This window comes from Anomaloglossus baeobatrachus, chromosome 5 (genome assembly GCF_048569485.1).
Source record: "Anomaloglossus baeobatrachus isolate aAnoBae1 chromosome 5, aAnoBae1.hap1, whole genome shotgun sequence".
Lineage (NCBI taxonomy): Eukaryota > Metazoa > Chordata > Amphibia > Anura > Aromobatidae > Anomaloglossus > Anomaloglossus baeobatrachus.
The window spans coordinates 407443401-407515489 of NC_134357.1; the positions used below are offsets into that span (position 1 = coordinate 407443401).

The 72089-nt window shown below is 45.1% G+C and overlaps 1 protein-coding gene across 1 annotated transcript; it reads right to left on the reverse strand.

Moving 5' to 3' along the window:
- Positions 1-19663: 19663 nt before the first annotated feature.
- COL1A1 (collagen type I alpha 1 chain) lies at positions 19664-41773 on the reverse strand. The gene is made up of 51 exons (XM_075350209.1): positions 41526-41773; positions 39650-39841; positions 39435-39454; positions 39292-39327; positions 38830-38922; positions 38670-38738; positions 38440-38484; positions 38270-38323; positions 36330-36383; positions 35832-35885; positions 35519-35572; positions 35377-35430; positions 35241-35285; positions 34806-34859; positions 34664-34708; positions 34389-34442; positions 34021-34119; positions 33892-33936; positions 33623-33721; positions 33385-33438; positions 33188-33295; positions 32059-32112; positions 31668-31766; positions 31495-31548; positions 31296-31394; positions 31155-31208; positions 30599-30652; positions 30450-30503; positions 29439-29492; positions 28613-28657; positions 28204-28302; positions 27793-27900; positions 27476-27583; positions 27099-27152; positions 26955-27008; positions 26060-26167; positions 25908-25961; positions 25736-25789; positions 25407-25568; positions 24659-24766; positions 24250-24357; positions 23750-23803; positions 23560-23667; positions 22780-22833; positions 22582-22689; positions 22396-22449; positions 22174-22281; positions 21814-22081; positions 21524-21714; positions 21146-21388; positions 19664-20957 (listed from the first exon to the last, which is right to left on the reverse strand). The coding sequence occupies exons 1-51, from the start codon at positions 41605-41607 to the stop codon at positions 20811-20813; spliced, it is 4329 nt and encodes a 1442-aa protein (XP_075206324.1). The 5' UTR covers positions 41608-41773; the 3' UTR covers positions 19664-20810.
- Between the last annotated feature and the right edge of the window lie 30316 nt (positions 41774-72089).

Sequence of the window (72089 nt, forward strand, 5' to 3'; positions counted from 1 at the left end):
CAGAATAAGTATAAAAAAATTTTTGTCAAGACAAACCTTGCATTACCATAAAAGACTAGTTGATGAGGTCCTACAGCAATGGAGATGCTAAGACATTATTCCTACTGAGATCCGTACCGATTAAAGTTTTAGGGCAGACACTATGAAACATTAGGTTATTTTAAGAACCAACATGACTGTAAACTAAACTCAGGTTTCTTATGCAGATACTTTCCTCCATATGCTTTCTGCTCAATGCTCATGTGATGTCCATAAAGGTCCTCACAGGTATCATCTCTAATCAGGAGGAGACCAGAGACTGAAACCTCCAGTGATCCTGAGAGCCTGGCTCTTATCAATAAAAAGTGACCATGTCCTGAAATATTGGGAGATGTGAAAACCTACAAATGTTGCCCTTTATAATGCAAATGATGACATCAGCGCTAGATTCATCATACAACAGATAATTATGGTGCGGCATATGTATCTGTTGTATGACTTACAAAAGAGTTTATTGGGTCTTGTTGAGGTTTCTGTGGTTTTGACAGAAAACATAAAGCAACACCCAGAGCTATTTTTTCTGTAAAATGTGATAGAAAATATGATGATGGGTTCTGACAAATTTTCCAGTGCAAGTGTGAACAGAGTTTTAGTCATACACACCTGTAATTCCCATACATATCAATGGAGAGTGACTGCATATTGTCTCCTCCTTTTCATTCACCAGTGAACCTGCTTGTTCTTGAGAATAGCATGGGCTCCCCCAATCTGTCAAATAGGACAAATCTGGATACCTTTTCATGATTTTTTTTGTGTTGAACTCATTCATGTGTTTAACAAATTTAAGTTTTGAGATATTTTGTACAACTCATACATGTGAGGCTAGATGCATTTAGACACATTTTTGAGTCTATGTTACAACATTGTGACTACCCATCTTACTTGTGATTAATAGTTACATCATTATAGAATGCTAAGGTGATCCAAGGACTTAGCTGTGGTGGCTGCAATGCGGAAATGTTTGCATTTTAACTATATCATATATTTGACTATAATATATATACATACAAAATACATACTGCATCTATATATACACATACTCATACATCATTTATTCCAGTTCAACCCATTTTCCTTAGCTAGCTCACAGTTTTAGTCTCTCTACCTTATAAAGGTTTCCCTCCTGCTCCTTCTTATGCCAAAAGGACTTGAATTGTCTTCTGAGATGCTCAACTTTCTGGGTTAATGTTCTGAAGTTATTTGTTCCCATATATTCCATCCTTCTTTATGGTCACCATATGCTCCAACTTTACTCCTCACTGTGTAATTCCAATTCCTTTAGAGTTGGCTTTACTTCTTCAGGTTTTTAGTCATTCTATGCCATTTGTAGTCTTGTCTGAATTTTGGCTCTGTGAACTCATCATCCTTTTCTCTATCCTCCAATTGTCCTCTTTCTTTCTGACTTCACTACACCCATTGACACTATTTTTTCCAGCTTTCCCTCTGGTACTAAATGTAGACTATTACATCTGTGTAGAACACCTTGTCTTGACCTTCTCGCTTTTGAACCTCTCTAGACCTCTTAGGACACTTCTAGACATACCATGATAGAATCCTAGACCCTATAGAATCCTCGATCTCTAGTTTTCATCTGGTATTTTCATAGCAGTTATCAAAATACAATTCACACCTTATGCTGGGAGTTGTAGTTTAGCAACTGGAAAAATAGATGTTGGAGATCACTCCTTTAGATACACCATAGTTATGTCTTCTCATAGATCCTTCTCCTGTCTCCATAAATCCTACGAATTCTCATGTACACCTCTTTTTTTGCAGACTATTAAAGCTTGCTGGGAATTGTAGTTTTTAAACAGCAGGAGTGCCATATGTCATAGATCACTGCTGTACACCCACCACATCTACAGTATGACCCCTGGTAGCACCTTCTCCTACCTCTGAAGACCTCACATCCTTTTTGCACTTGTTAGGGAATACAGAGAGGAAAACCACACGTTGGAGATCACTGCCCTACATTCACCACAACTTTGTTTCCCCTGTAGACCCTCTTGCCATGTCTACGGTCAACATTCCCTTTCTGCATGTAGAACTTTTTTTTTCCAAGTTAAGGACCCTTGGAGTGGTGAATTTAGCCAAGATGGGAACCACCACTAACCGGCTTCTACTACTATCGATTTACCACATCTATGCCTCCTGGATTCTACTCTTGTTTCCGAAGACTCTACTTTCTTACTGCATACAGTCCTTTTCATCTTCTTTGTATTTCTCATATTCCCTATAGAAAGTCTGTTGTAGTCTCAAAATCTCAAAAGTCAGATGTTACATCTTACCAGATATCCCTATGTCTGTGCACAGATCCTCTCTTATTCTCCAAGTCTTCAGATGCTCTGCTCCTTCTTCTCCTGTGTCTCTGGCCTTTGCACCTCTCTCCGTGCCTCCCACACTGCTTCCTGCTTGTACAGAACACCCCACTCCCTCTCAGACATACACAATGTGTTCTCAGTGCAGTACAACAAAAAGCCTTTCTATTTAGAAAGCTTCAGTCTAAAGTTCACATATGGAGAATGTCTACACTACGCTTTGCATCCAAACCACCAATGTCCTAAGAGGCAGAATTTTTTAACTAATGAAGATCCAGGTTTTAATTATAATGCATTGCTACTTTACTTAAAGGGATTGTATGAGATATGAAATAAAGCAGCAGCTGTGAATAGGCTAGGTTACGATACCAGAAAATACCATATATCCATGGACAAGAGTTACATGTTTAAAAAAAAATATGCAGATGTGGTTTTCTAATCCTAGACATACCCCAATATTGTTACCTGGTTTAATATCTTGTTTGGCTATGAGAAGCTTTATAACTGTTGAAGTACTACATCACCCAGCATTTCCTTTCCTTAAAAAATTTTGGTTTTAAAGTACCTCTCGTCACTTCACCCACAAATCTATCCTGTGATTTCCATTGCTCAACCTTAGTGATCCCCATTGTGCAACGTCACATGATTTGCAGTTTTGGGTCTCACCTCGGGGATACATACCTATTGCCATAATGATAGTCTTCTAATCATAGCCGCTCGTCCAAGCCAAGAAAGGCTCAAGAGGGTGGCTTTCTATGTTCACCTGTAAAAGAGTTATCCAAGGGCGAATGCTTGGCTGTGTCTGTAAGTATCATGGAGGACAATGGAGAGCGCTGAGTTCATGCACAGACATCTCGCGATCCATTTTGTGTTTTATTGCCACTTCTGCCTTATCAAGGGAAGGTAAGGGGAATTAGAGGGAATCTGTCAGTAGGATCGACCTTTATAAACAGTATGACGTAGGTCATAGAAATTGAAATAAAATAATACCTTGACATCTGCGATCCGATATTTTATTCCTAAGATATCCATTTTCTTCTTAATATGTAAATGAGCTGTTAAGATCTTATCTCTGAAAATCTGCCTCTAGAGCATATTTTAAATGAAAGGGGGAAATACCATTGGGAGACATGTAATGAGTGACAGTCTGCTCTTCTGATCTACATGTCTCGCATTGGTAACACTTTCATTCAAAGGGACTCTGTCAGCAGATCTTTGCTACCTCATCTGAGAGCAGCATTATGTAGGCAAAGAGATCCTGAATCCAACGATGCATCACGTAGGTTACTGGGTGCAGCCGTTCTGACATAATTAGAAATTTTAGTTTTAGTCATGCAGCAGAGCTGAGTGAGCTTCCCCGCTCACACCAGGCTCTCAATAGAGATTGTACATTGACAGTGAAGTGTCAATCAAAGGAGGGGGCGTGCCGGACTGTCATGCACATGACTTTGTAGTCCTGCAATGATAAGAGTCCTGCTTCTTAAACAAACATAGCAAATAAACAATAGATCGGACTATGACAAGACAGGCATGCCTGAATTTTCTGTGTTAACCCTTGCAGAATGCTGGCTTCAGCTTACCAGCTGACAGATGCCTTTTAAAATAAGCCCTGGAGGCAGATTCTCAAGGAGATCAATGTCCATTTCATAAATCTTTACAGCTCATTTACATTCTAAGAAAAACTTGTGTTTCTCAGCAATAAAATATTGGATCGCAGATATCAAGGTAAGTGGGGGTTGATCATACTGACAGATTCCCTGTAATAGTCTGGCGATAAATGGAGGATCTCGCATTCTGAGGATGTGCAATCTATCTCTATTATGGGAATACTCTTTTAACGGAAACCTGGCATGTTGAAAATGGTTGCGATCTGCAGTCAGGATGTTATAGAGCAGGAAGAATCGATCCGATTGATATATTTTTTGAGAGAAACATTTCAGTAATTCTTTCATTATATTAACTGAAATCCCAAGTGTTTGTATGTATAAGAGTCCATTGGGCGGTCCTATTCAGTGAGTGACAGGTTTTCCTTGTCTAACTGTGCATGCAGACATAGCTGTCAATCACTAGTAGGACCACCCAGTGGACTCATATGCATACAAACACTAGAGTTTACAATGAATAAAATACATCTTATACTAAATCTTTTCCCAGAAACTTATATATCATACTGCCCAGCTTCTCCATCACTATACCATGCTGTCCACAAATCGGACTGTGTGCACAATGTGACAGATTCCCTTTAACTCATCCATAGAATTTAATGCAGATGTATAAACCATGTTTTGCTACATTTAATACTGCAACTTATTCAATCCAAATGAACAAGGCCAAACACGGCAAAGCGTTTGTTACACTGAGTCGGTATTGCAGGAAAGGGGCTGTATACAAGGCGTCTCCTACAATATGACAGGTGCTGCTTAGACCAAAATGTGGTGTTACCAAATCATTGAAGCAGATCAACAATGTTCATTTCATTGAGAAATATTATTGAACGAACAACGCATTTCAGCACAGCTCCTCCACCTTCCTCAGGTCCACTTCATTTAGATCTAAGGAGCACCTGTCTTAGTGATGGAAGACCAATTTCTTTGTATATTTCATTGTTGCTCCCTATTCTTGGAGTGAGGGTTGGAATGACCTTCCCTGGACGCGTTGCTTTAAATGCCCAGATGAATGCCTTGAGAGCTGTCTCTAAATTGGCACATCTCCGACAGCTGAGTGCGGTTCTATCACACTCACCTGAGAATTATTAGAAAATCTCAATTTTTTTCAGCTGTTCGCCGTGTTTGTTACTCTTTTTAGCTCCTTTTGCGTTTTCAAAGGAATTGTGGCCCTCCACTAGGCTCCACTGCCCCTTCGTTCTGCTCTTCAGAGGGGGACAGTGTTTAGGATTCCTACCAATTATACATTATCAATAAAAATCCTGGAAACCCCCTTTAATATAAAAAAAGGGGAACTGCTGGGTTGTCAAATGATAGTACAAACTTACCTATGACCCTCAAGGTGGCATGCATTAATCTTCTAGAATTTACAAATGAAATGAAAAATCTGTCTTCAAAATTGTTGTCCTGCTCTTGAGATAGCAAATTACACTTATTTATAGAATGTGAATCCTGGCATAGAAATAAGAATGGTCGGCTAGGCACTACAGAGGTGGATTGCTGGCTTCCGTTGTTACTGATGGGAGGACCATTCTTCTACCACAATGCATTGTGGGAAGTTGGTTGACAACAGAGGCCTCAAATGAGAGTATGTGATTCAAATTGACATTGGCTGTAAAATGTATAATCCTCACGATGAGCGCTCAGTAAAAAGATACTGTCATCTGTGGAGTCCATGTCCCAATCCAGTCGGTGTTCTTTCATAGAAGATCATGTAGATCACTTGGTCTAGATCATTCATATCAGGTTCTGGGTGCAAGAGATTCTGTATAATCCATACTAAGGTCCTGTAAACCACTGGTCCTGTTTAATCTATGCAATCCATTCAGTGGAAGGTCTTTTGGATCCCTAGTTGTGTTGACTGTATATTCAATCGTGTGGATCCTGCAGACACATAGGTGAAAGTTCTGTACCATCCATGGATTCAGTGGGTCTTATCTTTGCCTTTTTTAGGGTACATTGCTCTGTAGGACCCTTCCTTTGTGGCTTGTGCTTCCTTTCCTGGCCTTGGCTAATCTCAAATGTTCTGAATGTGAGAGTTTTTCATCCTTCTCATCAGGTGTCATCACAGGGGTGGAGCTCAGGGTACAATGCCCCCATTATACCATGCTCTTCATACCAGAGAGCCTTGCAGGGAGACAAGGAATGCTGTGCATATGCTCTGCCTCCCCCTCCCTTCTACTACTGCAAACACACGGCCCTTGTATTTAGGTGGGGGGATTGCACTTTTATACCGTGTACTGCAGTTTACACAACCCATATACTCTCCGTGTGCAGTACAGGAATCCTAGTTTTATATAGTATATAGATGGTCATGTAGGTGTACTTGTACCTTTATTTAATATCCTGGGTCAATATCTTACAGTTCATCACCAATTATTATCCCTTAACATCCTGGAGTAAAATTTAATGACAACCCAACAAAGCTTTGTACCGACTGCATCCAATGCCCTAATTTCTAACCTTAACCAATGAAGCCCTTTCCTTAAATATTACCGGAGAGTTAAAAAAAAATGCACGAGATTAAAGACACTCCATAGGCAGAGGTGTAACTGAAAGTTCTTGGCCCCCGGTACAGAATATGGCAAAGGGCAGTTACATTATTGGTGTCTTTCTACGTGGCCGGAGATCTGTGGGAGTCTTATGAGCTCAAGGTTCTTGGATTGACTGCATCGTCATGCAACATTTAAAGTTGGCCACATCTCTTCTTATATAGGGATGATACCTCAGATTAAGACTATAATAATATATTTTTATTTGTATAGTGACAACATATTCCGCAGTTTACAATTCAGAGAGGACATATACAAACAATATGGGACATTACAGAGTAATACAATTCAACAGATATGAAGAGTAGGGGGGCCCTGGACACAGTTTACAATCAGGGATGATCGAATATCACAAATATTCGGCAATATTCGACTTCGCGTATATCTGACGAATAGGTCGCCGCTATGCGAATATTCGATGCACAATGTAAGTCTATGGGAAGCCCGAATAGTTGCTATTCGGCAACTATTCGGGTTTCCCATAGACTTACATTGCGCATCGAATATTCGCAAATCGTCGAATAGTAGCGACCTATTCGACGAATATGGGCGTTGCCGAATATTTGCGGTATTCGATCATCCCTATTTACAGTCTATGAGGAAAAAAGGCCACAAAGGGGAAATGGTAAAAAGTGCTTGTGTTGTCTGGTCATCAATATAATAAATACTGGATTCATATAAATTCACATAACGCTGCATGAAACGGTGACCAGCCAGGACTAGTCCATCACAGCCCTCTGTTGTCACATCCCTATAAAAGCCACGTCACTCCAGTGACCCGTGATCAGGCGCCCTGCCCATGTGTTGTATCATCACGTTAAAAGATAAAGACTCCTTTAACCAAAGAGGTTTTCTCAAAATTGACAGTTATCCCCTTTCCATGGATAGAAGATAACTTGTGAGGTTTGACCGCTGGACCCCCCAGCAATCCTGAGAACAAGGCTTTGGAAACTCAAGAATGAGGCCCTGTATAATCCCGTCTTAAAGGGGGTTTCCAATGAACAAAGTTATTTCAAAGTTGATTTTAATCAACAGCTTTTAGAATAATAATAATAATTCCCACAATTGGTTGTGTTTAAAAAAATGTCCCTGTGCTGAGATAATCTTATATAGGTGTCCCTGCTATGTACTGTGTATATTCGCAATGTCTGACTGTATAGGGACATGATCTGATCATACCACAGCTCCTGGGCAGGGGAGGAAGCCAAAAAGTATACAGATTGCACAGCATGGGATCCTATCTGATTCTTTTTTTGAGGTAAAGCATTTCACCGCCTGCTTTTAAAAAAATATTTTACCTCATAGAAAAAATAATTTCCAATCTGGTTCTGGCCTGTGAAGTGGGGAGCTCCATCCCAGCCAAGGGTCATCTACTCCCCTGCTCCTGAATTGTGTGTGTCCGTGTTGTGCACCCGATGGGATGTGCGACACTTACAACATTATCCATGGTGATCTTCCTCTTGGATTTTGATCCTCGCCGCTGAGGTGGAGGGTGACGCAATTACACACAAGTCTTTTTTATGAATAACTCGGGAACCGACTTTATTGTGGTACACCAGGTCTTTCTTACTTCGGAAAGACAGGCCTTCTCGTGCTGCGCCACTCTTTCGGGGCTCTCTGACTTTCTACCCTTGTTCTGGGTTTCTAGCTTCTGGTGCTTGTTTCTAATACTGGTTTCCTCACTGTATTCTTTCTTGGCGGCTACCATGTTTGACTCGGACTCTCGGGTCTCGGCACTAGGGAGGGTACCTCCCATCCTCTCAGTATTACATCCGCAGCTAACTGCCTAACGTTTCCCTGTCTCCTCTTGCTAACCTCCTTACTCTACCTACTTTAGCTTCGTCTCCCTGGCAACCACTGAACTGTCTGCACCTGTCCTACACTAATCTAAGCAACTTGCTAACTACTCCTATCATCCCACTCCTGCTGCATGTTTACCTAGTTGCCTACAATAAACATCCTATCTACAATCCTTACCTATTAGTCCTTATTAATAATTCTGTCTGACAGGCGCAAGGGGCCAATCCCTATTTACATTACACATATTGTTTTCATTATAATATACACATAACATACATACGCAGAGTAAATACACCTACATATTGGAAGTGTGTGTTCTCTGCAATAATACCCTGTAATAAAACACATAAATTCATGGACACTAGAGGGCGCCGGCTAATGCTCCCATCCAGTTCTGCTACATCGCTGGCACCGCAATGTACTTGCCGAACAATTTACATTCAATATACTGTACTATTTTGTACACTTCTATGGGAGTGGCTCTACGCCGTAGGGGTGACCAATACACTTTATTACTTCTTCCCTAGCCCAGGAGCTGTGGTATGATCCGACCATGTCCCTGTACGGTCAGATACGGCCATTACACAGCACATAGCAGGGGCACATATATAAGATTATCTCAGCACAAGAACATTTTTTTTAAATACATCCATTTGTATAAATTATTATTTTTTTAAGATCTATTGATTAAAATAAACTTCAAAATGAACATTGTTCATTGGAAAAACACTTTAAATGGAGTGTGGATGCTCATGGTCGGCCTCCACTCTATTCATTGTCAATGGGACTGCCAAAAATAACGGAGCACTGTACTCTCCTTTCTTCAGCAGTCCTATAGACATGGATTGAGACCGCCTTTCTGAAGAGCTTCATTATCGATGTTGCACAAGCCCATTAGCTACATTTCCATGGGTCCCAGAAGTCATACCCAGTGGTTAGGGAGTATCATAGAGTGCACATCAATAGCATTTGCAACTAGGGCCGAATGTCCCTCAGTCACGTATGAAGACACCACTACTATGGAGGACACATGATGATGGTCAGGGGCTTTTACAGATCCTCCACTCGGGCCCAGCAGATATAACTTACACTAAAGTGGGCTTTACACGCTGCGACATCTCTAGCCGATGCTAGCGATGGCGAGCATGATAGCACCCGCCCCTATCGTTATGCCGATATGTGAAGATCGCTGCTGTAGCAAACATTATCGCTACGGCAGCGTCACACGTACTTACCTGCTCGGCGACGTCGCTGTGACCGGTGAACTGCCTCCTTTCTAAGGGGGCGGTTCGCTCGGCGTCACAGCGACGTCACTAAGCGGCCGCCCAATCAAAGCAGAGGGGCGGAGATGAGCGGGACGAACATCCCGCCCACCTTCTTCCTTCCTCATTGCTGGCGTGTGGCAGGTAAGGAGAGGTTCCTCGTTCCTGCGGCGTCACACGTAGCGATGTGTGCTGCCGCAGGGACGAGGATCAACTTCGCCCAAGCGACAGCAGCGATAATTGGGAGAGGACCCCCATGTCAACGAGGAGCGATTTTGGACGTTTTTGCAACGATCCAAAATCGCTCCTAGGAGTCACACACAACGAGATCGCTACAGCGGCCGGATGTGCGTCACAAAATCCGTGACCCCCAACGAGATCACTGTAGCAAAATCGTAGCGTGTAAAGCCACCCTTAGTATAGTGCCGGGATAGCTCTTTGTTCCACTGAAGTTAATTGTATCCACAGGCAGTTGGCTGTCCTTAAAAGATCTTTGCCCCAAGCCTCACAAAACGACAGGGATCCGATTTGACTTTCATACATGGCACCCTTCGCAATAATCCGGCAGAGATTAATTTCCAGCTCGGTATCTTTAATCAGCACTATGACTGCAGCGTGGGATCTCTGTACTCACTCGCTGTCTGGCAGATTGTTGTGGGATTGAAAGGAGAGAAGGGATCAGATGGAGAAAATCTGCGGCTGAGAGAGGCTGATTGAGCTGCAGATGTGATACTCTGAAAAATTATTCTAGCTTTTTTTGATGATATTTTCATTGCCATTTGCCACCCCAAGAAAGTAATAGCCCAAATCATCAGTTGCATTTTTTGCACTTTTCTTTTTTTATTTGTACGCTTTTAACGACAAATTCATCAAAATGGTGGGTACGATTCATAAATTTTACACAAAACCCCAAATTGTCTTCTTTCCTGTCTTTAAATGGAATCTAACACATGGTTTAGCCAAATAAAGCTAAGACCAGCATGATAAAGGAAAAGAGACCCTGATTTCAACTATGTGTCACTTACTGGGCTGCGTAGTGTAGCTTTTATAAAGTCACTGTTTAATTAGCAGGACATTATCATAATATAATGGGTGGCACAGTGGCTCAGTGGTTAGCACTGCAGTCTTGCAGCGCTGGGGTCCTGGGTTCAAATCCCACCAAGGACACCATCTGCAAGGAGTTTGTATGTTCTCCCCGTGTTTGCGTGGGTTTCCTCCGGGTACTCCGGTTTTCTCCCACACTCCAAAGACATACAGATAGGGACTCTAGATTGTGAACCCCAATGGGGACAGTGTTGCCAATGTATGTAAAGCGCTGTGGAATTAATAGTGCTATATAAATGAATAAAATTATTATTAATTATATAATGAGCTCTTGCATCTGCTGCCAGGTAGTCCAGCAGATGCATGATCTCGTTATAACCCTGCTCTACATTCAAATAACTGCTAGATCTGCAGCAGAGAAAACATTGATTTTATGAAAATGACAGCTCAGTAAGTGACACATCGCTGGAATCAGGATCTCTGCCCCTACATTATGCCACTCTCAGATGAAGTAGCAAAAATCTGGTGACAGATTCCCTTTAACTTCTTTTGCGTCTCCTTAGCAGGAAAAGTCACATATTTTGTAAGCAATGCACCAAAGTAAGGGTACCTTCACACTTAGCGATGCAGCAGCGATCCGACCAGCGATCTGACCTGGTCAGGATCGCTGCTGCATCGCTACATGGTCGCTGGTGAGCTGTCAAACAGGCAGATCTCACCAGCGACCAGTGAACAGCCCCCAGCCAGCAGCGACGTGCAAGCGACGCTGCGCTTGCACGGAGCTGCCGTCTGGAAGCTGCGGAGACTGGTAACTAAGGTAAACATCGGGTATGGTTACCCGATGTTTACATTAGTTACCAGCGCACAGCTGTGTGTGCAGGGAGCAGGGAGCCGCGCACACTGAGCGCTGGCTCCTTGCTCTCCTACCATAGCTACAGTACACATCGGGTTAATTAACCCGATGTGTAATGCAGCTACATGTGCAGAGAGCAGGGAGCCGCGCACACTGCTTAGCGCTGGCTCCTTGCTCTCCTAGCTGCTGTACACATCGGGTTAATTAACCCGATGTGTACAGCAGCTACATGTGCAGAGAGCCGGAGCCGGCAGCACAGGCAGCGTGAGAGCTGCAGATGCTGGTAACTAAGGTAAATATCGGGTAACCACCTTGGTTACCCGATGTTTATCTTGGATACAGCTTACCTCAGCTGTCAGATGCCGGCTCCTGCTCCCTGCTCGCTTCATTTGTCGCTCTCTTGCTGTCACACACAGCGATCTGTGTGTCACAGCAGGAGAGCGGCTTTGAAGAAAACGAACCAGGGCTGTGTGTAACGAGCAGCGATCTCGCAGCAGGGGCCAGATCGCTGCTCAGTGTCACACACAGCGAGATCGCTAATGAGGTCACTGCTGCGTCACAAAAACCGTGACTCAGCAGCGATCTCGGCAGCGAGCTCGCTGTGTGTGAAGCACCCCTAACTGTCTTATGTGCCTCCAGAGGGGAACTGGAGCACTGTTGGTGCAAAATTTGTTAATTTTGAACAATTTGCATTTCATGAATCTGTCTAAAACCTTTGGAAAACCATATTAACTTAATAATCAGTAGATTAACTAATCTACAAAGACAAGTCGAAAAAAAGTACAAATTGATGAAATTGTCGCAAATCAAAAAGTTACTAATTGAGATGTTATTTGTACCAAAAACCTGTGAAATGCATATACAGTATATCATAAAAGTTAGTACACCCCTCAGTTTTTGTAAATATTTTATTATATCTTTTCATGGGACATCACTGAAGATATGACACTTTGATACAATGTAAAGTAGTCAGTGTGCAGCTTGTATAACAGTGTAAATTTGGTGCCCTCTAAATAACTCAACTCACAGCCATTAATGTATAAACTGCTAGCAAAAAATAGAGTACACCCCTAAGTGACAATGGCCAATTGTCCCCAATTAACCATTTTCCCTCCCTGCTGTTAGGTGACTCTGTTAGTGTTACAAGGTCTCAGGTGTGAATGGGAAGCAGGTGTGGTAAATTTGGTGTTAACCCTCACACACCCTCTCATACTGGTCACTGGAAGTTCAACATGGCTCCTCATGGCAAAGAATTCTCTGAGGATCTAAAAAAAAGAATTGTTGCTCTACATAAAGATGGACTAGACTATAAGAATATTGCTAACACCCTGAAAATGAGCTGCAGCATGGTGGCCAAGACCATACAGTGGTTAAACAACACAGGTTCCACTCAGAGCAGGCCTCACCATGGGTGACAAAAGAGGTTCAGTGCACGTTCTCAGCGTCATATCCAGAGGTTGTCTTTTCAAAATAGACATATGAGTGCTGAAAAAATTGCTGAAGAGGTTAAAGGGGTGGGGAGGTGGAAGTCAGCCTGTTAGTGCTCAGACAATATGCTTCATACTTTATCAAATTGATCTGCATGTATGTCATCCCAGAAGGAAGCCTCTTCTAATGATGATGCACAAGAAAGCTTGAAAACAGTTTGCTGAAGATAAGCAGACTAAAGACATTGGATTACTTGAACCATGTCCTGTTGTCTGATGAGACAAGAACTTGTTTAGTCCAGATGGTGTGGCGGCAACCAGGTGAGGAGTACAAAGACTAGCCTACAATCAAGCATGGTGTTGGGAGTGTCATGGTTTGGGTCTGCATGAGGGCTGCCGGCTGTGGGGAGCTACAGTTCATTGGGGGAACCATAAATGCCAACATGTACTGTGACATACTGAAACAGAGCATGATCCCTTCCCTTTGGAAACCGGGTGGAAAGGCAGTGTTCAAACATGATAACAACGCCAAACACACCTCCAAGACGACCACTAACTTGCTAAAGAAACTGATGGTAATGGAGGAATGGAAGAGGATTCCAGTGGCTTCTGTGAAGCTAGTGAACTCCAATGCCAAAGGGAACCAATCAACAGGATTTTCGTATATAACCTAAAGCCAGTGCTATACTGGCACTATCAGGCTGATTCTATATATACCTTTAGTGGTCAGCTTGGATGTATAGGTTTTGAAATCAAAGAAAGTAATGTTTATAAAATCAGCAGCTTCTTGAGTGACAGCAGCTGAGGATCAGCTGCTGTCTTATGAAAGACGATTATTAGCTGTAATTGCAAACAAGGGTTATTCCACAAAATATTAAACCTAGGGGTTGAATAATAATTGACCCACACTTTTATGTTGAAAATTTATTAAAATTTAACTGAGCAACATAACTTGTTGGTTTGTAAGATTTATGCATCTGTTAATAAATCCTGCTCTTGTTTGAAGTTTGCAGGCTCTAACTTATTTACATCTTATCAAACCTGCTAAATCTGCAGGGGGTTGAATACTACTTGTAGGCACTGTATATATATATAAATACACACACGCATATATATAGAGAGTCATGGCCGAAAGTGTTCGTACGCTTGAAATTGTTTCAGAAAATTAAATGTTTCTCCCAGAGATTACACATATTTTGTTATACACATGTTTATTTCCTTTGTGTGTGTTGGGAGAACCCAAAAAAATATAGAAAAAATGGCAAATTGGACATAATTTCAAACAAAACTCCAATAAATAACTGCAATCAGTTGCTTCCTATAACCATTAACAAGCTTCTTGCACTGCTCAACTGAAATTTTGGACTAGCTATCTTTTGCAAACTGCTCCAAGTTTCTCATATTTGAAGACCCATGACCTAGAACGCAAACCCATTTTTCTGACACTGGGGGTCTACATTGCCATCCAAAATCCTTTGGTAATCTTCAGATTCCATGAGGCCTTGCACTAGGTCAAGGCACCCAGTGCTAGAGGCAGCAAAAGAACCCCAAAACATATTTGAACCTCCACCATATCTAACTGTAAGCTACAGTGTTTTTTTTCTTTGTAGGCTTTCTTCCTTTTTTGGTAAACAGTAGAATGATGCTCTTTATCAAAAAGCTCCTATCTTGGTCTCATCTGTCCACAAGATGTTTTTCCCAGGAAGATTTTGGCTTACTCATGTACAGTTTGGCAAACTGCAGTTTAGCTTTTTTATTTCTGTGTCACCATTGGGGTCCTCCTGGGTCTCCTGCCATAGTGTTTCATTCCATTCAAAGGTCAACAGATAGCTCACCCTGACATTGATGCACCCTGATCCTGCAGGACAGCTTGAGTTTCCTTGGAACTTGATTGGAGCTGTTTATCCACCATTCAGACCAACCTGCATTGCAACGTTTCATCAATTGTTCTCTGCCGTCCACGTCCAGAGAGATTAGGTACAGTGCCATGGGCTGTAACCCTCTTGATTATGTTGCGCACAATGGACAAAAGAACATCAAGATCTCTGGATATGAACTTGTAATCTTGAGATTGTTAATATCTTTCAACAATTTTGGTTCTGAAGTCCTCAGACAGCTCTCTTCACCTCTTTCTGTTCTCCATGCTTAAGTGTGGTGCACATGGACACACAATGCAAATATTGAGTCAACTTATTCCCTTTTTATCTGGTTTCAAGTGTGATTTTCATATTGCTCTTACCTGTTACTTGTCACAGGTGAGTTTGTATGAGCATCACATGCTTGAAACAAAGTTGTTTACCCACAATTTTGGAAATGTGGCAACAATTTTGTCCACCTATTTTGAGGGGTTTTGTGTGAAATTATGTCCAATTTGCCTTTTTTATTTTGTGCTTCTCCATTACAAAGGAAATAAACGTGTGTAGCAAAACAGGTTTAATTCCAATAATTTTCTTGGAGAAATAATATATTTTCTGCAGCAATTTCAAGGGTACCAAGTACACTTTCGGCCTTGACTGTATATTATTATTATTATTTATTTATAGAGCACCATTGATTCCATAGTGCTGTACATGAGAAGGGGGTTACAAGGGGTTATATATACATATAGATACATTAGGTCGATTCATTCTTTGGTCTTTAGAGATAAGCTGGAGTTCGATGCTCCTAATTGACAAATAGGTGCCCATCTCTTCAGGCATCAGGAGTGTTGGACCACTGGCATGCACCTCTGCCTGTTCCTCGCCACCAATCTTACTCCAGTCCCACCTGGAGTAAGAGTTGTGGCATAGAGAATGCTGCCATTTGTCATGTATTTTACCAACAGGGGCTACTACACCCTTGGCTGACCCCAGCTCCACCCATGTTGCCTTGACTGGGCAAAATGACATGAGAATGGTAAAAGTCTCAACAGTTTAGCACAGTTTGAAGTTGCGCCCAAATTTTCCAACTTTTCAAAATTGTGTTTAAGGGATAACTTCATCCCTTTCATTGTATATTTTAATACATTAAAGAGACGTACACCCCAATAGTTATGTTCATCATGTCAGTTAGATACAATAAGGACCACAAAGATGGGGTTCTTCAGTTTCCACCTTCATTTATGGGATAGCCATCACAGGATGGGCGATAACAAAAGGTCTTTCCACCAACATTGGGGCACACTTATTAAAACTATCTACACGAAAAACGTCCATGTTGTCCATAGCAACCAATCATACTACAGCTTTCATTTTACCAGGGCAGTTTAAAAAATGAAAGCTTAAATTTGATTGGTTGCCATGGAAAAAAATATAGTTTTTGTTTTGCACTGGTTTGCAGATGAGTTTGCCTACATTTCCTGTAGAAGGAGATTCTCCTACAATATCTCTTTTCTGCACCGTCATTTATTGTTCATTCAGGTCTGATCACAGGGCAAACATCTATTCTAAGAAAAAAAAAATTGCCTGTTGACAATATAATATATTTTTTAGAAATTGTTTTCTTACATATGCCAAGGAAAGTGACATATTGTCACTGGCAGCTCCATTGTAGACAATCTTTCCAGACCATGATTGTGGCATTCAGTGACAACCTTCAACCAAAGCTCCAATGTAAATATAATATCCCATAAATTAACAATTAGTCCTTGACCTTAATGGAATTCATGATCTAATTTATCAATGGCAGACACTAAAGGCCCCGTCACACTAAGCAACATCGCTAGCAACATCGCTGCTAACGAACAACTTTTGTGACGTTGCTAGCGATGTTGCTGTGTGTGACATCCAGCAACAACCTGGCCCCTGCTGTGAGGTCGTTGGTTGTTGCTGAATGTCCTGGGCCATTTTTTAGTTGTTGCTGTCCCGCTGTGAAGCACAGATCGCTGTGTGTGACAGCGAGACAGCAACAACTAAATGTGCAGGCAGCAGGAGCCGGCTTCTGCGGAGGCTGGTAACCAATGTAAACATCGGGTAACCAAGAAGCCCTGTCCTTGGTTACCCGATATTTACCTTTGTTACCAGTCTCCGCCGCTCTCACTGTCAGTGCCGGCTCCTGCTCTGTGCACATTTAGCTGCAGCACACATCAGGTAGTTAACCCGATGTGTGCTGTAAGTAGGAGAGCAGGGAGCCAGCGCTCAGTGTGCGCTGCTCCCTGCATGTGTAGCTCCGTGCGCTGGTAACCAAGCTAAATATCGGGTTGGTTACCCGATATTTACCTTAGTTACCAAGCGCAGCATCTTCCACGCGGCGCTGGGGGCTGGTCACGGGTTGCTGGTGAGTTCACCAGCAACTCGTGTAGCGACGCTCCAGCGATCCCTGCCAGGTCAGGTTGCTGGTGGGATCGCTGGAGTGTCGCAGTGTGACATCTCACCAGCAACCTCCTAGCAACTTACCAGTGATCCCTATCGTTGTTGGGATCGCTGGTAAGTTGCTTAGTGTGACTGGACCTTAAAGGCCCAGTCACACTAAACAACTTACCAGCGATCCCAACAACGATCAAACCTGATAGGGATCACTGGTAAGTTGCTAGGAGGTTGCTGGTGAGATGTCACACTGCGACGCTCCAGCGATCCCACCAGCAACCTGACCTGGCAGGGATCGCTGGAGCGTGGCTACACCAGTTGCTGGTGAGCTCACCAGCAACCAGTGTCCCAGCCCCCAGCCAGCAGCGCCGCGTGGAAGATGCTGCGCTTGGTAACTAAGGGAAATATCGGGTAACCAACCCGATATTTACCTTTTCTTACCAGCGCACGCAGCTACACGTGCAGAGAGCAGGGAGCAGCGCACACCGCTTAGCGGTGGCTCCCTGCTCTCCTAGCTACAGTACACATGGGGTTAATTACCCGATGTGTGCTGCAGCTACATGTGCAAGAAGCAGGAGCCGGCACTGACAGTGAGAGCGGCGGAGGCTGGTAACGAAGGTAAATATCGGGTAACCAAGGACAGGGCTTCTTGGTTACCCGATGTTTACCGTGGTTACCAGTGTCCGCAGAAGCCGGCTCCTGCTGCCTGCACATTTAGTTGTTGCTCTGTCGCTGTCACACACAGCGATCTGTGCTTCACAGCGGGACAGCAACAACTAAAAAATGGCCCAGGACATTCAGCAACAACCAACGACCTCACAGCAGGGGCCAGGTTGTTGCTGGATGTCACACTAAGCAACATCACTAGCAACATCGCTGTTACGTCACAAAAGTTGTTCGTTAGCAGCGATGTTGCTAGCGATGTTGCTTAGTGTGACGGGGCCTTAACACCAGGACCATTTTTGTAAAAGCCAATAAACCCATTGGTATCTCTTTAGAGTGGCAAAAGAAAGCCATGCAGAGATCATAGAAACTTTGGAGCAGATTTATCAAAATTATCTAAAAGAAAAGTTTTGCTCCCATAGCCACCAATCACAGTGCATATTATAGTTTAACAGAGCCGTTTAAAAAAATGAAAGTGGGATGCTTATTGATTGCTATGGGCAAGAAAGACAGGGTTTTTGTTTAGATAGTTTCATAAATGAGGCTTTCCTGTTTGTATTTTTGGGTATTTTGCTCTTGGATTGTTTTGAAACAAACCTAGGTACCTAGTGCTGCATGGCCACAGTGGGGTGCTGGATGTACGGACTGTATAGAAGACTTCTATTGACCATGGTTTTCATGGAATATTTTGCTGTTAGTAGAGCACACCTGTATTAAACACTTCACATATGGTCTTTGCAAACATTACCTACCTATCATGACATACATTTATGTTAAATGAAGATGCCATCTTGGAAATTGGTAGGTTCTTACATATCCTTGATCCTTGACAGGTTCTGAAGATCTGTCTGAACTAATAAAGTCACCAAGATATCAAATTAGGATGTGATGATGAGTGCAAATGTTTAGGTTTCATTTATTAGTCCCTTTTATGTTTTGGAACAGTCAAGAAAAAGTAAAAGGTCATGGCAAAAAGGTAAAACCAACTACAATGGCATAGTAAAACCAACTACGATGGCATGGTAAAACCAACTACGATGGCATGGTAAAACCAACTAAGATGGCATGGAAAAACCAACTACGGTGGCATGGTAAAACCAACTACGGTGGCATGTTAAAACCAACTACGATGGCATGGTAAAACCAACTAAGATGGCATGGTAAAACCAACTACGATTGCATGGTAAGACCAACAACGATAGTATACCATCTACATGCAGAAAGACCATACGCTTATGAGCCTGGAATCCATAGGAGTCCATTGACTTACTGATCAATTTGTTGGTAAATCATTAGAAACCCTAGTTTAGTGACTTCTTTATTACCATGACAAGTTCAGTGATCAGTTGAGTTTGTTGTCTTAAAAAGTTGAAGACTACATCTACTTGATTTCAAGTCTGTTTAGACAGTGTAATGTTTGGTGACACTTTAGCATGTGGCTAAAAGTAGGGGAATTGAGAACAATGACATTTACTTGGTAGAAAAAAAAATTTGGGGGAAAAATTTAATTCCTCTTTTTGTGGTTTAGCTTGAAAATAATGTCCCAAAATTGGACATGAGAATCATGTGACAATCGTAAAGTTAAGCTCCTTGACTCACTACTTAATATGTAAAGCCAAAAGTAACCTTATAGTAGTTACTTAACATCTCTTTCTACTCCCATACCTTAATACTATACAGAGAACACAACATCGCTACATCTACTTTCATGGGGTAGTTGCCAACGTCGGATAGAGAAGGACCACCGATCACATTGACTGTTTTGGACCATATCACATGCTTTATTTCAGCAATCAAAATAATTAAAAACATCTCAATTTATTATACAATAACAAAACAGGTACAGATCCTTTGTTTTTTTTTTCAGTTCAAACTGGTATCACTGTCTAGTTTTGGTTTGGACAAAAAGGTTGAAAAAGGAAGAAGGAAGGAGGAGAACAAGAAAAGGCAATGGTGAAGACAAAGAGGACGAGGCAAAACATGAAGATCAGAATTACACCAACACAGACAGGACCATATGACCTTGTGTTCACGGGAAAGAGGTTTAAAGAAGGTGATAAGATGAAATGAAAATAGCACCTTTAGTTATGGGAGGGATGGGGGATAAATATGGACAATAGATCCGTTCTATTGCTTAGCACCAACTGAAGCTATTATTGAGAAGACCATCAAAGAAGCAGTGAGACCTTAGCACCAAATGAATGGGACATAACAGTGAGGTAGTCTCAGGAAATAAAAAACACACATTAATACTCTACACTTCTCACCCTTTTAACACTGAAAGAACCATCAATACCAAAATGTTTTGTGGGACCTTCAGTGTGACAAGGATGATGCTTAGCATGTAAGAGGAACTTCAAGAATGATGGAGAAGCAGTGAAAGGAGACACTCACACCCAGAAGACAAAACCCAAGTCTTTCATGATACCAAAACACTCTCCACACACCTTCAATTTTATTTTTTCATATTTATTTTTTTTGCCACCTGAACAAATGAAAAACAAAAAAAAAACATTTTCTTTTTCTTAAAAAAGGTGCATTACATGAAATGATCTGGTTTTCTCCTCTTCTACTTTAGGATCATCGATCCAACAATGTCATCATCTCAAATCCGGGGACAGTCATAATTTCCATTTTTTTTCCAAAGGGAAAAGGACATCTTCAAGGTTCTGGAAAGGCCAATGTAAGCAGGGGCACAGAAAACGGGAGAGGTGATAGATCTCCATCCCGTGAACACAACACACGGGCGTGGGTCTGTCCTTTGAGAGATGTTCTTCAAAGCATGACTATCTGTTTGTTTTTTCGTGTAATGCTTACGGAAACAAGAAAAGTTTTAGAGATGAGAGGAACAACAATTTCAAGTCCGCATGAGATATTCTCCTGTCCTGGTATTTGTGTTTTGTTTTTACACGAAGCAGACTGGTCCAATCTCAATTCCGAATTCCTGGTCTGCAGCTCCGATATCCATGGGTGCAACGTCAGTGATGGGCAGGCGTGATGTCTTTGATGTTTTGTATTCAATGACTGTCTTACCCCATTGTCCTGTGTGTTGCTGTAGAAGAAATGAGGATTATTAGTATATTATTTTTCTAGAATACATTAGAAGAAAGAGCTTGGTGTATTATAAGACACTAATATAGTGTAATGAGTCCTATCTCCACAGCAGCAGGACAGATTAATTGGGAAATATATAGGAATGTTTGGTACTCAAGGTTCTCATCCTATCAAACGTTTACTTACCGTGCAGCCATCTTCTGTGACACTGTATGTGAATCGGCTATTGCCCTCTGCTCTGATCTCAATTTCGTTGGAGCCTTGGAGGAGCAGGGCCTTCTTCAGGTTGCCAGTTTCTTGATCCATGTAAGCTACGCTGTTCTTGCAATGGTAGGTGATGTTCTGAGAAGCTTCAGTGGCCATGAGGCGGAGGAAGGTAAGTTGGATAGCAACATCAGCTGAGTCAGATCCCTCACTGCCGTATTCGAACTATTAAGTAAAAAAATAGGATTATTGTACTTCCTGTTTGTCTGCCATTGTATCTGGACAAAAGTTATGGGCCTGTTATAATCCATAACAAATAGGGCCACGCATTCTACCAAATTGTATCATGCTGTTGCTTACTTGGAATCCTTCACTCATTGTCTCTCCGAACCAGACATGCTTCTTCTCACGTGGGTTCTTGCTAGTGTACCAGTTCTTCTGTTCAACTGCGGATTGAGTTGGATACACACAGGTTTCTCCAGTCTCCATGTTACAGAAGACTTTGATGGCATCAGCAGTACAGCCTTGGTTGGGGTCAATCCAATATTCACCTGTGTAAAATAAGAGGAATTGCAATGTGATATTTTTTTCAAAGAACATACATAGGTATGGGCAAGACACATATCTGTATCTTCAGCAAATAATCTTACCGCTCTTCCAGTCAGAGTGGCACATCTTCAGGTCACGGCAGGTGCGGGCTGGGTTCTTTTTTGTACCCTCGGGACTACGGATGTTTTCAATCTGTTTGCTCAGGCTCTTGAGGGTGGTGTCTACCTCCATATCACGGTCACGCATGACATTGGCATCATCAGCACGGTAGTGAGATTTTTCCTGAGGAGGCTGGGGCATGAAGCTGAAGTCAAATCCACCACTTGGGGGGCCAGGAGGACCTGGGGGACCAGGAGGTCCAGGGGGACCCTAAAAATCACAGTATAGGTCAATGTTTTAGTCAAGGGAGAATTATACCACCATCAGAATTTGACCGGCGTATAATAAATGAGGACACTCACAGCAGGACCAACATCACCATTACGACCACGTGGACCAGGAGGACCGATGGGACCAGGCAGACCATTAGCACCATCTTTACCAGCATTGCCAGAAGATCCAGGTGGGCCCTATAATTTATAAGCCACAAAGTTAATCATATGTATTGTAAGCATCAATCATATATTTAACCAGAACAGATTATATTTTTATTGCTGATAAGAAATTACAAAAAAAATACTTACTCTTGGACCAGCAGGGCCAGAAGCTCCGGATGGACCTTGTTCACCAGAAGAGCCCTGAAATATAAATCGATTATTTCTATATGAAACTCAAGTTTTAAAGGTTCAAGACCAAGAAAGGATCAGCTGTTTTTAGGACTAAACTCCTTATCTGTCCATTAGTATTCTTTATTGACCACTAGTACTCACAGGGGGACCAGGAGGTCCAGGAAGACCATTGAATCCTCTGTGTCCCTTCATGCCTCTTTCTCCTTGTTCACCAGCTTCACCCTTGTCTCCACGTGGGCCTCCAGGTCCCTAAATTAGACAATATATGGTTACCCGACCGAGAAATGTATATAAAAGAGTTTTGAAAATTGAAGCAAGTGGAAAAATAAGTTTACTTACAGCGGGGCCACGGACTCCAGAAGGACCAGCGGGACCAGCAGGACCAGCGGGACCCTAAAAAGAAAAGCAGGAAAAATAGAAAGAGATCAGGGATTTGTTTAGCTAAGACAGACCTATCTAGGCCTGTATAAGATTGGTCTTCCTACAGAGCATTCATTCATCAAGTTGCCATGGCTCGAGATCGAGCTGAAGGCCATTAAAAAAAAAGTCAGCTTCTTCAAAGCTAAAACTTCATCTTCAGTTTGGTTAGTAATCTGTATGACATTGTGTGAGAGTGGCATAGCATGAGTTTATTGGTTGAAATTCCTCAAAGCCCAACTAAAAGACCTAAACTGAACTGATTACAGAACCAACATGACTACTAGACTAAATAGCATTGAACTATGTGCATTAATTAGATGTTCCTTTTGGTAACTATGGTCACATGCCCTTAAATTCAGAGGGAAAGCCTGAAACTCCTTTGCTACAGTACTACATATATAAGAGGGCCCCTTCCAACAATGAGCTATGTGGCAGATTGACTTTTGGGCCTTTTTATGCACCAGTGCCAGGTGCAAATATTTCCTCTGCACTTGCTATAGCTATGCCTATGCTCAGAGTTTACTCTCTCAATTAGACACGTTACACATATCAAACACTGTCTCTGGTTATGTCCAAAAGTCATACGTAGTATCCTACCTCTAAAATATAAGTATTGCAATAAATCAAACTATGATCCAATATCAGTAGTCCTTAATAATTATCTAAATAGTGTAAGTTGAGATAATCGGATGTACTCACAGTCTCACCACGATCGCCACTCTTTCCAGCAGGGCCAGCAGGGCCGGGAGCGCCAGGGGCACCAGGAGCACCAGGAGGACCAGCAGGTCCGCCCTCACCACGATCACCCTATAGAGAAAGAAATTATTAAGTTAAGGAACATTTTTTGTTATTACACTAATTTAATTGAACAGATATTGGTGGTATTTACCTTGGGTCCAGCAGAACCGTCACGACCAGGAGAACCTTCAGATCCAGGAGAGCCCTAAAGAAGAAGAACAGATTATAGGTCAAGCTGCCTTAAATTTTGATTTTGTGCAGAAAAGGGTCATATAAGGCATTTTGGTTCTCTATGGTTCTTGGTAATTATTACACCTGCTAAGATGACAAATGTCTGCATTTTATCTGGGTCTTAACAATGGTTACAGATGTTATGTGGCAAATTGCGCATTTTTTTTAATCTAATCAAACCTATGTCTTTCTTATGTATATTAACAACATCAGGTTTGGCTTTGATAAAACAGGTTGATAATATGGCAGTAACCATTCCTCAGCCTTAGGTAGACCTTCACAAAGTTCCCCTGCACAGTGTTGAATACATAATTATAGGACAAATGGACAGGTAAGAGTGCTAGTAGTAGTATGTTGGTCAGAAACTAAGAGTATTCACAATAAGAGTGTGTAAATGTATTGATATTATAGAAGACTTACCTCACGACCAGCTTCACCAGGGGGTCCAGCTAAGCCTGGGGGTCCAGAAGGACCTGGGGGACCACGTTCACCACTTGGACCACCTGGGCCTTGTTTGCCAGGTTCGCCCTTAAAGATAAGGCAAGAAAAAAAAATAAATTAAATGAGTATGACTACATGGGCACTGGGAATGTGTATGTGGCGTGTAATAATGAAGTATGGTGTGAGGGTTTTAGATTCCTTCACAGCATGTGGTATTATGGAGAAAGTATACTATGAGGTATTAAGCAATTATCAGATATGTTCTACCATTTTTAGTGCAATAGGTTAACTTTGATATAACCTAATTTATACAGCCCAACTTGGGGCCTACAAGAACAGGGAATCTTCAGACTATTGATGTGTTTTTCTATATCAATATTATACTCACATTGGGTCCAGGAAGACCAGGGAAACCTCTTTCTCCTCTTTGTCCTGGAAGACCAACGGTACCACGGGTTCCAGCAATACCTTGAGGTCCGGGAATACCAGGGGGACCCTACAAAGTTACAATCCGATAAGTTTCAGAAAGGTATCATAAACAATGAAAGAAATCGGATAGGAGTATTGTCATCTCAGAGATTTATGGCAGATTCATAGGAAGTGTCATAACTGTGGAACAGATGTAGGTCTAATTTTTTTATATTAATAACTTTCTGAAGAATAATGCCTCACCTTGCGCTATTGTAGACAGATATATTACTGCACATGTGCAGCTTACCTCATTCACTACTATAGTAGTTATGAAAATATCCAAGCAAGCATGGTTGGGTATTTCCAGAACTCCTATAGAAGAGAAGAAAGAAAACTATGCATGTGCGGCCACCTATCCACTCACAGCGGCTGCAAGATGTGGTCAGGAGACCCAGGTTATTGAGATAGGTCTTAGTCCCAACAGAGTGACCTCCATTTATAGGACATTTATGGCATATCCCATAAACCTATAGATGGGAATAACCCTATCATTTTATACATACACCCCTATGCATAATAATTTTGCTCATGTGCCCACTTCATAGTGAGTATACCATAGACAAAAAAAAACCCCTACAGTTCTTTCTATGTTTCTATCAATAAAGGCTTCATTTTTGTTACATGAACAAAATACTGGCTATAAGTACAATTAGGGTGACACTTACAGCAGGGCCATCGCCACCAGGAGAACCTTTCTCGCCAGAGGGTCCGGGAGGTCCAGCAGCTCCAGGTTCACCAGGACGTCCAGCAGGGCCAGTCTCACCACGATTTCCTTTTTGTCCTTCCTTTCCAGCTGGGCCAGGTGGTCCTGGAGGTCCAGCATTTCCCTAAACATGGTAAAGGTATTATGAAGTATGACCGCTATCTTAATTTTTTTCATCCCTAATACCATGATGTGTGTGAAGTCTATATTAGACATTAGCAATATTGATCTATCTATTTCTATGTTTAGTTATTACATGGGAGTAAAGTCATGGTCAAAGGTGGTACTTACAGATGGGCCAGGGGGTCCAACACGTCCAGCAGCACCAGGGAAACCAGTAGCACCCTACAAAAGTGAAGGACACATAATGAAACTTGTGTTGAACAAGATAATGATTCAAGAAGTCATTTAGTCAAAAGAATATACAGTATATCAATAGATTTTCTAGTCCACTCATACTTACAGGAGGACCAGCAGCACCACGAGCACCTTTGGGACCAGGAGCACCAATTGAACCCTATAAAAAGAAACAATAAACATATAATCAGGAATTTATAAATATTAAAGATAGTAATCATTAATTGATAGGTTTAAGAGATCTACAAATTAACTTACAGCAGGGCCGGCAGCACCAGTAGGACCGCCAGGGCCTGGAGGACCAGCATCACCTTTGGGACCATTGTCTCCCTGTTCTCCCTTGGCACCAGGTTGACCATCAGCACCCTAAAGAGAGAGAAGTACAGGTAAGGAAGAGTGGTAACTTTGTAATGGCCAAAATAATATTATGCCTGACAAACACTACAGCATGGGTCTAAAAAGTACATTTAATGTGAGATGAGATAGTAAAGCACACATTGGTTTAACTGTATGGATGCTATCACATAATTTATTGAATTGATTTTGTGGTCCTGAATTGAAATCTTTAGGAATTTTGGGATTTTGTGAATTAGCACCATGTAATTATTCCAATGAAAGATCAAACTCTTAGGCCATAACCAGGCTCACACTGGCAATAGGGGAACAGGTGAATCTCCTGATGTGCTCCAGTTCAGGAGTGGGCCCCCCACATGAGAAGTGCTATGCACAGTTCACTGGATGTACATTATGCAGACAAATGCAGCATACAGCATCTACTTTAGTTAAAAAACTACCCATTTTGATATTTTATGGATGCATAGGCTGGAATTATATAAAAAACAGCAGCAAACAATTTAGTATCATCCATCCCTGGCCACTAATATTTCCATATAGCTAAAAATTTGGCCTTCAGATTCAATTTTACTTATGGTCCCTTTGTATCCCAGTCTGACACTGGCCAAGACCCACGTGTGACTAAAGGAAAGATAAAGGCAGATTACCAAAATGGAGTAGATCAGTGTGCTTGGTATATGTAAAAGATTCAATCGAGTACAATTGAAAATAACCAATATCTTCCTGTATAAATGTTGATGACAATAAAAATATCTTGATATGTGCAAGATCAAAAAAAACCCATATCTAGAATACTTACAGGGGGACCAGCAAATCCAGCAGGGCCAGAAGGACCAGGCTCACCACGCTCACCCTATGGGAGAAATTGGTAGACCATTGTCATAAGGAATTGCATGACTGTTAATATGGTGGTGGTCAACTGATATTTACAGAAGATACTTACGGGACCACCACGGGCACCAGTGGGACCAGCAGGACCAGCGGGACCAGCTTCACCCTGTAGTGAAGAATAATTGGTCATTATCAGTGAGGAAAATTGGAATATTATAACCTTGACCCACTACAAAATAGAGCCCAATAGCATATACAGGAAACAGGTGAATATCACCCTTCTTCATTAGTAAGCATGTATGAAAACATAGGATTTATGACCAGCAAACTATGTCTGGTGTGGGACAATTTTTTGTATCCATTTTATTTTGTTGATAGATAACAAACATTTAAATGTATACAGATTTTGGTAATATTACTTTGTATGGGCTAGGAACCATCTTCTACTGTATAAGTGTAACACCTGATCACTGGGAAGATGCCACTTACTTTGTCACCAGGAGCACCAGATGGGCCAGGTGGACCAATAGGGCCAGCCAGACCTCTAACGCCATCTTTACCAGGGGCACCATCGCTTCCTTTAGGTCCTGCATCACCCTAGAAGGAGGAAGAGTGGAAAGATTTGAACACTAAGAAAAATAGTGTAATGTAAAATAGTGTATTATGAAATAAATTTGAGAATCAGAGAAGAAAAACAATTTAGATTATGAAATAGTTGACAGAAAAGTAGGATCAAGGCATTATTAGATAGTTAAATACAATTTTCAGATACTTCTTTACAAATTAAATCATGGATTGGCACTTACTCTGTCTCCCTTACCACCAGGCAGACCACCGGCACCACGCTCACCGGGCATTCCTTGAAGTCCAGGGGATCCTTGACCACCAGGGGCACCTGGGGCACCAGCTTCACCCTATCATAAGGAAAACATAAGAACACATGATGAACTAAATTTAGAATTTAAAGTTTCTTACAACCTGATAAAATTGACGTAACTACCCATATTTTCCAATATATAATACTTCATTATGGATCCACACTGATAAATATGAATGTTTTAATGTACTATTTCAGTCCATTTTATGTTTCTATGTTTTTACCAAGCAGAAATCAATGTTCTTAATATCTACATATAACCGCCATCCATTACTGAACACCAGGCCCCTGAAGATAAAAATGTGCCCTATCATTTGTGGTCATGTGAAAGTAAACCCACCTTAGCACCATCGTTACCAGGAGCACCATTAGAACCACGGGGTCCCTGAGGGCCAGGAGGACCTTGGCCACCACGTTCACCAGGGAAACCTCTTTCACCCTATATGAGATAAAGATAGTGAGCATTACATTAATACATTTATGGCAGACATACTGAGAGGGGTCTATCACTAATAATTACTTTCAGTCTAAACTAAGTAGAGTGTCTTACTAGGAGTTGTAAGGCCTAATATTATAGATGATCCTAGATATCATCCATCAGAAGAAAAAATTACTTATCTGTTAGTCAAATACTAAAAATAGTTACTTTTGACTAACTTCTTTCTATACTATGGCCCGGTAAATGGTTTGACCATGAGGCATTATACAGTCAATGTCTAACTATCTATTTATAAATGTATCATACTTACTCTTGGGCCACCAGGACCAGGAGGGCCAACATCTCCAGGAGCACCCTATGATGAAAAAGGTGAAAGTTAATATCATTAAAACCAATAGAGGCTGAATATTTAAAATTTATTCCAAAATAATTTTTGCAACCAACCTCTCCCGTCAGTTCTCTTCTACTAATCCCTTTACTTGATACCCATTGCTCTTCGAATTCGGCACAAAAAGTCTAACCATGGCTGTCCTCAACCTGCACCTTCTATGAATCTGGCCTGATCTCTACATACCTCCTCATATGTAGCATCTGATTCTCCTTCTTTGCTTTCGTCTTGTCTGCTCATCATACTTCCATCTCCAAAATCTATCCTATTTATCCTCCATACTTTGAAACTTGTCACCCAAAGAATAAAACTTTCCCCTCTATTTTAAATCTTCAATAGCAACCTGAAAATCTGTGTCTTCAGACCATATTGACACTTCTCTACCATTTAAGCAGCCATTGTCCTCATCTACTGTGTTTTTCTCCCTTCTTTTGTGATTTGTAAGCCCTCATGGGCGGGCAGGGTCATCCTTTTCTGTACCGGTCTCTAACTTACTTAGTTCATGTTTTTTGCACTTGATTTTAGTCTAATGTTATTTGCTCAAACCTTTTCCCCTGTGTACACCTTCTTAGAATAAACGGCACTTTTAAAATGATTGATAATAATGATAATAAAATATAATGTATGATTTGTCAGCCCTAATATATACTGGATATAGTTTTCACTAGAGACACAAATTGGTGGTTAAATAATTCAAATCCATTATTGGTATTCCAACATTTTCATTTATTTATTACTATATTCTCACCTGTTCACCGGGCTTGCCACTCTCACCAGGAGCACCTGGAGATCCGGGAAGGCCCTAAAAAGTAAAAATAATGTTGCTTTTTTTCTGAATGTCTTTAATAGTTAAATGTATAGTTGCCAATAGCTGAAATTTTGTATAAACATAGGTCAAATCATTATTTTCATCAACGCAAAGAAATTAAGTTGAGCTATGTAAGCTCATTTGTAAGGTGGTCATACACATTAGATGAATGTCAACCATCTAATGTGTATGTTGGTATCTTAACTCCAGCACAACTGCAGGGTTGGGCATGTTAATTTTGATATGCTTGATCCTTTTGCTTTCACGGAAGATAAGCTGCCAGTTGGGGTGTATGGCATCAACTTACTCTCTCTTCTCATTGAGAATAGAAGAACTCTTGGCTGATCCAAGTATTAAGGCTTGGGAAATTGAGCCATTGGACAACAGCTTTCTAAGCTGCCAGTTGGGGTGTATGCCATCAACTTACTGTCTCTTGTCATTGAGAATACAAGAACTCTTGGCTGATCCAAGTATTGAGGGTTAGGAAATTGAGCCATTGGACAACAGCTTTCTAAGCTGCCAGTTGGGGTGTATGGCATCAACTTGCTCTCTCTTCTCATTGAAAATACAAGAACACTTGGCTGATCCAAGTATTAAGGGTTGGGAAATCGAGCCATTGGACAACAGCTTTCTAAGCTGCCAGTTGGGGTGTATGGCATCAACTTACTCTCTCTTGTCATTGAGAATACAAGAACACTTGACTGATCCAAGTATTGAGGGTTGGGAAATCGAGCCATTGGACAACAGCTTTCTAAGCTGAAAGATAAGGTGTATGGCATCAACTTACTCCCTCACCTCATTGAGACTACAAGAACACTTGGCTGATCCAAGTATTTTATTGTTTAGAAATCTAGCTTTCTAGAGTCCACCTTATGATTGGAATAAAAATCAATGGACACATGCTTGGAAATTAAGGACAGACAGCTGCTATGACCTATGTCAAAAACTTACTTGGAATCCAGGGGGACCAGCGGGACCTTGTTCTCCTCTCTCACCAGCGGGACCCTACAAAAGAATAGAGGCATTGGTTAGTTATATTTGCTGGAAAACCAATACTCACTAAATATTAGTGATTATTGAGGCAAAATAATAATGCTTACAGCAGGGCCAGGGGGACCTTGAGCACCAACTTCACCATCTTTGCCAGCGGCACCCTAAGAGAGGCAGAGAAAATCCATTATGAATGAAAGCTTAAACATGGCTAACAAACTACCCTTCAGTTAATTACTTTACAATGTTGGGGTGACTACTTGGTTATGCTATTGGTATATGATTGGGGTACCTTATGACTTATGATGTCTATATATTTTAGAATTATTGCAGTTTGCTAAAGAGATAAGTTGATAAAGCTCACATAGAAATGGTGGCAGTACTGAGCTTCTTATAGTTTATATGACAGGTGCAGATATACCATCGGTGAAACCTATATAGCTGCACTTGGGCCCAAAAGAAAAAGGGGGCCCATTTCCACCCCCTAAGTAGAAAACAGCTTCTGTCATAGACACAATATTATACTGCAAAGGGCCCATACACTATTCTTGCACAGGGGCCCTATTCTGTCTATGGCCCTTGATACACTGTATTATCTGAATCTTGGAAGATATGCACTATTTTTGTGTGTCACTATTGACTAAACCTAATATTTGAGATACTTACAACTGCACCAGGGGCACCAACAACTCCCCTCTCACCAGGCTTTCCAGCTTCACCCTATGGAAGTTAGAAAAATGTATTAAACACTTTATACAAACAAGTTAAAATTGTGAAGGAATAAAAAATAAAATAAAAATCACTTACAGCAGCGCCTTTAGGACCAGGGAATCCCATTACACCAGATTGGCCTCTAGCACCAGCTGGGCCAGGAGCTCCAGGGCGGCCATCTTGACCAGGGGCACCCTATTTCATGGTTGAAAAAAAAATCACATGTTAGAATGCATAAATCAGTCTAGTATATCTAAAGTAGATGAAATAATGGAAGGTAAGGAAGACAACTTACAGCGGGACCAGTCTTGCCATCAGGACCAGGGCTACCAGGGCTACCAGTCAGACCCTAAAAAGATGAAGAAAGAAACGGTTATGTTGTATTACTCTGGTAAACAAAGTATTCCTTTTGATTAAGAGCTTTTGGACCTTTTTGGCTTTTTATGTTATATCCTGGTAAGTTCTTACCTTAGCACCGGGAAGACCAGGCTCACCAGGACGACCAGACTCGCCAGGAGATCCTTTGGGACCAGCAGCACCGCCGGGACCACGTTCACCAGGGGGACCCTAAGACAGAACAAGACTCAATGTCTAGATACAGGATAGAGCATAACTTTTAAGTCACAATCCTGGAGGTGGCCATATCAGCTCCAGTAGTAAAATGTCATATCTAAAACAAGTAGTATTACCCCCCAGTCCATTGTGTGGTATACATATATACAATATGTTATAGTAGTAGACTGTCAACTAACTTTGAAGTCTTACATTTTCCCACATTGTGAGACATTCATTGTAATGATATTTCTGTCATATCTTCTGAGAATATAAATATTAAGTGTCCATAGAGTAGAAGTCTCACCTTAGGTCCACCAGCACCATCAGCACCAGGGAAACCACGGCTTCCGGGGCCACCCTATGAAAGAAAAAATATGGTAAAAAAACTTAGCTTAAAAGAGAGACATAAAATAATAAAACCTATGAAATGAGAAAAAAAATATAATAGTAAGCCTGTTCTTACTAACCAGGGCCCAAGATCCGCTAAACATGGCAAGCCCAATATTTATGACTCTGTACCATTGGGGTAGGATTAAGAAAATGGCGGTTATGTATTCTTGTATATACTGAATATGCAAAAGCTCATTACTATTAAATGAGCATAGAGGCTATTAATAAATGGCCAAGAAGATAATATCTCATCTGAAGAACCCCACCATATACAGGCAATAATATTACAGCAGATAAATATTTTTGGGGGGAATATATATATATAATTTCCATACATGAACAGAACAATGAACAGGTGAAAGATCCCTGTTCTTAAATTGATATATGATGGCAGCCATTTTGTGGTATGGATGAAAATATCAGAAGTGAAGACAGCCAATCAATTCAACAGGAAGTAGTGACATCACTAAATTAAATACATGATGTCACTGTCATTTAACAAACTGGCCTAAGAAATTACTTCCTTCAGTGCTTTCTGTTGGACCGAACACAATTTTAGGTCACAGCTCTCAATAAACTACTGTCCTCAGACTTCTGTAAATCATAAGATCAGCTGGGAATTGTCCCCTAAAATATTGAGAATATATATTGTGAAATAATACAACATGGACTAAATTCTCTACAAGTTCAGGTGTTTTTTGCAATATACTTTACTGTAGATTTATACAAACATGGCAATGTACCAACCCTTGTAGAGACATTATTCAGGAAATATGAACATTTATTGTTAAAATGTTCATTTCACATTTATGAACCAATATTCTGGGATCCTTATGAGTTATGAAGAATGCGATTTTGTGGTAGCCAATTTTCAGTTATACACTAATATTTCTGTAGGCCCTACTTACTACAGGGAATCTGTTAAGTATGGAGAAGGGCGAACGAAAGTGAAATGGTGATATTGTGATCTTTGCAAAGCCTTAAACAAAGGTTCTGACAAAGTGGTCAAATTGGTAAAGAAGAAGACTTTTTAGGCCACTTACACGTTCACCAGCAGGTCCGGGAGGTCCAGCAGGTCCAGGTTCTCCACGAGATCCTCTCTTTCCTTCTTCACCAGAGGGACCTGGGGGGCCTTGTACTCCAGCTGGGCCCTGAAGAAGATTATAAAGGTGATCATTTTGGTTTCATCATCATGATATCAGTTCAAATTGAGAAAATGGAAGATCAAAAAGATACTTACAGATTCTCCTTTAGCACCAGGTTCACCTTTGTTTCCTTGGGCACCAGGTTCACCCTATAGAGTAGAGATAAAGTAACATTTTAGACCACGTTTAACACAAAAAATTCTATTTCTTATACTTTACAGAATTAGGGGTCAATTTCAGAATTGATCTGCTAAAAGTACAATTAACTGAGTTTTTCCAGAAAATGCATGCAGAAGGCCAAAAAAGGGGGCACATGTTTAATTTTATACTTACATTGTTACCTTTGGGACCAGGAGAACCACCTGGACCCTGAGGTCCGGGAGCACCACGGGCACCAGGGAAACCAGGAGCACCAGCAATACCAGGAGACCCCTATATAATTGAAAAAAAATGTATAGTTTATTAGTGATATCAAATACCTACTTGGATGATCTAAGTAATGATTAAAACAATGAGGGGACAATACAACAGAATTATTGCTGGGTTGTGCTGAGGTGTACAGCATGATAGTGGTTAAACAGAAAAACATATTGGATACTTACAGTGGCACCCTTGCCGCCAGGTTGACCATCACTACCAGGATTTCCCTAAAATAAAGAAGACACTAGTCATTGGATCTGTTTTGTTGATGATTCCGGAATCTTGAGTATGAAGATGCCAAGGACACTTACAGAACCACCAGGAGAACCAGCTGGGCCAGGAGAGCCAGGTTCACCACGAGCACCTTGAGGACCATCAGGACCGCGAGATCCTTGGGGACCAGCATCACCCTGTATGATAAAGAATATGGGTCACTGTGTAGCATAAGTTGTATTATCTAGTCCTCTAAGATGTGGACTATCTGACCAGAAGTGTGTCCAACTGGCGCATGATCAACATAATTATTGGTGATTATGGAGGATGGACACTACTTTGTTTAATTCATATTGTATATAATTTATTTAGAAATTAATCTATCTGACATATATGTACAACTACTTTATAATACAGTGATTTAAGTATGAAAAATTCTGCTTCCTGTAGGTAAGTGAAGTCTTACCTTGGAACCAACACCACCAGGGAATCCGGGAGGTCCACTTGGGCCAGTGGGGCCCTAAAACAATGGAAAAATATTTGGTAAGTCACAATAGAAGATATCTGCTTCCTTATCAAGTATTGAAAATGATCAATTGTAATAACTTATGAGGCCTGGTCCTTAGATTGATGTATTCCAACAGGACAGGTGCATCCATTTAGTTGTAACTAACATCAGCTTTATAAATATAGAGGCAATTATAGATTTTTTTTCCATCATAGTAATCCAAGATTACTTACAGGGGGACCAGCAGCACCAGGAGCACCATCATTACCACGAGCACCCTAGAGAAAAAAAAAAGAAAATTATTCCCATTAATCCATCTTGACTGATTCTTCAGCACACCATTAGGGGTTTGGAGGTAAGAACCAATATACTTACAGCAGGGCCAGAGGGACCGGGACGACCTCTCTCACCAGGGAGCCCACGAGGACCCTACATAAGAAGAAAAGGTTAAAATCCCATGGTTATTTACAAGCTCAACCCTACATATAATGTTACCTTGATTTCTAATGTTTCCCACTTAACCTAAGTTTTTTTGTCATTGTCACTAAATGTAACATATCTCATGAACATAAGAGCAACCATATGCAATGGTTTTGGGCCTAGTGATCCACTATGACAAATAGCCTACTCTACCACCCATGCTCTATCTATAGACATAAGGGATATTCATTGGAAGTGTATACAAGTAATATATGCTGTTATTTAATTACTAAGATTTTGTTTGTTTTTCTGATTTTCGGGATTGTGGGATTGTGGTGTCCTGACTACCTTAAAACTATCAACATTCCTCTTATAAAAAATACTACTTACCACTTGTCCAGGAGAGCCGTTCTCACCAGGTGCACCAGGTTCTCCCTAAAGCAAGTAGAAAATAACAAATTAAGACCACTAGAATCAAAATATTGGTCACTTAGGCATTACCTAGTGTTGTTGAAGCCAAACCTACCTTGGGACCAGCTGGACCAGTATCACCTTTGGCACCATCAAGACCATTGAAACCCTATTTATGGAGAAGAAAGGTTATGAGATCTTGCACCATTTCTGAAAAATGACTAATCATATGGATGCTGCTTTCATGTTGAACTCACTCTGTGTCCCTTCATTCCTGGAAGTCCAGCAGTTCCGGGGAGACCACGGGCACCCTAAAATTTAATTAAGAGAATGGTTGTCATGGCCACTGACAATAGCATAATGACTACAAAGCACATGACTTAATGGTCATGGTATGCTCACCACCAACAAACAATATCAAATAAAGTAATTAAATTAATTTATAGGAATTATTCTGAGGCTAATAAAAAATATATCTCAGACAGTTGCCAGATACCATCTTATTATCTCCAAGATTAAGCTTTACTACTTAATCCTTAAAAGTAAGTTAAAATTACATGATATTCTTACCTGTGGGCCTGGGGGTCCACGTTCACCAGGGCGGCCAGGTTTGCCAGCTTCACCCTATAAGAAAAATAAAGGCAAGTTACTGTCAGAGGAACCCACAAGATTCTACCACTGGGTACAGTTTTCCCCCCTTGGCTGGGCACATACTGTATCCATATACTACTATACCTAGGGCCTATCTAGTGAGGACATTGGAATATGCCATGCAAATAACACCGTGTCAGCCTGCCGTGCAGCTGGAGAAGCTCAGTTGGCCGAAGCCTACTTTATAGCTGGTTCTTCAAGCATGGGCTTCACTAATTTTATGTCCATAATAAATAGTGTCATTTAATTCTAATGTTCTGAATGAAACAGGACTTTATGAATTTAGGACATGGGATTAGCCAGTTTATGAAAGTTACGCTTACAATAAAATGAAATATGCCCTCTCTTTTTAGACTCCTAATTGCATACAAATCAAAATTAATTGGTCTTTTCTCCTTCTCAGTTTCCAATACTTACATCTTCACCATTCTTTCCTGGAGGTCCAGCGGGTCCACGGGGTCCCATAGCACCCTAAAAAAGAGGACATGTTTATTAAGATGAAATATTTGGGTAAAACTTATCTATTGGTTGGTTGAAACTGGGAAAACGTTATGTGTACTATAACCAGATCCTACACCAAGTCTCACGCCCATTGGCCTCTATTGAGCTAGTAACTCTGCATAATATTATAACCTAGGGTTTTTCCATGTTGTCTATAGCTGAGACTTTGTCTCAGGGAAGCCTTAATTTAAAAAAAAAAGACTATATGAATGTAAATAAAATCTAAAATTATATACAAGGGCATCATGGGGATTGCTCTCAGTGCAATCAATGATTTTTGAAGTAGGTACGATTAGGATCTTACTGACAGCCGATGAGGAGGCCTAAACAGCAAATTATTAACTTGCTAGGCCTATATTTCGTAAAATGGGAGCAAACTATATTTATGGATTAATTAGATCTCCAGCCATATTGTCACTTTCTTCTTCACTATGACACAATGTGGCTGCCTCCATAGATATTACACTATATTGACACCATGTGGCTGCCTCCATATTCATGATGCCATATTGACATCATGCGACTGCCTCCATATACATGATGCCATATTGACATCATGTGACTGCCTCCATATTCATGATGCCATATTGACATCATGTGACTGCATCCATATTCATGATGCCATATTGACATCATGTGACTGCCTCCATATTCATGATGCCATATTGACACCATGTGGCTGCCTCCATATACATGATGCCATATTGACACCATGTGGCTGCCTCCATATACATGATGCCATATTGACACCATATAGCTGTCTCCATATACATGATGCCATATTGACATCATGTGGCTGTCTCCATATACATGATGCCATATTGACATCATGTGGCTGTCTCCATATACATGATGCCATATTGACACCATGTGACTGCCTCCATATTCATGGTGCCATATTGACATCATGTGACTGCCTCCATATTCATGATGCCATATTGGCATCATGTGACTGCCTCCATATTCATGATGCCATATTGACACCATGTGGCTGCCTCCATATACATGATGCCATATTGACACCATGTGGCTGCCTCCATATACATGATGCCATATTGACATCATGTGACTGCCTCCATATTCATGATGCCATATTGACACTATGTGGCTGCCTCAATATTCATGATGCCATATTGACATCATGTGGCTGCCTCCATATTCATGGTGCCATATTGACACCATGTGGCTGCCTCCATATTTATGATGCCTTATTGACACCATGCGGCTGTCTCCATAGATATGACACCATTTTGACACAATGTGGCTGCTTCTATAGATATGGCATTATATTGACCATGTGGCTGCCTCCATATTTTTGATGCCATATTGACACCATGTGGCTGCCTCCATAGATATTATACTATATTGACACCATGAGGCTGCCTCCATATTTATCATGCCATATTGTCACCATGAGGCTGCCTACATATTTATGATGCCATATTGAAACCATGTGGCTGCCTCCATAGATATTACACTACATTGACATAGTGTGGCTGCCTCCATAGATATTACACTATATAGACACCGTGTGGCTGTCTTCATAGATATGACACCATATTGACACCATACAGCTGCTTCCATAGATATTACATTATATTGACACAATGAGGCTGCCTAAATATTTATGATACCACATTGACACCATGTGGCTACCTCCATAGATATTATACTATATTGTATTGACATCATGTGACTGCCTTCATAGTGGCGGGCCATGGAAGGAATTGCCTTTCGGCATTGGCTGAGGCCTAGTGCTTCTAATTAGACATAAGTAGAATTTACTTTCCCAATTTCTTCATATCCATTTCATGAAAGATTTAGCCCCAAGTCTGAAAGGTAAAAAAGATACTTACAGCAGCACCGGGTTCACCGGGTTCACCTGGGGGTCCTTGGAAACCTTGAGGTCCCTGTAAAAAGATGAAGGGAAGAAAGGTTAGATAACTTCTACTATATACGCCACTGAAAGCCCAGTGGTGGCATGACATCTGTTAACAATGTGTAGGCAGATTATGAAGATACTTACAGGGGAGCCAGCAGGTCCAGGAGGACCACGAGGACCCATTGGACCCTAAAATAAAAGAAAAAGATGTCAAGTTGAGTTTAGGCCTCGTCCATTACTATAACCTCAATTAGGGGATTTTCCCATAATTGTAAGCTACACAATGTTGGAGTCACATATACTTTGATATGACTATGTTATTTATGTCCTCCAGAAGTATATCAATTGTAAAATGCAATCTAGTGGCTTCTTACCATTGGGCCAGGAACGGAGCCACCAGATGATTTCTCATCATAACCGTAAGACATTTGAGGAGCAAAGTTCTGTTGAGGAGAAAAAAGGTACCATGGTTAGACATGACAATTGGTCAGCCATAATGAAGGCAAAACATATATGCTCAGTCAGAATGCTTACTCCGCCAAGGCCAGGTGGACCAGGTGGGCCTGGGGGTCCAGGAAGTCCGGGTTGTCCAGGAATGCCATCTCTGCCAGGTGGGCCAGGTGCTCCCTTTGTAGAGAAATAAAATGACCAATTACTACAAAGTATTAGGATATCACACAGTAAGACTCCCTATACAGAAGAACCATGAAGTCATTACTAAGAGTTATTGTTCCATAAAGTGTGGAATGTCTTAGGTACAAGTCCAGACAGAATGAAGTAACTGTAGAGATCCTGAGCTGTGCATTTGGGATTTCTTAACAGAATTAGACTTTCTAAGGGCAAAGATCAGATTCCTGCAGGTAACGACCTGTTTAAAGGGCAAAGCTTCTCAGCCTTGACATGACAGTCATCAGCTTATATATGTCAATTAATGTCTACAGGGATGCTGCAAGATATGGTCGACTGGGATATCTCGGCCTAAATTCTGACACTCACCCTCTCTCCTTGTGGGCCAGTCTCTCCCTTGGGACCCTGAATTAAGAAAAAGAAAAAAGTTGAGGAAAAGGGTGCAAGTATAAATCAAGAAGAGTGAAAACACAATAGATGATACATTAGATGTTCTCTAAAACATGACTCACCTCAACTTGAGATTCTGGGACTGTTGGATAGAAAGAGAAAGGCTTCAGTTACTAATTATTGGATGTTGGTGTCAACATACATGTGAATCTATGGTGTGGTATGCTTATTATATTGCTTTTATTCTGTGGGATGTTTTGCTATTAAAACCAATATGACATTGTAAGTTCTAGGCCTACATTGCCCACCATATCCTTATTTTTATCTCATTGCTTACAGTCAGAGTCAGGGCAAATTGGACAACATTCTCCGAATGGGATTTCGGGGCTTGCGCAGGCGATGTCTTCACAGATCACTTCATCGCAAAGGACGTTTCCGCTGTCGCATACGCAGATCTGGCAGGGTTGAGGTTTCCATACGTCTCTGTCATTATACCTAGTACCTTCATGGGTGCATTGAGAATAGTTGGCTGCAACGACATTGTGATCAATGTTAGTGTGGAAAAAGACGTAGACCATTACAATCTAATGTCAGTGTGGAATCCCACCTGAAAAGAAGCGTATCTCCTCTAGCAACCATGAAAAGTACTTTCACATTAACTTGCAAGGGGTTAAAGTGCAAGGGAGGAGGGGGCACAGCTGTTTTTTTTAACATCTGGATTAAAAGCAAGAAACAAGAGAAAAAAAAAATCATCATCTGGTTCCCATCAGCCAGACTCAGTGACAAGGGTAAAAGCTGCCAAAAATACTGAGAGTGGGAGGAGGAAGCAGAACAAAATATTTGGAAGAGATCTGTGTTTTCCAGGCTAAGGTCTCTTCCAAACCAATGTGCATCATAACAGCTCTTGATCTATGAGGGACAAAAGAGGGGGAATAATGCTTCGCTCAGGGCAGAGGGAGAAGGAGGAGGAGGAATAATGGAATCTGAGAAGGTGAAAATGTTTTGGGTGGGAGTAGAGGTTGGTGGTGAGAGCCTGTGCTGGAGGCGGAAACCGTGGCCTTCAAGCAGATGATGATGTACAGGATGAGGCATGTTCAGGTACAAGTGGAATGTTATTAGGGGGCTGAGGAGATCATCTCACTAAAGCAGAAGTGACATATATACATTTACTGCCTCCAGCTACCATAAACATCCAAAGATTTAAAAAAAAAATTAAAAAAATGAAATAAAATAAAATAAAAAAATAAATGATAAAATTAATTATAATAAACATAAATTAAAAAAATAAACAGTTGTAAAAATATCTAAAAATAACCTAAAAAAACATGCAGGTGTTAATAAAAGTTGCAACACTTTTTTTTTCCACCGCACCCATTAATGTCATTGTTATGCATTGTAGTGCCACTGGGTGGCAGTGATTCAACATGGACAAAAAACACTAATAAAACTTAAAAAGTAAAAAATAGAACATGGTATGTTAATACGTTCTAGGATATTCAGACATAATATAAAATAAGGAAAAGAGGAAACACATAATAATGGTAAAATAAGTAACACTTGTGATAGATAGAACACAATAGATTTTGCATCCTGCTTGAAATTTCTATTGTTGCCACCAGGTGGCGGCAGTGTAGCAGCTTGGACCAGTATGGTAAGTAAGCATCCTGATGCTGGAGTTCTGAAGTTATGTCTAGACTTTTATATACTGGAATCTGTTAACAATCCCAGATGAATCACTCCTTACCATATTTTATTATCCCCCCATCCCCTCCCACCTGATGAGTTTAACAGAGTGTAATGAAAGCCACATGCAACTTTCTGTCCCTCAAGCCCAATTTCCATACAGAGCACTCAGGGCAATCATGAGATAATATGTTTTCAATAAAAACAATGCATTAACTCATACAGGAAAAGAGGATAAAGAGGAATCCCGCCACTCTATTTACATTGGTTCTTCATTCTTCCCTACATACAGTTAACCCCTTAAGTACATGCAAAACTAATATCCAATATTGCAAACGTCAGCTTTCCAGATGCAACTTTTTAGTGTAGAACTACAATTCCCAGCATAGCACTAGGATCTGGAGAGCATCAGTTTGCAGACATTGAATCTATGACATTGAGCAATATCATGAAGACACATCAGGTGCACCCATCCTTGGCGATGTAGGTGACCTTCCAAGACCTGAGAAGATAACAAAAGTTGTACTCACCATCATCTTCTCCTTGACATTTTGCTGCTAGGATCGTTGCTGCTATTACCAGCAGTAATCTTGTATCCACAAAGCTGAACATGTCTAGAAATCAGACATGTAGACTCTCTGTGGTCCTGTCTAGATCTTCTTAGGTCCTAGTCATACAGGGGTAGGTTTAGTGGTATATCTCCAGTGCAGACCCCAGCAGAAACTTCCTACTGTGTCCCAGCTGGACAGGGTCCCCTTTTTATATCTATGCTCCACTTTGAGAGGTGGGGTCCTGGGATCCTGCACTCTCTATCCCCTTTTTTAAGGTTGGAACATTGGTCCAGCCCTTTAACCAATACCAATCTCATGCACAGACTCCTAAGGAAAAAAAAGGACTTCAAACAAAGGCAGCTCCTCCCTGTGCAGAAGGCTGAGGAGTCTTATTCTAGCTTAGTCTTTCTTAACCGAGACAAGATACTTTGTCTTTCATATTGAACTTAATGAGGAACCTAAAATTAGGGTTCCTATACCTGCGACCTTACTATCCGAGCTACCTAGCGGTGGTGTCAACCTGCCTAGGACCTACTTAAGATTCCCCACTTTTTTTAGAGTCAATTCTTATTTTTTTTCATAGGTAATGTGTACCTTTATTTGCAGAGCTGAGTCTGAAATATTACAATATAATGTCTGCAATTTTCCATTTCATTTTGGTAAGAAATAAAGTGAAATGACACAACCACCTCTTCTATATCCGCCAACGTGGAGCTAGTAATAATAAAATGTCCATTGCACAATATAGATAAATACCTCAATATGATCATAAGAAGTATAAATGATGGGTAGATTGGTTATGAAACATTTTTCAATAGTGTAATGAATGGGTTAATTTTGATTTAAACTTTCTATATTTTTTACATGGATGATATTTAAATTAACTATTTACTGTTTAATTTAAATAAAATATAGCGCAGCCGAGTTTGTATAGTTTTGAGCGCAGGTGAACCTTCGTGGCAGAAACACCTGAGCGACCAACGCAAATCTTCAAAATTACCCCATCTCCCCCCACCCCCCCAAAAAAGCGATGCTTAAAGACAATCTGTAGGAAGCCTTGCTTTTTCCTCTCTATTTTTGGTCGTGGCTCACATTTGTTTCTGTTTAAGAAGAGCCACGTTGGACGCTTGAAAATGATATATGAAATATGTCATTTCTTTTCTACAGGCAGCAATTATAGGGAGCAGTGTATGTTTAGCCGGCAGTGACTGCTCAATGAACCGTCCTCCATTCTAGACAATGATATACAATTAATGGGATTTTTTTGTGTGTGAGTGTTGGGTGTTTTATATACCGGTGTATATATATATATTTTTTTATGTCAGGATATTCACTTGCTGATGGTTTTTGGGTTTGTGGCTCTGGTTTATACATAAAGCCATGGAAAATATCTGGCTGACCATGGTTTCCCTCTGGTTTTTTTGTGGGGTGCTAAACATTTGTGAACAGCTCCGGTTCTGTGGGGTCAGTTTGTTCATGGATTTGACAGAAAAAAGTTACCCTATTAGTAGGCCATCCAGACAGACTTCTATAAAGGGGTCTGGATGAATATAACATACTATGTTGTTCTACTGAGTAATCAACATGGCAGCTTCCACTCATAATCCTAGGGTTGTCCTGCTGGAAGATGTAGGTTTGGTGTATTTTACCTGTAGGGGCATAATTGTAGTGGGTGCCTGTGTTGTAGCATCACAAGGCAATGAGGGCTATACAGGCCCAAAAGATCCCTATCAAAGACTTGTTATAATTGAAGCCCCCAAACCTCACGTGAAGCCACTGCATACCTAAGTATGATGTCCATTGTTGGACTGTCTCCATTATGGCTTCTAGGTCGAGGCCCAAATCATGAGACCACCTCTATGATGCCTTAAAAGGGCATACTTATAGGGATTTTCTTCAAGAGAAGGCATAATTTGTAATTCTTAAAGGGTCCCATGAACAAAGTTCATTTTAATCAATAGATCTTGGAATAATAATAAGTTCCATAATTGGATGTGATTAAAAAAATGTTCCTGTGCTAAGATCATCTTATATATGTGTCCTTGCTTTTCGTGAGGAAAACACCTTTAAGTGTGGCAGTTATTAAGCCCAACATCACAATATAAGGAAGCTGAGATATGTGGAGATGTTTGGTGGGTTATCCTACAGTAGACCCACCTGTCACTGAGCCTGTATGTTGTGTGGCGGTAATACTGAGGTCACTGATGAATTTTCAGAAAATAGTGACTCTAAGACAATGTGCACACAGTGAGTATTTGGTGAGTTTTTTTACCTCAGTATTTGTAGCCAAAACCAGGAGTGGAACAATCAAAGGAAAAGTGTAATAGAAACACGTTACCACTTCTGCTTTCTTTACCCATTCTTGGTTTTGGGTACAAATCCTGAGGTAAAAAGCTCACAAAATACTCAACATCTGCACATGGTCTAAAGGTACTTGTAACAAGCAGTTGGATGCTCGGATGGACATGACTCAAGTATCCGAGAATAAGGGAAGTCAATGAGGAACTCAAGAATTTTTCCTGAAAAGTTCCCAGAAAAATGCACTAGTTCCTCATTGACTTCCATTATACTCTGGTACGCAAGTTGTGCCCATAAGAGCATCCAAATGCTCTTTACTAGTATAGAGCACCCGAGCATGGTAGTGCTCTCTCATCACTAGCCAAAATGTCAGTTTGGCTATCATGCTTGGTCCCTATCACAGGTAGGCCCATACACATATAAAGCAGTGGTGTGAAGATCCTATCAAACAGGATGCATATCATGGCTCCCTGAATACTTTTGAGCATAATTCAGCATTGATCTGGGGTATATTGCGCCCACAAGACTAAAGGTTTTTCCATCAGCATATCCATAGCCGTACCGAACATATTTATGTCCCCTGTTTATTCTGTTTATTATGAGGTTGTACTATTACCGTTGCATGCAGCTTTTATAATCAAGAAGGACTGATAAGATATGTTTGAAATAACCTAAAAACGGAACCTGAAAACCCACCTGTTCAGAAATGCCTACAATCTACAATGAACTCGCTGCCGCCCGACCACCGTGCGGAGCTGCCGCCCGACCACCGTGCGGAGCTGCCGCCCAATCTACACCCCACCTACTGTCTCCTCCCCATAATCCTATAGAATGTAAGTCTGCAAGGGTAGGGCCCTCTTCCCTCTGTACTAGTCTGTCTACTGTAACTTTTGTCTATGTATTTTGTATGTAACCCCCTTCTCATGTACAGCACCATGGAATTAATGGTGCTCTATAAATAAATAATAATAATAAAATGTGATAAACTCCAATCAGCTGGAGATTTTTCCTTGGGGCTGTCTATTTGAAACCCTGTTGAGGTTGGGCCTCATTATTGTGTCAGAACATAGGCCCATCATAGAATGTTGTTTTGTCGACCAGTCTGAACCTACATGGAGTAAGAGATATACTATTGATATTTTATGAAATACAGTAATGGTCTATTAAGAATAATCTTCACATCCTATAAAATAATGTAACCCCTTCAATTTACTGGATATCACAGCTGCCAACAATGTGTGGCAGCCCATGATCCATGGATCCAAACCATGACATACACTATAGGGTGGACCGCAAAAGAAAATGTCCAATTTTGCATGAGTCTAGCAAAAATTCAAAAAGTCTCATTCTCTGTCGCATTTTGCCCTTTGTTGGGTTATTCTTGAATATCAGATGGGATTTATTGCACGCATCAGTAGTTCTCACTGTGTAACCTGTGCAATTTACAGGGCTCACTCGATTTTTAGTGTACTTTATTTTTGTCCAACTGAGAATTGGATAAACAGATGGCCATCATGACTTTGTGGCCTTTAAGCTCCTAGAATCTGGTTGCTACCAGTAAATGACAAAACGCAGTTCATTGCTTTGGACAATCACATCTAGAAGGATCTATTGAAGTCACTAAGCTAGTCCTAAAGTACAGCCCTGCTCAGATCCCCATTAATCAGCTTGAGTATGTGGGGAAAGCTGGCAGTAAGTGATCAATTTCCCAGCAGTGCCACCACGTTAGAAATTAAAGGGGTTGTCTGATTATTACATATCAATGATCCATCCGTAGTTGTAAAATAGATCATCAATATGAGCTTGGTGGTGGTCAAACACCTGACAGTTCCACCAATCAGATAAATGCTGATCTACAGTACCCGACATTGGCCGCTACACGTTTTATGTTTTTACACGCTGCACCTTGCAGTTCTAGTCAATGTTTTTACATCTGGTGGCCGCCGGAGCTTGTAGCAAGTGATGGGTGAGGGTACTGGACACCCACCAATCTAATATTGATGATCTGTCATGTGAATAGGTCATCAATATGAGATTGGTGGTGGTCAAACACCCGACACTCCCACCAATCAGGTAAATGCTGATCTGCAGTACTCAACACCGACCGCTACACGTTTTATGGAGCTGCGTCTTGCAATTCTAGTCAACGTCTTTACATCTGGTGGCCGTCGGAGCTTGACATAAGTGATGTGTGGAGGTTCCGGGTGTTGGACACCCATCAATTTGATATGGTTGACCTGTCCTGCGAATAGGTCATCAATATTTAAAAGTAGACAACCTATTTAAGCATTAAACAGTGATAATTATATCAATGAGATGCCTATGTATGGAGGACATGACTGGTCCTCCAAAATGAGGAACTCTTTGTAACTACTTTCTACTCTGAAGAAAGAAAGAAATAAGGATTCTAAATAAGAAACACCTACCCAAATTAAAATAATCCAATTTAGAAGTCTTAATTTCAAAATTTGGAGTTATATACATCCTAAAAATCTGAGTTTTAAGGCTGTAGGTTACCCCACATAGCAGATGGTCACTTTATGGCGATTTATCTAATAATCAGATCATCAGCTTCAATGGTCCAAGTGTCATCAGTGTTTTGGATCAGAGTTTCACTGGTGTTTGGTCACCACGTAAGTTTTCATGATCAGTGATTCATCCATGTTTTTTTTATATATGGATAATGGATAAAATATGTAGGTGACAAACGGATGTCTGAATGAGGCCTTAGAGAGGTGTCATGGACGCTAAGCCACAGAAGAGTATACTGTCAGTATAGTGTCCCCAAAAAGTATGAATTAGTTAGAGCTGGATATAAGAGATAAATGGATAGAAAAAGGAAGGAAGGAAGGAAGAAAGAAAAGAGAGAAAGAAAGACAGCCACATTAACTTGATTGATATAAAATGCTAGATAGACAGATATTCCTCCCCCTCTCTCTGACACGTTGTATTGGGGGGATGGTGTTCTTTGCAATGACTATTGTATGATAGTATAAAGTGTAATTAGAACCACAGTACAGCCCAGAAATCCCATCCAAGTCAGCTTGGTCCAGCCCCACACATCCACGCAGACACGTTGCATGATCATTTCCCTGGCCCTCCCTGTGATTTTCTGTGGCTGGAAGTCGTCCAGGGCAGAGATGTGTCTTTAATTTTTGAAGCATGACAGCGAAGAAAAGAATGCATTTTTTTTTCTATATGTAGAAGCAGAAAACAGACATTGCCACCTCACCACTAGCAGTCTGACTGCTCAGAGACCGGAGGAAGGAATGTGGATTCTACACTACTGCTATCTATCTATCCCTGTATCTATCTATCCCTCTATCTATCTATCTATCTATCTATCTATCTATCTATCTATCCCTCTATCTATCTATCTATCTATCCTCTATCTATCTTTCCTCTATCTATCTATCCATCCATCCATCCATCCAACTATCCATCCATCCACATATACTGTAATGAGTTCTAAAACCGTCACCATAATTGGACTGTGTGAACCTGAACTTTAGTTCCTATCATGTTCAGCTACACATAATTGACTTTTCTAATGACTTGCAGGTCAAATACACAATAGCCTGTTCCCTAATGGGCAATGTCCATGAAACTTCCGCTTGTGTGTAACGAGCAGCGATCTCACAGCAGGGGCCAGATCGCTGCTCAGTGTCACACACAGCGAGATCGCTAATGAGGTCACTGGTACATCACAAAAACCGTGACTCAGCAGCGATCTCGCTGTGTGAGAAGTACCCCTTACACTGGACTAAAAATGCCACCTGCATTAGTAGAAAAAAAGGCAAAAATATGACATCATGTGCATGTTGTGTGCCCTGCCACTTCTCAAAAGTCCAGCCCCCATTTATATACAGTATCCTACATGATAATAATAATAATAATGATGATGATAATACAAAATAATATTTATTTATATAGTGCTATTAATTTCACAGCGCTTTACATACATCAGCAACACTGTCCCCATTGGGGCTCACAATCTAAATCCCTATCAGTATGTTTTTGAAGTGTGGGAGGAAACCATGATGTATCCTTATAATGAATATTTACATATATATATATATATATATATATATATATATATATATATATACATTTTCAACAACTCCTTGTTTCAAGTGACATTATGGTGTATATGCATCTTTCTTGTTCAGGGCAAGCTTGGGCAGTGGTTTTCCAATAGTCTAATAGCCACAGGTTACTCTTAGGCCCAGTGCCCACACTGTGTAGTTTTGACACGTATTTTCAGAAATCTGCTGCAAAATCTGCATGTCCATTGTGAAGCCAGCAAAGTCTATGAGAATTCAGAAGTGCTGTGCCCACGTTGCTTATTTTTCCCTTGCGTATTTGGTACAGAAAAAATTTACAAGTACTAAATTTAATTCTCAAAAGATGCGTGTTCTGAATGGAGTTAAAAATATGTCCAGAAAATGACAGTATAAAAGATGCTTCCAAAACCTTGGGAAAACGCAACTCCCTTCCCCCGCTGACGGCCAAAACCAAGAGTGCTAAGGAAACAACCAAAATCACTAAAAAAGATGCTTCAGGACAAAACCATCTGCGTTTTCTGAACCATCTCTCATTTAAGAAACTTCATGTGTTTGCCTTCTCGAAAAAATGGTTGCACATAACCTAAAGGGCTTTTCTGGGACTATAAATTGAGGGCTATCTTGAGGGCTAGGCCTTCAATATCATACTGATGGGGTCTGATTCCTGACACTCCCTCAAACTAGCTGACTGAGGGGGTTTGGTGTACTGTTCACTTGAGAAGGACAAACTTTTTGTGAGTGTGTTATCATGCTCAGCCACTGCAAAAAGTTGTCTAAGCAAGAGTAGTGTGGGGTCAGGAATCTGATATTGGCCTATTTTCAGTATTTCAACCTTTATTGGAGACAGAAGTAAAAAGAAACAAAAGTCAACGTGGCTCTCCAGCTTTCACAAATCTACAACTCATCCCCAGGGACATAGCTAGAGGGTGTAGAACAGGGGCGTAACTATAGTGACCTTGAAATATAAGGGGGTTCAAAAGGTCCTTTTGGCCTATATGCGAAGACTAATCCTTTTACAGACAGATACAAGTGCATCTCAATTAATTAGAATATCATCAAAAAGAATGGTAAGTTTGTGCCGCCCCAGCAGCGGATCAAACCGCTCGGATCCGTGGGCAATGTCCGTTCATAGCTCGAGGGTCTCCGGACCCGGGGGCTTGGGGCCACACTCTAAAGTAAAAGGGGATATTTACAGGGAGATGATAGGTCATGACGCCACCCGTGGTGTGCGGTAATTAGGAGGAGTAACGCCACTGCCGTTGTTGGGAGTACCCTACCCGGGGTGATGGAATGGGGTAGCAAGGTGTCGTTACCCTCCACGGGTAGGGGTATGCCCCGGGGCTCTGGATGATGATACTGGGTACCGTGACGGGGAGATCACTCATGTACTCACTAAGTAAGATGCTGACAACCGGGTAAACCAAGTCTCTAGGTGCCGTTGCCTCTCAAAGGGAGCTCGTCTGGGTCTTGTCCCCTGCAGTGCTGCTTGGTGATCTGTGGCCCTGTCTCCTGGCACAAAGTGTAGATTCTCTGTAGTGGCTCGGTAGTCTGGAACTTGTCGGGCCCCGCTCCCCACTGTGACTAAGTATGGGAGCCTGCTCTCAGGGCTCACACATGGGATTTCAGTGGGCTGCGTATATGGAAGGCCCTATCCCCGTCGTTGCGCTAGAGCCCCAATTCTAGAGCTAGTGGGAACAGTCCATAAAGGCTCCGCTGTCCGCAGGTTAATTGCTGGGTTGCCTGAAGCTTCTCCCCGACCCAGGGTCCGTGTACCCCGCTGTGCCTTCGGTCCCGGACTGGTGATAGGACCAGGCTGCCGAATGTTCACTCAACAGATTCAGGCACCTTGCCTCAATTCCCTGCGACCGGGAGTCCAACTCCTCTAGATCCAGACCACCGTCTGCAACCTAGACAGGTACTCTGGGGAGCCACCGCTTCCTGCTTCCTCCACTTCCCTCTCCTTCACTCCACGTCACTTCACTGACACTCTCCTGACCCTCCCTTCCTGACCCCTAGGTGGACGACCCTATTCCGCTTAAGCCGCCCACTGGTGTGTGTGGTGCAGGGTGTTCCTAGGATTTGATTTGCTGTTGGAGGCAGCACTGTAAGATGGGGACTCAGAACCATGAGGGATTTGAATACTGCACTAAGGGAAAAGAGCGTGCAGTACCCTGTGATGACCTGTTAGACAAGCGGCGTCACATTCCCCCTTGGTTAAATGTAGTTCGTCCCCGAGCTGCAGGACATCAGAGGTTTATTTTGCAACTAGGAATAACAAAAGAAATAACATTTTTATTAACAGGTTCACATCCCTCACAGGGGAGGTACTTTACTTAAACATTGCATTAACTTTAGAGTTCATCTTTATTAAGTAACGATGGAACGCTACCGGTCATGTTAGTAGCAGAAGCTCAACCTGCTCCGTTGCAGCCTCTTCCTGCGACAGTCCAGTCCCAACGTCCCGGATCCCATTAACCCGCCACCCAAACAACCTTGAACCCCACTGGTTCCTATTTGGTTCCGTGACAGGGTTAAAGTCCCGGATATAAAAAGGACGACTCTGGTAGGCGCAGGAGGTGCAACTTATTTACAGTAGCACAAGTCCATGCTGGCCGCAACCAGTCCCGCAGCCATGGTCCATTTTTACTACTAAAGATATATATAAAAGAAGACAGAGTCCATGCACCAGGTGCAAACATCATATAAACTTTTCTTAATCAGGTGAAATACTCTGTTGATTAAAACCGGTTATCATTTGCAAATAAACATCACTTATTATTACTCAAGGAAAATAACAAACTGAAGAATAACAAAGGAAAGCACAGATAGCTAACATTTTTTTTTTTTTAAACATCTTTTTATTAAATTTTAACCGATTTTCTTTTACAATCTGCTCTTATACAAAGAGCATTTCATTGATGACATTATAATCAAAACAGTCCCGCCCACCCCTCCCCCCGCTCTGCGTGCGACCAGAAGCAACTTAAAATGGTAACTTATGTAATTGGTATGTGTCCATTGAGCAGTTCAAAAAGGTACCAAGAGGTCTGTCCAAACTGAGATTTAAGTCTATCCTTAAGCACTGTAGCCAAGTTAGGTATAAATAAAGACCATGTTTCAAAGGAACGCTTAGTCAACTTCTCCTTATTCGACAGTGCATCCAGCCAGTCCATTTTGAATATAGCTAACATTTTTAACTTTTAGATAGCCGAGTCCCATGACCACGATTCCTTGTGACCACGCACCACAGATGCCGGCAGGATCTTCTCATCTATCATCACATGTTTGATCACATCTGGGGCATACCAGCCCCGCTCTCCACAATGCCGGGTATGGGAAACCATGTCTCCCTTCTCCAGATTCCGCCCAAGATGCCCCCTGGGGAGGTGCTGTGCCACATCCCGCCAGGAAATAAACACCCCAGCCGTAAGGCCCACTTCGTGGATGAACCCACATCCTTGGCCAGGGTCAAAGCACTCCGCAAGACCACGGTACCGCGGCCCTCTGACTCGGAAGGTGCTATTCCTTAAGTGTTCTTTTTCTTTTTGGGTGCGGGCAGTAATCTCCCGTCGTCGCTGATCTCTGGTGGCTACTTTCAATTGCAATTTTTGCAGCTGTTTCTCTCTTTCCCAGTAAGGGGCGTCAGCGTCCGGCCTCGCCTGCCTCACTGGTAGCTCTCTGAGATGGACTCCTGCGGCCCCAACAGCCGCTGGGATGCCGCGCGGTGGCGGAGCTGGCAGCTCCTTAGGTTCCACCTTCTTTCATGGAAGAAAGGACCGACTGCTCCGCAGCCGGGGGTGCAGAGTCCGGGTGCTCCGTATCAAGGTACAGGCCCGGTGATGCGGCCGGGTCTGGTTGGGCTGGTGTTAGGATAGCCGCTGTCGTGGCCTGGTCGGGTGTCTGGGTCAGAAGCTCTGCAGCTTGCTCTTGGCAGATAGGGGCTGAAGGTTCCGCTGCCAGTGTTGGAATAGGCAGCTCGGCGTCCGCCGATGACGAGGGTGACGGTGGCAGAGCACTTGCATCGGAGGGGGGCAGACCGGACCCCGCAGCCATATAGGCCGGATCAACCGGGGCTGGGTAGCCGCTTACCCGCTCCTCGCATGGGACTTCAATCTCACAGACTCGCACTGCCATTGCCAGGCTCCTCATCTCTTCCCTCCAGTGCTCCAGAGTAAAGAGGAACTGCGTCCCCATCGTCCTGTAGAGTTGTTCCGTCTCCTGCTCGATCCAGGTCACGGTCCCAGGAGCAGCACTCTCCTGTGACCAGTCTCACGCAGCCGCCATCTTGCCTCTGCGGTACCCAGGAACGTTATCGCAGAGTCCTGGCGTCCCTGCTCCACTTCCGCTGTTACATGCCATTGTCGCGGGCGGAGGAGGGGACGCCGCGCTCTCCCACTGCTGCTCGGGTCCGGCTGCCGCGGCTGCTGCGGCCTGCTGCTGCTCGGTGGCTCGAGCGATGAGCCGGATCCCGGGGACTCTAGCAGCGCTCCTCGCCCGTGAGTGAAAGGGGGTTGTTGGGTGTGGGGATGGTTTATTGTCCGTGACGCCACCCACGGTTGTGGTGATTTATTGGCACCATCGCTGCTCTGTATGGGGATCCCAGGAAGAGTGGTATGGAGCAGCCAGTTGTTGTGTTGCCCCTCCGTGGGTAGGGGTTGGTGATCCCGGGGCCCAGTGATGAGATGGGAGATGCAGGGCTTGGTGGGCGCAGGGACGCGGGGGCAGCGCGGTGCCTTGCGGCACTGTGGTACTCACTCAGCCTGAGATGTTGACACAGTTTTTCGGTAAACCACACGGCTGGAAAGACGGTTCCCACGGACGGCTGCACTTGCTCTCCCAGTAGGTAACGGTGATGTCCCTTTGACCTGCACCTAGTGTTTCTGTGTTGGTAGCGATGGGTTCCCACCGGTAACCCGCTCCCCGGCTTGGATATGGGCCGGAGGAGCCCTGCTTTGCCCGCAGACGCTGGCCCCGAGGAACTTGTGCCCTGGCGGTGGCGGTGTTCCTCCTTAATGGTTGGACTTTTGCCTTCAGTCGGGACTTGGTTGTTTGGAGACAGACGTCCCCTTCACTGACGGATTTGGCAAATTATGGCGACTCCTAGCCTTGCCGGGGTCCGAGAGGCCCCTGCCCTGGTGCTGACTGTCCTTCGTATACTGCTCCAGACCGCCGGGCCACTACCCGTCCGCGGTCCTTCCAGCAACCTCCGAGCAGTCCCCCTCCAGACAATCACCGCTGTTGCTGACCTTGCTGACACTGTCCTGCACTTAGCCGGACCAACTTCAGGGCTTTCTATGCTCACTTTTACTCCTTTTCTTCTTTGCTCCACTACTACTTCACTTTCACTTAGCTGTTTACTCCTTCACTTCCCTAGCTTATCTGCCTGGTTCTTCCCGCCTCCAGAGCTGAGAACTCCTCGGTGGGCGGAGCCAACCGCCTGGCCCACCCCCTGGTGTGAACATCAGCCTCTGGAGGAAGGCAACAAGGATTTTAGTAGCTTTGGTGTTCCTAACTGGGATGTAGGGTGTGGTGGTGTGATGACCTGTGACCCCTGGCTTGCCCACGGCGTCACACCATCACGCCCCCTCGGTTTTCGCCAGCAACTCACTGTTGCGCTAAGGTCCTCTGGGAACTTCCGGTTTTGTGCAAACTTTCAGGACGAGGGGTGGGGCTTCAGCTTCGAGCACTTTTGGTCGAGGAGACGGCGTTTTGGAGCCAAAGATAGCGGACAATGGCGGGAAACGGCGGGGACGGGACTCGACACGCAGTTTTCAGATTTTTAAGGTGCACGTCACACAGGTTAGTGGGTCCTGTCCGAATCCTGTTCGTGACACCAAGTTTTTACAGGGTATGCCGCCCTAGCAGCGGATCGAACCGCTTGGATCTGTGGGCAATGTTCGTTCGTGGCTCGAGGGTCTCTGGACCCGGGGGCTTGGGGCCACACTCTAAAGTAAAAGGGGATATTTACAGGGAAATGATAGTTTGTGACGCCACCCGTGGTGTGTGGTAATTAGGGGTACCGTCGCTGCCATTGTTGGGAGTACCCAGGGTGTTGGAATGGGGCAGCAAGGTGTCGTTACCCTCCACGGGTAGGGGTATGCCCCGGGGCTTTGGAAGATGATACTGGTTGCCGTGACAGGGAGATCACTCATGTACTCCCTAAGCCAATAAGCAGACGCTGACAACCGGGTAAACCAAGGCTGTAGGTGCCGCTGCCTCTCAAGGGGAGCTCGTCCGGGTCCTGTCCCCTGCAGTGCTGCCTGGGGATCCATGACCTGCCTCCTGGCACAAAGTTTAGATTCACTGTAGAGGCTCGGTAGTCTGGAACTTGTCGGGCCCCGCTCCCCACTGTGACTAAGTGTGGGAGCCTGCTCTCAGGGCTCACGCTTGGGATTTCAGTGGGCTGCGTATATGGAATACCCTATCCCCCTTGTTGCACTAGTGCCCCGATTCTGGAGCTAGTGGGAACAGTCCATAAAGGCTCCTCTCTCCGCAGGTTAATTGCCGGGTTGTCAGAAGCTTCTCCCTGACCTAGGGTTCGTGTACCCCGCTGTGCCTTCGGTCCCGAACCGGTGATAGGACCAGGCTGCTGACTGTTCACTCAACAGGTCCAGGCACCTTGCCTCAATTCCCTGCGACCGGGGGTCCGACTCCTCCAGGTCCAGACCACCGTCTGCAACCTAGACAAGTACTCTGGGGAGCCACCGCTCCCTGCTTCCTCCACTTCACTCTCTTTCAATCCACTTCACTTCACTGACACTCTCCTGACCCTCCCTTCCTGACCCCTAGGTGGGCGACCCTATTCCACTTAAGCCGCCCACTGGTGTGTCTGGTGGGTGTGGTGCAGGGTGTACCTAGGATTTGATTTGCTTTTGGAGGCAGCACTGTAAGATGGGGACCCAGAACCATGAGGGATTTAAATACTGCACTAAGGGAAAAGGGAAAAGAGCGTGCAGTACCCTGTGACGACCTGATAGTCCAGAGGCGTCACAAGTTTATTTCAGTAATTCAATAGGAAAAGGGAAACATATTATATAGTCATTACAAACAGAGTAATCTTTTGCACCTATTTCTACCACGCTTTTTCCTTCCATTAATATGCTGCTATGTGAATAGCCAGCTTCTTTAGCAATTACCTTTTATGGCTTACCCTCCTTGCGGAGTGTGTCAATGACTGCCTTCTGGACATCTGTCAAGTCAGCAGTCATCCCCATGATTGTGTAGCCTACTGAACCAGACTAAGGTACCATGTTAAACACTTAAGAAGCCTTTGCAGGTGTTTTGTGGTAATTATTCTAATTTTCTGAGATAATGACTTTCATTGGCTGTAAGCCATAATCATCAAGAGTAACAGAAATAAACCCTTGAAATAGATCACTCTGTTTGTAGTGACTCTACGTAATATATGTATTTCCCATTTTGTATTGAATTACTAAAATAAATTAACTTTTTGATGATATTCTAATTTATTGAGATGAACTTGTATTTGGGGGGGCCCTGTTAGTGATTTCGCATTGGGGCCTACAAGTTATGCCATGATATAGAGCACAGACACACCTTTGCCTTGGTGCTTCAGAGGCTCAATGGTCCCTCTGGGGAGTCTGGAGAGTTACAGGATGGAAATCACTCTTTGAGGGACCCCGGTTAGAGTTAGATCTGCTCCTTCTGTTGGTTATAAAATGGTATACATTAGGAAAGGGGAGAATACAATCATGATACAGATCATTTTATGGTGAGAAAGTGTTGAAAAGTTATTCCTAAAATAGTAAATATCCCTACTTATGGGGGATCCTAAGTGACCCTAAGACCGGGGCTCTGGAACCTCTTAACGGGGCTCTGCAGAACCTTGACTTAAATGGTACTGAGGTGAACATGGTCGACCTCTGCTACATGTGTTCTCTATCGACCTGACGGAACTAGCTGAGCCAGTGCCTCTGTATTCTTGATATCTGGAAGAAAACAATTGGAAGTAACTCGACCGAGACCATATTGGCCCATGTTATGGACCTGTAGGGATGGTATGTGCTGCCATGCAGAGTCCATTGCTTTTGGCATGTTCCCATAGTGACTTTCTCATATTGCCTTGATGACATCATTGCTCATTTAGGACCATTCATTCTGTTGGTGCCAATTGTATGCCAATAAGACAGAAGGAGACAAATTTAGCAGCCCCTGGGATGTCCAGAAAAGAAGTATGGCGGCTTCCAGTGGGGCTTGACAAAACCAAAATCACAAGAAAATTGCAAAAGTTCACATCTGTTTTTAACAGTAATACAAGTAATGGGCCATAAATCACACAACCCATGAGGTGTGCCCGACTGGGGTCTGCAGGACTTTCCAACTGGAAGGTAAAAGTTGCCATCAGCTTCAGTTTCTATGGTGGGTTATGAGAAAACGGCTCTTACAGGAGGGAAATAGTTAAAAGTCCATTACATTATGTCACTGGAGAGGGAGGAGTACGCAGAACAGGAGGAATTCACATCAGTCAGGAATTCTCCCAGGGGCAGGGTTAACCCCTTCACGGCTGGCTTTGATTTGTAGCGTTCCTCTACCATGTGGGAAACATATTTAGCTGGAGCGGCAGGGGGGCTGCAGGCGGTGTATATAGACACTCACCTGCTCCATTAAAGTGTACACCTTAGCAAGAATAAGAATCCTTCAAGATTTTCTTCCAGTGCTGTACAATAATAATTGCTAGGTAACTATGAAATGTTCTAAAAAGCATTAATGTCACTAACAATTTCCTTAAAAAGAGTCTACCTTTCCCAGAAACAGCGCCACTCCTGCTCATAGGCCATGTCTGGTATTGCAGCTCAGCCACATTCAATAAATGGAACTGAGCTACATTACCATTTATAACCAATGAGCAAAAGTGGCGTTGTTCCTGGACAAAAAAACATACATTTTTTTTTTAATGGAGCCTCAGTTTCTACTATACTACTACTTCTAAGGTCTCCTTCACACGTCTGTGTTTCCAGTACGTGTGATGTATGTTTTCACACACACCAGAGACATGGACACACGAAGGCACATTAAAATCAATTGGTCTGCGCACACGTGCCTGATTTCACAAGGACTGTGGTTCCTGTTTTTAGCATATGTCACGGGCAGGGAAGGGCGCCGCTGCGCTGCGCTCGCTAACGCTCGGGTCCGGCGCTGCTACGATGGCTGCTCGGTGGCTTGAGCGGTGGGCCGAATCCGGGGACTCGAGCGGCGCTCCTCGCCCGTGAGTGAAAGGGGGTAGTTTGGTTTGGGAATTTGGTCCATGACACCACCCACGGGTTGTGGTGAGGTTGGGCACCACCGTTGCTGGTGACGGGGATCCCGGGAGCGATGGCAGGTAGCAGCTGGGATGTTGTTTTCCCCCTCCGTGGGTAGGGGTTGGTGGTCCCGGGGCTCGGTGAGATGACAGGGAGGCAGGGTTGGATGGGTGCAGGGTCGCTTGGATTGTGCAGTGCGGTGCCAGAAGGCACGGTAGTACTCACTCAGCCACAAAGGTACGCAAAATCTCTGGTAAACCAAACGGCTGGATGGACAGGTCCCGCAGCCGGCTGCTGTGGCTTCTCCTGAACGGTTAGTGGTGGCTGCCTTTCCCTGCACCTTTGTGTATGTTTGGTCCCGATGGATTCCCACCGGTAACCCGCTCCCCAGCGTGTATATGTGCCGGAGGAGCCCTTTTGCCCGCAGGCTCTGGCCCTTGGAACTCTAGCTGTGGTGGTAGCTGTATTTCCTCTTGCTGGTCGGACGGTTGCCTTCAATCGGGTCTTGGCTGTTAGGAAACCCCTGGGGTTCCGGTCACTGACAGATTTGACCTCTAATGGCGACGACATGCCCAGTCGGGGTCCGTAGGCCCTGCCTATGTGTGCTGGCTTCACTTCGCTCCCAGGTTCGGTACCGGCGGGCCACCGCCCGTCCCCGGTCCTACGGTTCTGCGTTGATCTGCCTCTCCTGCAGACGGCCACCACCGTCTGCCAACCTTGCTCTTGGTGCCCGGGCCACACACCCGGACACGGTCAGTCTGCTCCTCACTTCACTCCTCTCTGAACTCCCTTCTCAACTGAACTCAACTGACTTCCTTCTCCCCGCCTCCAGGACTGTGTACTCCTCAGTGGGTGGGGCCAACCGCCTGGCTCCACCCCACCTGGTGTGGACATCAGCCTCTGGAGGGAGACAACAAGGATTTTGTGTCTGGCTGATGTGCCTGTCTCAGGGTGGGGTTGTGTGTTGTAGTACCTGTGATGACCTGGCTAGTCCAGGGCGCCACACATGTGGCCACACGTGTGTCCGTGTTCTCCACACAGCAACATGTCCGTTTTTTCTCCGGCAGCACGGGTGTCACACGGATCGCACACTGATGTGATCCATGTGACATCAGTGTGACATGTACCAGAGAAAACACGTGTCTGTGAAATAAAATTATTTTCTATACTCATCTGTCTCCACCGCTGCTGTCTTTGGCGCTGCTGTCACTTGCTTCCAACCCCCGCTCATTATGCTCATGAATATTCACTACACTGAGGAACCAGAAGCAGCAGCAGTGCCGGAGACAGGTGAGTATAGAATTACATGCTGTCCGTGTGCTATGCGGATGTCACACGTATAGCACACGGACAGCACACACTGAACACACATGGACACACATATGCACCTACACCACGGACCGGGCAAAACGTGTGTGTTTTGCACAGACGTGTGAAAGAAGCCTAAGTGACTTCTTTTGAACTACTGGAATATTACGTAGGTTGCCACTTTGAGTTGTTCCAATATTACAGTACATGGATCTATAATGTGACCACATAACTTGAGAGTCTCATAGGAAATGCAGTAAAGTTAGACATATCCCTGGATCTGTTGGGGGAGATTCGGGAAGAGCCCAAACACATCAGATAATCTGTGTGGGTTCAGTCGACTTTCACCTAACATGTATGGGGGAGGGGAGGGGCTTAAAATATTACTGCAAATGGTGAATATGCTTCATAAGAAGTCATGTTCTGATTGTTGAAATTGGGGGTCTACAGAGGAAGATTTAGACCATTTGCCAGTTAGCCACCAAAGATATTTTAGGACGACCAGATCCTTCACCCATTTACTGTATTTTTTAACAATGTAATGAAACAAAACATTCTCTACCTATACACAGGGCCACAATAGAATAAGTTTAATTTAAGGGGGCTTTGCACGCAGCGACATCACTAGCGATATCACTAGCAAGCGTACCCGCCCCCGTCGTTTGTGTGTCACGAGCAAATCGCTGCCTGTGGCGCACAATATCGCTAGGCCCCGTCATACGGACTTACTTGCCTAACGACGTCGCTGTGGCTGGCGAACTGCCTCTTTTCTAAGGGGGCGGTTTGTGCGGCGTCACAGCGACATCACACGGCAGCCGTCCAATTGAAGCGGAGGGGCGGAGAGTAGCCGCAGGAAAGTGACGCCCACATTGTTGCCGGAGGACGCAGGTACGGTGTTGTTCGTCGTTCCTGGGGTGTCACACGTAGTGATGTGTGCTGCTTCAGGAACGACGAACAACCTGCGTCCATCACCATCAACGATATTTGGGATTTGAACGACGTGTCAACGATCAATGATTAGGTGAGTATTTGTGATCGTTAACACTCGCTCCTAGCTGTTACACGCAACGAAGTCGCTAACGACGCCGGATGTGCGTCACGAATTTCGTGACCCCGAAGACATATTGTTAGATATGTCGTTGTGTGTAACGGGGCCTTAAAGGGCCCGTTACATGCTACGATATATCTAACAATGTCGTCGGGGTCACGGATTCCGTAACGCACATCCGGCATCGTTTGACATATCGTAGCGTGTGACAGCTACGAGCGACTGTGATCGAGCAAAAATACTCACCTGATCGTTGCTTGTTGACAGGTCGTTCATTTTCAAAATATTGATCAATTTCCTGGATGCAGGTTGTTCGTCGTTCCCGAGGCTGCACACATCGCTCCATGTGACACCCCGGGAACGGCGAACACAGCTTACCTGCATCCCGCCGGCAATGCGGAAGGAAGGAGGTGGGCGGGATGTTATGTCCTGCTCATCTCTGCCCCTGAGCTTCTATTGGGCGGCCGCTGTGTGACGTCGCGGTGACGCCGAATGTCCCTCCCCTTCCAGGAAGTGGATGTTCGCCGCCCACAGTGAGGTCATTCGGGAGATAAGTACGTGTGACGGTGGTTATCGACTTTGTGCGACACGGGCAACAAATTGCCCGTGCTGCACAAACGATGGGGTGGGTGCGATCGCACGAGATATCGACGCATGTAAAGCGGCCTTTAAGCGGGCTCTACACGCTACAATATATCTAACAATGTGTCGGCGGGGTCACGTCGTAAGTGACGCACATCCGGCATCGTTAGTTATATTGTAGCGTGTAACAGCGGTGAACGAGCAGAAATACTCACCTTCACGTTCATCGCTGACACGTCGCTCAATTTCTAAACATCAAACGGTCTGTTGTTCATCTGGATCCAGCGGTGGCCGCTGGTAACCTCAGTGACAGCTCAGCTGATCGCGCGGCTGTCTTCATTTGCTGCGTGGAGCTGACAGGAGCGATGCTGTGTGCTGCAGCTCCGGTCACCTCCATGCAGCAGAGCTGGAAGCGACGCTGGAGCATCCTGGATTACGCCGGACATGGAGGGCTTTTTCGGGCTTATTAAAGTGGTGAACCAGGGTATATGTTTGTGTTTTTTATTTCTAATAAAGGATTTTTTCAGGTGTGTGTGTGTTTATTTACTGTCACTTACAGACCAATCATGGAAGGCATCTCGGGGAGACACCTGACATGATTAATCTAGGACTTATTGGCAGCTATGGGCTGCCAATAACTCCTTATTACCCCGATTTGCCAATGCACCAGGGCAAATCGGGAAGAGCCGGGTACAGTCCCAGAACTGTCGCATCTAATGTATGCGGCCATTCTGGGCGGCTGCTGACTGATATTGTTAGGCTGGGGGGCTCCCCATAACGTGGAGCTCCCCATCCTGAGAAGACCAGCCTTCAGCCGTATGGCTTTATCTGGCTGGTTTTAAAATTGGGGGGACCGCATGCCGTTTTTTTTAATTATTTAATTATTTATTTCACTGCACAGTATAGACACGCCCACCGGCTGCTGTGATTGGGTGCAGTGAGACACCTGTCACTCAGCGTGGGGGCGTGTCTCACTGCAACCAATCATAGGCGCCGGTGGGCGTGGAAAGCAGGGAATACGAGATTGTTTAATGAGCGGCCGACTTTTTCAAAATAGTAAAAGCCGCCGGAGCAGTGTGAATGCCATGCAGCGCAGCGCCGGTGATCGGGGATCGGTGAGTGTGAGAGAGGGGGTAAGAGGGATAGCCTGACATGGACAGAGAGAGAGGGACAGAGATAGTGACCGACTGACAGAGATTAGTGAATGACAGACATTGTGAGGCGCTTCAGCTGCGCTCTGAAGCGGACCTTTTTTAAGCTGCGGTGCAGAGCGCACACCTGCGCACATAGCCTCAGACATCACAATCGTATGAGGGATGTCACACGTTTCAATTGACTAGGTTCATACAACAAAACGTCCAATGTATGAGGAAGAAACGACGTGTATGCGATCACCGTATTTTCGTTCAATCTTGATTGCACTTAGGTGTCACACGCAAATACGTCACGAACGATGCCGGATGTGCGTCACTTACAACTTGACCCCGACGACGGATTGAAAGATTTATTGAAGTGTGTAAAGCGGGCATAAGGGTTGGAAATTGTCCAATTTGGTTATATTAGCGGGAACTTGTAGGAAATATATGCAGTCCTATTTATGGACACCATGGTGTAGAGCAGGAGGAGCTAAGTAGATAGATGTATATATTTTTATTGGAAAAGATACAGTATAACCTATGTTAATTTATTTAAATTCACATTCTTTTTATGCTCAGGAGTCCAGTGGGCGGTCCTACTTATGATTGACAGCTATCTTGAACCACCCACCTGACTCTGAGGAATACAAAGTGCAGGGATTTAAGCGAACATACTACGGTATAAGTCATACGGGTTCTTTTCCTACAAAACTATGTCAATCTGCTCTGCTCCTACTTCGGTAGAACAGAACAGATTACCTTTAAAAATTTACCCTATTACTTAACCTTGAGACCCAACAGAAATGTGACGCCCTGGCAAAACCAGGTAGTCACAGTTAGGCCCCTGCATAACATCTTCCCCCATTAGGCAACACACAGCCGACCTGAAACCTTAGTCACCCCCCCTTAGGCCTCTGTCACACGCCCGTGAAAATCATGCACGTTTTTCACAGACGTGTCAAAGATGCGGATTGTCCTCGGTGTGCTGTGTGGATGTGTACCGCCCTGAGAGGGGCCCGGCCGCTTCTCCGCTTGCTCGGGCCGAGCCACTCGAGGTCCGGGCTCGGGTTGTCGGTGGCATGAGCGCCTCCGGACCGGGGGCCACGTCGCTCTGTTAAAGGGGAGAGGCAGTGGGGTGGTGGTGGGACGAGGCGCGCAGCCGGGCAGGTCTGCGCGGTCGTTTAACAGGTCGTGACACCACCCACGGGTCGTGGTGATGGGGTGCACCACCGCTGCGGCTGGAGCGAAGGCGGGCTCGTCCGGGATCGGTGTTGCAGCCGCAGCCTTTATGTTAGCCCCTCCGTGGGTAGGGGCAGTGTGTCCCGGGGCCTGGTGGGGGACTTGGAGCGATGATGTCGTTGTCGGGGTGCCGTGCCGCGGTGTAGTGTCGTGCCCGGATGCCACTGGTGTACTCACGATTAATTCACGCTCAGAGTCACTGGTAAACCAAAGTTCGGATGTGGTCGGTTCCCACGGCCGGCTGCTGATGTCCCCTGTGAGGTTGATGGTGGCCTCTTTCCCGTGCACCTCTGGTTGTTGTGTTTCGGCTCCCCTGCCTGGGCATTGGTAGCCCGCTCCCCGGCGTTGAGCTGCCGGAGGAGCCCTCGGTTGCCCGCAGGTGCTGGCCCGTCGGGTGTTTGGCCCTTGGCCGTGGCGCTCATCCGGTCTCGGTGGGCTTTTGCCTTCTTTCGGGACTTTGGGTGTGGATGAACCCGTGAGGTCCAGCCAGCAATCAGTCAATTTGCCTATACTCAGTGGCTTCTAAGCTAGGACGGGGTCTGAGTATCCGGTTTCTGGTGCTCCGGTACACGGTTGACTCCCCGATTCAGGACCGGCGGGCTCCAACCCTGACCCGGTCCGTACGGTTCCGCCGGTTGCTGTACCGGTACTCCTGCAGGCGGCCACCACCGTCTGCCTGCCTGACGTTTTAAGGGGGCCCAGGCTCCTACCCGGGTCCCTGACAACTGCTCCACTACCCCTCACTGTCACTGTACAAACTCAACTGCTTGAACTTCCTGCCTCAGGACAGTAGTCTCCTCAGTGGGCGTGTCTTTCCGCCTGACTCCGCCCACCTGGTGTGCTCTACTGGCCCTGAGGGAGGCATCAGGTCTCCCTTTCGGGTGACATGTGTGTGACCTCACAGGTGATGGGAGTGTGTGTGTATGTGGTTGATGTAATTACCTGTGACCCCTGGGGTCCAGGGCGTCACATATGGCACACATGTGTTCTCCGTGATAACACACGGAGAACGGGAACTTTCTACTCACCTGTCCCTGGCGTCACTGTCCGTGGTGCTGATCTTCGGTCTCCGGTCCTGCAGCATCCCCGCTGCTGCTTCCGGCTGCAGTGAAGTGAATATTATATGAGCATAATGAGCGTAATGAGCAGAGACAGGAGGGCAGGAGAAGGTGAGTAATGTTTTTTTTTTTTTTTAATAGACACATGTCTTTTCTCCGGTGCGTGTCACACGGAAAACATCTGTGGCGCCCTGGACTAGCCAGGTCGTCACAAAACAGCTACCACCTAAGGCTAGAGACCCAAGGGCCAGCGCCTGCGGGCAAACGGGCTCCTCCGGTACCCATACACCGGGGCGCGGACTACCGTTGGGGATCCATAGTAGTCAAACGAGAACATCAAGGTGCAGGGAAAAACAGCCGCCATCACCTGTCCGGGGAGAGACACGGCAGCCGGCTGCGGGACCCGTCCATCCAGCCGTTTGGTTTACCGAGGACTTTGTACATTTTTTACTGAGTGAGTACACCCGTGCCATCCGGCACCACGCCGCACTGTCCCTGCAACCCTGCACCTCACCAAGCCTGCCTCCCCGTCACATCAACGGGCCCCGGGACCACCGACCCCTACCCACGGAGGGGGAAAACAACATCCCAGCTGCTCCCTACCATCACTCCCGGGATCCCCGTCACCAGCAGCGGTGGTGCCCATCTTCACCACGACCCGTGGGTTGCGTCATGGACTAAATCCCCCAAACCAACCACCCTTTTCACTCACGGGCGAGGAGCGCCGCTCGAGTCCCCGGATCCGGCCCACCGCTCGAGCCACAGAACAGCAGCAGCCGCAGCAACGCCGGACCTGCGCGTTAGCGACAGCGCAGCAGCGGCGGCGTCCTCCCCGCCTGCGACAACTTGGCGTCACGAACAGGATTGAACCCCTCTACTTACCAGTAGAAGTGCGCCTTGTGATCTCCGCCGGTGGTGTCTGGCCGAAAATTTTGAAGCGCCGCCATCTCGGCGCGAAAATCTCCCGCTCGAGCGTCTTCTCCGAGCAGGGAAGGCGTGAAAGCGAAGCCCCGCCCCCAACAAACGGAAGTGCTGAAGAGAACCAAGGGGAGGCGGGTGTGTGTCTGCCTAATGTAGCCGAGGCTATAAAAGCGGGGACGCCAGGACTCTGCAAATATACCCGGTTCCTGGAAGCAGCTTGCAACATGTCCGCACTACCTGAGAGGCCTGAGTCTCCGGAGCCTGCCCCAGGGACGGCGGCTTGGCTGAATACCCAAGTGATGCTGCTGTGCTGCCGTAACCGGGCCCAAGTACGGGACCTGCTAGATCGCTGGACCGCTGAGATGGATTTGCTGGCTGTGGTCGTGCGGGCGCATGAAATAGAGGCCATGCTATAGGAGCTAGTGAGTGACCCACGCCCTTGTGTCCCTAAAGGACCGGCCGCTGCTGCTGAAGGACTTGGTCTACCCCTGGCCCCAGCAGGGCCTGACCCATCGCCTGTGCTGACCGCCCGTACAACCCCGCTCAGACCGCCGTCCCCGATGGAGGTGGCAGAGTCCGTGTTGCCCCGCCAGGGCCCGGAGGCCCGAGAGGAAGCAGGCCAATCAACAGCCAGAGTGGGTGACTTCAAACAACCGAGGGCGGGCCTCCGTACATCGGCTGACAACGGGTCACCTGCCACTGAGGAGCCACAAGTCTGGGCTCAGCTGGAAACCGTTACCGGCCTGCCAGGTCCCACCATTAACCCCCTGGAGTCAGATGACAGCGGCTCGGGGGCTGACACGGAGCCTGTCTCAGAGGAGGAGGGAGTCTTCGGCTTGTATGACATGGAGGCCACTTACATCCCTCGGAGCGGAAATAATGGATACCGGGCAGCTCTTCCTCGTCGTGCGCTGGAGGGGCTGGAACCCGTGCTTCTCCACCTGGAGCCGGGTGAGGAGTACGGAAGTGAGCAATAGTGGCAGCGGTCATCCGTTGCAAGCAAGTTGTCCCCGTTGGGACCCTCAGCAGTTTAAATGAATGACATTAGTCAACCGTGACCTTCATCTGATCATCTGTGTGATTATCCCGGCTGTTGCCGGCAAGTTGTCTCCGGAGGGACTCTCTGTGTTTACCACCTGCATGAGAGACTACTCATGGACATGGCCGAGAACTGGCAGGCCACCCACGAACTGGTGGGCATGTAATTAGTTTTATGGGATGGAAACCGTTGCCGCCTCCGGAGAGGCAGATTGGAGGAAGGGCCCGCAGCAGAGCAGGCTGGGGCCCGGCCACCACCAGGACCGGTGGCCATCCTCCGGGGGTCAGGGGTCCCCCAAGGACGTGGGGTCCCCTGAAATGACAGCCGGGTGCGAGTAACCGTACCCGTTCCCGCTCGGGCAGCCTGAACCTGGACTGGGGTCAAGGGGTGCTGCCCACTTCTTAGGGGCAGCATCAGGGCTAGGTTGCTTGGGTGGGAGAACGGAAGACATCCGTACGTCCGTCAGTTATTATTAAAAATGTTTTTGTTTATATGTGCAACGTTTAAGAGTCCTCACAAGAAATGCTTACATGTTCAAAATGTTTACATGTTATTTATATTTTTACAGCTTTTGAAAAAAAAAATAAATAAAACGGTGATGGACGGGCAGCCCGCGGATGGTCTGCATTTCACCAAGGGGGAATGTGGCGCCATGGACTAGCCAGGTCGTCACAAATAACACACAAACACCCCCACCCCCATTAGACAGGGACACCAGCCAAACACAAAACCCTTGTTGCCTCCCTCCAGTGTCTGATGTCCACACCAGGTGAGCGGAGCCAAGTGGTTGGCCCCTCCCACCGAGGAGTTCACAGGCCTGGAGGCCGGAAAAGTGAGAGATAGAGTTTGGAGTTTGAAGTGAGAGGAGTGAGCACTTGGGTGTCTGTGTTGTGTTTGTGGCCCAGGCACTGACAGCAAGGTTGGCAGACGGTGGTGGCCATCTGCAGGAGTGGTGAAGCAACGCGGAACGCGGTACCGACCGGGGAGCGAAGTGAAGCCAGCACACACAGGCAGGGCCATCGGACCCCGACCAGGCTTGGAGCCTCCGACAATAGTCAAATCTGAATGTGACCGGAACCCCAGGGGTTTCCTAACAGCAAAAGTCCCGATTGAAGGCAACCGCCCACACCGTGAGGGTATACAGCTACCGGCTAAGGCTAGAGACCCAAGGTCCAGCGCCTGCGGGCAAATGGGCTCCTCCGGTACCCATACACCGGGGAGCGGACTACCGTTGGGGATCCATAGTAGTCAAACGAGAACATCAAGGTGCAGGGAAAGACAGCCGCCATCACCTGTCCGGGGAGAGACACGGCAGCCGGCTGCGGGACCCGTCCATCCAGCCGTTTGGTTTACCGAGGACTTTGTACATTTCTTACTGAGTGAGTACACCCGTGCCATCCGAGGGGGAAAACAACATCCCAGCTGCTCCCTACCATCGCTCCCGGGATCCCCGTCACCAGCAGCGGTGGTGCCCATCTTCACCACGACCCGTGGGTGGCGTCACGGACTAAATCCCCCAAACCAACCACCCATTTCACTCACAGGCGAGGAGCGCCGCTCGAGTCCCCGGATCCGGCCCACCGCTCGAGCCACCGAGCAGCAGCAGCCGCAGCAGCGCCGGACCCAAGCATTAGCGAGAGCGCAGCAGCGGCGGCGTCCTCCCCGCCCGCGACACATCCGTGTGGTCCGTGTCTTTTTTGTGTGACACGTTTGTGTTCCGTGTGACACCTGTAATGTCGGAGAAAAACGGACATGTCGGCGTATGGATCACACGGGCACACGTAAGTACGGAACGGACACACGTTCCGTGCAAAAATACTTACGTGTGCCCGAAACTATAGGAAAACATATGCCAGGGTAGGAGCCCTGGTGCCTCTGGCTAGGTGGCAGACGGTGGTCTCCATCAGCAGGAGACGGGAAGACAGCTCAGTGGAACCGAGGTGGACCGGGACAAGGTTGTTGCCCGCCGGTACCGACACGGGGAACCGACCCGGAAATCGTAGCACAAAGGGGGGTACTCGGACCCTGAAGCCAGAAACCGGAACCAAGCGGACTGGTTAATTAACCGATTGAGGCCAGGACTAGAGGTCCTGTTGTACCGCCCCATGCTCGGTGGCAGTCGAGCCGCTCGCATCCGGCCCTTTTGGTAGGTGGCTCGAAGGTCTCCGGACCTGGGGGCCTCACGGTCACTTCAAATGTAAAGGGGAGGTGATGGGATGGTGGCTGTAGGACGTAGATGTACGGGCTGGGTCGTACGGAGTTCGTGACGCCACCCACGGTGTGTGTGGTGATATTGGACACCACCGCTGCAGTTACGAGGGCACCCGGGGGAGATGTTGTGCAGCAAGTTGTTAACCCCTCCGTGGGCAGGGATGGTGGTCCCGGGACCCGTTGGGGCTTGGCGGTGCAGGGAGATGGGTGACCGGAGGGTGCTGATGTACTCACTATTGGTAAACACACGAGTCTCTGGTAAACCAAGGTAATAGTGGTCGGTGCCCGCAGCCGGCTGCGCTCTGGTTCTCCCACCCGGCTGGTGGTCTCTGTCTTTCTCCTGCACCTTTGAGAACGGTGGACTGCCTGTGCTTGCAACTCCAGGAGTCCGCTCCCGGCTTGTGACTGTCTAAGGAGCCCTTGCCCGCAGATACAGGCCCGTGGGATCTCTGAGCCGTGGCGGTGGCCTTTTATCCCCCTCGTTGGGCTGTTGTCTTCAGTCGGGACTTTGGGTGGGCCAGGACCTAAAGTCCGGGCCTCAATCAGTTAATTAGCTAGTCCCCAGTCGTTTTTGGACCTATCTTCAGGGTCTGAGTACCCCCCTTTGTGCGCCGGTTTCCGGGTTGGTTCTCCGCGTCGGTACCGGCGGGCCACTACCCTGTCCCGGTCCACCTCGGTTCCACCGAGCCGTCTTCCCGGCTCCTGCAGACGAGACCACCGTCCAACCCTGGCACCCATCAGTTTTCCTCAGGCCCTGTCACATGCCTGACCTCCACTCTCCTTGAACTCTAAAACTGCACTGTCTACTTTCCCGCCTCAGGCTGTCTAGAGTCCTTGGTGGGCGTCTTCCAACCGCTTGTTTCCGCCCCCTGGTGTGTCTATCAAGCCCTGACGGGGTGACTAAGGTGTAAGTGTTTGGCTGTGTGTTACCTCTGAGGGAAAGGTGTTGTGCAGGGCCGTATTTGTGACTACTTGGCCAGGCCAGGGCATCACCCTGTCCCACCCAAAGTCCCTCATAGAAGACAACAGCACACCGATTCGGGATAAGAGGTCACCAACAGGGCCCATAGATCCCATGGGCCAGCGTCTGCGGGCACAGCTCCTTAGGCCACATCCAGCCGGGAGCGGACTCCTGAGTTTCACACTAGGAACGTCCACCTTACACAAAGCAGTGCAGGAAAAGGATAGGGACCACCAGCCGAGTGGGGGACCTGAATACAACCGGCCGCGGCATCGGCCACCATCACCTTGGTTTACCAGAGACTTGTGTGTCTTACTAACTGTGAGTACACCAGCACCCCTGTGGTCGCTATCCCCTGCACCGAGCCACCAGGCCCCGGGGCCATCATCCCTGCCCACAGAGGGGTTAACAACTTGTTGCACAACATCTCCCCCGGGTGCCCCGTACCTGCAGCGGTGGTGTCCCAACTCACCACGCACCGTGGGTGGCGTCACAAATTTACTACGGCCTAGCTCATACATCTACGTCCCCCCATTTATTCGGCGTGTCCGTGAGACCCCCGGGTCCGGAGACCCTCGAGCCACCACCCCTGAAGGTCCGGGTCCGAGCAGCGCCGGCTGCTGGCACGGGGGCGGCACAGAAACATCTGGATGTATGTGATCAAGTTAGGAGGGTTCGGCTTCTATGAAGATCACTTTGTGGCAACAATAATGGGCATCTACACAATATCTATTGGTCACATTAATGTTGGCTGAATGTGTACGGAGATAGCTCAACTGTACCCTGAAGACAGATGTTGGGGAAAAAAGGAACAGGAATTTTGGATTTCATCATGCCGGATAGACATTTTTTTTAAAAATAAGGTAAACTACCGTGTTTTCCGGAAAATAAGACCTACCACAAAAATAAGCCCTCATATGATTTTACAGAATTTTTGGAGTATGCTTCAAATATAAGCCCTAATTACAGTCAGGGTCAGCGTTAGGCCCCCTTCACACATCCGTGAAAATACACGCACGTGTGTTACGGGCCGTTTTTCGGGTCCGTGTCCCGTTTTTGTGTCCGTTTTTATTCCGTGTGGCATCTGTGTGAACTGAGTATGCTAGCCGTGTGTGCGTGTGTAATGTCCGTGTGTGTGTGTGAAACTTAACTGACGTGTGTGTGTGTTGTCCGTGTGAAATGTCCGTGTGTGATATAATAAGTCGTTGCTACATACCCGCTGACAGCAGGCAGAGTCGCGCGCTGAGAATGAACTCGGGTGAACTTCACCCGACTTCATTGTCATACCGCGGCTCTGTCGGTGTCGCGTACTGATTAGCGGTCACCCGTGAAGGACTCACCGGTGACTGCTAATCCCCTGAGTGACTGAATTGAGCAGCGCGATTAGCGCTGCCGTCACTCAGGTTACCCGCGGCTAGTTCGATCCTCCACTCGTGACCGCAACTCACCTGTGACTTCATCGCTGTCACTCGGGCGGCTTGCTGTCACAGTTGGAGGATCCAGCGGTGGCCGTGAGTAACCTCAGTGACAGCTCAGCTGATCGCGATACTCACTTCAGTTGCTGCGTGGAGGTGACAGGAGCGGCGGTGTTCTTCTGCAGCTCCTGTCAACTTCATGTAGCAGAGCTGTAAGCGACGAGGGACCTCCATGGATTACGCCGGACCTGGAGGGGTTTTTGGGGCTTAATAAGTTGGTGAACGCTGTTTTTTTGTAGTGTTTATTATTTCAAATAAAGGATTTTTTCACTGTGTGTGTTTATTTACTGTAACTTACAGATTAATCATTGGGGGTGTCTCATAGATGCCTGCAATGATTAATCTAGGACTTATTGGCAGCTATGGGCTTCTGCCATTAACTCCTTATTACCCCGATTGCCAACGCACCAGGGCAAATCGGGAAGAGCCGGGTCTCAGAACTGTCGCATCTATTGTATGCGGCAATTTCGGGCGGCTGCTGGCTGAAATTGTTAGGCTGGGGGGCTCCCCATAACGTGGAGCTCCCCATCCTGAGAATACCAGCCTTCAGCCGTGTGGCTTTACCCTGGCTGGTATCAAAATGGGGGGGACCGCACGTCGTTTTTTTAAATTATTTTTCTTTTTCTGCACAGTATAGACCCGCCCACCGGCTGCTGTGATTGGTTGCAGTGAGACAGCTGTCACTCAGCGTGGGGGCGTGTCTCACTGCAACCAATCATAGGCGCCGGTGGGCGGGGAAAGCAGGGAATACGAGATTGAATAATGAGGGGCCGGCTTTTTCAAAAGAGTAAAAGCCGCCGGAGTTTATTTTACAGCTGTGCAGCGCTGCGCCGGTGATCGGGGAACGGTAACTATGAGAGAGGGGGGAGACTGACCGACAAACTGTGAGAGAGGGTCAGACAGAGAGACCGACCGACGGACTGAGGGAGATTGACCGACATACACAGAAATAGAAAGAATGACCGACATCTCTAGAAAAAAACACCTATCGGACACGGACCATAGGGAGATGCATACGTGTTTACTAACGTGTGCGCACATACCCATAGACTTTCATTGGGTCAATGTGTGCGTGCTCCGTGCAGAAAACGGACATGCTTCCGTTCAACACAGAAACACATACGGATCACGGACACGCACACACGGACATTATGAAATAACGCACGTGTGACCTCAAACATAGATTAACATTGGTGCATGTTTGTCCGTGTCTCCGGTATATACGGAAACGGAACAAACATGCACGTGTTTCACGGACGTGTGAAGAGGGCCTTAAGGGGAGTCACACTGCACAATTTCTTGGGGCCCTACTCTTTTAGGGACCCCAGCAGTTGTATTCCAAGGCTAAGGGGTACTTTGTACACTGCGAAATCGCTAGCCGATGCTAGCGATGCCGAGCCCGATAGTACCCGCCCCCGTCGCAGATGCGATATCTTGTGATAGCTGCCGTAGTGAACATTATCACTACGGAAGCTTCACATGCACTTACCTGCCCTGCGACGTCGCTCTGGCCGGCGACCCGCCTCCTTCCTAAGGGGGTGGGTCGTGCGGTGTCACAGCGACATCACATGGCAGGCGGCCAATTGAAGCGGAGGGGCGGAGATGAGCGGGACGTAAACATCCCGCCCACCTCCTTCCTTCCGCATAGCCGGTGGAGGCAGGTAAGGAGATGTTCCTCGCTCCTGCGGCTTCACACAAAGCGATGTGTGCTGCCGCAGGAACGAGGAACAACATCGTATCGCCTATTGGTGCGACATTATGAAAATGTCCGACGCTACACAGATCGACGATTTACGATGCTTTTGCAATCGTTTATCGGCGCATCTAGGCTTTACACGTTGTGACGTCGTTACTAGAGATGAGCGAACCGGTCGTGATTCGGCTCGAGGTCGGTTCGCCGAACGGAGCTCCCGTTCGACTTCAGTTCGTCGAACGTTCGACGA

Excerpts from the sequence above, each read along its gene's own strand:
- COL1A1 (XM_075350209.1), bottom strand. The coding sequence starts at position 41,607 with ATGTTCAGCTTTGTGGATACAAGATTACTGCTGGTAATAGCAGCAACG. Across the intron at positions 35,286-35,376 it reads CTGGTCCAGCTGGTCCCAAG|GGAGAACCTGGTGCACCTGG; the intron begins GTAGGTTTGGCT and ends TACTTGCTTTAG. Across the intron at positions 27,009-27,098 it reads CTGGTGCCCGTGGTGGTCCC|GGTGAGCGTGGTGAGCCTGG; the intron begins GTAAGTATCTTC and ends TTTCTCCCATAG.